The sequence below is a fragment of the Populus alba genome, chromosome 13 (assembly GCF_005239225.2).
Source record: "Populus alba chromosome 13, ASM523922v2, whole genome shotgun sequence".
NCBI classification, from domain to species: domain Eukaryota; kingdom Viridiplantae; phylum Streptophyta; class Magnoliopsida; order Malpighiales; family Salicaceae; genus Populus; species Populus alba.
In genome coordinates this window covers 4,288,011-4,358,280 of record NC_133296.1, presented here as the reverse complement: position 1 = coordinate 4,358,280, position 70,270 = coordinate 4,288,011, and the positions used below count along the sequence as shown (strand labels likewise).

Here is a 70,270-nt window from a genome sequence, read left to right as displayed (position 1 = left end):
GAATTAGTCCTAGAAAATGCTTAAATATAATATACCTCAGCTTCAATTTCATCATAGAGGAATCGCTGCCTTAAGGCAGCCAGAGCTTGCTGAGCTGAATCATTGTAGATGTCAAATGGCATCAGAACACTTTCAAGAAGACCTGCATTCTGGGACTCGAGCACATGATCTACCAGCATCCAGGGAAGAGAACATTCAATAGGAAACTGCATATGGATAACAAACAAGTTCCCACAAATCAAGAAAGTGATATAATGAATAAAAACGTGAATGAAAGGAAAAATAATTGAAATTTCACTATTATATATTTAAACTAAGCTCTCACTTTTATTCCCCCAGTAAAAATCAGTTGCACACGCTGCTTTCTATATCATAATGTTTTCTTAATAAATGTCTAAATCCATGTATAGACACCAAAAGTCATTACAGGTGCTTCCATAAAAGGAAAAAAGGACCAATTCATGACCAGATGCAAACCAAAGTAATACAATTTAGTTTAATCTGAAATGGGATGAAACTGAATAACTTTCCCAGCCAACATGATTCAAACCCCAAGAAAAATTGATCAAAAAGAGTTAAACAATGGAGCAAAAGAATAAAGTTTCCAATTGAGAGTTCAGAAACACAACTAAGCCCCTTATACCAAGTAAATCACTTCCTCAGTATTCTATCCTGATGATGATTCCCTCAATTCAGTCTAAACAAAAGCAAGAAATATTTTCCAAGTTAATAGAATAATTCAGCCATAATAAAACTCTGAACAAAGTAATTCTCAACAACATCAATTTAGTAAGGTAGACTTGTTCTCCCCACGTGTTAAAGAGTTTCATAAACTATAGCAGGTCCACAAGAAATCCTGTTTTCTTACCTGAATCACACGAGATGACTCCAAATAAAATTCTCTAAACCATAAGAAACCAAGATCTGTCAAAGTTGCAACAGTCGCTGCAAACATTTACAGAATTGTTAAACTTCAGTATATAGTACTTGAAATTTAGTGCAGCAAAAGGGCAGTATACTTCATTTTTCACCTATCTTGAACCAATAAAACACTAACAGGAGCACAATTAGTTATATTATCCTCAAAGAAACAAAGGCATCATGAACATGGATATGCTGCCATTATGCCAAGTTAGCATTTTCAATACTGTGAAAAGCAGAGAGTCTCCAATGAAGAAGCGCTCTCTCTCTCTTTTATTTTTATGGTGTCCACAGGGCTTACCAGCTAAGGGCCTCTATAAGGGGACAATTATGTGCCATGCTCCTATTAGGATGGTCTATGGACAAAAAACCAAGATATCAAATGGATGATATTAAGATTTGGGTTGTCTTCTTGATCTTGAAGACTGCAAAAGAAATCCTTTTTCTAGAATTCTAAGGATACATCATACTTTGTAAAGAATCTTCTGATTCATATACTTACTATGAGTTTATTTGTCCAGAAAATGTTGTAGCCATTCACAGTTTTTCATAAGGATTTGCATACTAGAATTCATAAGAAGTTTGCAACTAGACTTGGCGTCAAAATATCAGGGAAGAAAGTCTTTATAGACCTTATACATGGGACTGTTATAAAACCTCAGACCATTATACCTTATATATGGAATGGTTATAAAACCCCAGACCATTATGACTCATTATCATTTTCACTTATTGTTGGCTCATTTAAATAGGTTGATCTCTTATTCTGGTAAAGAAGAGATTTTTGATAAAAAGAAAAGAGATTTTGATAAGAAACTAACCTGAATAGTCCAATATATGCAGGAAGAAGCCAAGCTTGTAAAAGAAGGTCTCCAACTGCTTTAAATCATTTACAGGAATCTCAGACCCACTGTTGCCAAAGAGTCCACCAGGCTTCCGAAGATTACCACCAGACACCACTTCATATATCAAGAACTGCAAGCAATGGACCTGAACAAAGAAAACCAATGATATTAATTAAGTATGAGCATATGTATGCAAATAATGACAATATTTTAATCCAAACTCTTCATTCAAAACATAAACACATGATTGGCAAGGAAGGAAACCAGAAGGCATGCATGGTGTGATTGCATAAGACGCATATAATTTACAATAAATTTTTATGTCAAAAATGAAAAATGGCTTGTTTGATGGAAACATGCAAATTTTTCATAGATATAGCAATAGATTTACACCAAGAAATTACTGTCTATAACATCAGTCCAGTGGACCTGAAGGCAGGAAATGTTTTTGTCCACAGGAAGATGGTACCCCGAAAATAGACAAAGAATTGGGTGACATAAACAAAATAAAAATTTGGAAGGAGATTTCACCCCCTTAAACACTGAAGTCTTCTGATTATATCCTCCTCTACCACCTCAACCACACTTTTAAAATTTCCAGTCTTATTCCACATTCTATCTTAATCCAACTCCCTATTGCTGGTCCCTTCTCACAATATCCACAGCTCCTTCTGAATTGGTGTCACTTAGACCTACGAATGTATTAGTATAAAAAAAATTGATTGAATTCAAGTATTATGTGTGAAGAAAGGAAACCAGATATAAAAAAAAAAGAGATGATAAGGGATTCAATTCCACAGCAGATCACAAAATCATATTAACATTTTATTCAGTAGTTTAATTATGATCTATCTACAAACACCCTCTGAAAACTGGTGGTTGGACATAATAACTCACACATTCTAATATGCTTTTCTTCATTGGTTGCAAAAGCCTAATGCAGATGAAGATAGTCATTGGAGATTGATTATCAGTTCCAAGTAAAGGGTGTCCAAGGAAAGAGGTTTGCATGGAAAAAGTGTTCAGGAATTTATCAGAAAATTTTACAAGACTTTTTCTCTTTTTTATTAGGGAAGGGAGAATTGTATCCTGTTTCTGCAAGACCTTGGTTGCGTCAATTCACTTCCTAAGACTCAATTCATTTGTCTGTCCTCCTTTGAGCTGATAAAGAACACTGTACATTGCTAAACAAGCAAGGAGTGTTCTTGAAACTGGGATTGTCTTGACTTCTCAACCTCAAGAATACCTTTGTATATGATGTCAAGGGGATCAGCATGATGTGATGCAAGAAGAGAATGGCCTATCTTTGAAAAAAAAGCCTTCATCAAACATCTGAGCAAGACAACTTTATAATTAATCTCCTTGGTCATAGACCAAATCTTTTAGAAGTGATGGTATGCCTTAATCTTTGCTCAATCACTCTATCTTCCAAAGCTTCACAGTGTGACTGAGAACCAAACCATACTAGTTTTATTCCAGAGCCCGCTTATCCAACATTTTTATATGCTAAGAACTATAACTGCTATATCTTGACAGGAAATGTAAAGCATGAATAAGTGGTGAAATGAGAAAAACCTGTGTGGCTGTGGGTGCCACTGGCCTTGGATAAAAGAAGTTCCCTTTGCTTTCATCACCTCCATGTGACTGTAAATAAGATTCAGGCTTGTTTGTATTTGCCATCCAGTCTGCTGAAAGAGTCCTCATGTCAGAAACAATCCTGAAAGTTACCAATTGAATAAAGTAAATATGCAGCTGAAACATTCAAGTGGAAACCATTTAGATGCAGACTGTCTTTTTTAGCAAGTTAAAACATCTCAACAGGTTGTCTGGACATATTAATTAGTAAGAAAAGTAGGGAATTTTGTTGGATGTGGCTCTTGACTCTCTTATGCCAGTAATGTCTCACATTTAAAGCATTCCCAATGACATTTTCCCACTTCCAAGCAAGCATTGGTATCACAGTGACGTGGCAGAATTGTTACTAACAGAATTCATGGGCTTTAGGAGGGTTACAGATTGCAAGGGTGAAGACAGGCTATGTCAGAAATGATATGATGCCCGTGGAGAGTGATTGGTTCAAGAATTGATCTATTTTCCAGAAAACTATAATGGGACAGATTTGCTTTCCTAGCCACTTTATAGTGCACTGAGTCAGAGGCTTTTAGAGAAGTGTTTTTAGCCTGTGTTCAGCGGAAGGGATTCTTGTTTATTTATCTCAAAAAAGTTATCCTCCATCACTAGTAATTTTGCACTCTTTTATCTCTTGACAACATCTTTTATCATTGAGAAACAAAATACTACACTAATTGCATAGACTAGAAAGGCCCTCAATTTTTTACGGATCAGAAAAATACTACTGCTGTCCTTAAGGTAGCAAGTGCAGGACTTAAACCTGATTTCTACACCTAATCCCCTAATTTCTAGGGAAGAAATGCCACTAACCTAACTGCCTATTAGCAGCAAACAAATAATTTGGACAGTAGAAATTTGCCCTAAATTCAAATGACATAATACTGATTAAAAAAGCCCACCTCGACAGGTCCTTCTTCTTTCTAAAGGTAGTCTTCAACATGGTGGCTAATGTGTTTTGGACAAAATCTTGGACTTCAGCATGTATTGTTTCCCATAAGGCATCAGCTACCAATGTGTCACACCGATGCATCAGTGATCCAACACTCTTAATGTAACTAACGAGCTCAACAAGTGCTTTCCTCTCCTCAGCACTGTAATTATATCGTACCACCTGCAAGATAATTCAGTATTACAATATGTCCAGTCAAGCAAACAATAAAAGGTACATAGTCAAGGCAATAGTTCTTGAAATATTTAGACAATGTGTATGACACAAGGCAATATATAATCTATTTATCACAAGTATGGCTCCAAATAAATCCTTCTAAGTTAGTTCTAAGTTGTTGGATTCCTCAAGTGAGCATTGCTGACTGCATTTCAGCCTTCAGCATATGAAATAGACCAAGAACACAATACCAAAATCACAAATATAGACTATGATACCTTTTCATAGTCAAAAAATGATTCTGAGGTTCCATTAGATTCTGAAGGAATTGCATCTTTGCATGGGCGAGAAAATTTCCAAGCACATTGTTCCCAAATTCGTGCAGTCCATCTGCTTAAGAGCTGGAAACCTTCAACAACCATATCATACATGTTTCCCTTGACTTCTTTGCACCAGTCAACATCTGCACCATCTATTGACTTCAATAACAATAGCTGTGTACACAATTTGAAAAGATAGGAAACACATATTAAAAAGCTAATGATAAAGCTAATCACATTACAAATAGGGAGTGGAAACTTTGTGGTGAAAATGAATAAGCACCTGATTCAAGGATGAAGCAAAACGAATTGTGAAATCATCATGCTCGGCACGAATAGTTCCTATGTGATTAACAATGAGATAATGCCTCTGATAAGTACAATATGTTAAGGCTTCAAAGATTACACATACAAGTTCCACAGAGTGTAACATGGGATAGTAATTATTCTAACTGCAAAATGGATCTAACAAAGCATTAATGGTCTATTGTGCATGACACAAGGGCCCGTAACTGATGAAGCCCTCATTGTCCCCACCATCACAAAGAAGAGAACTTACATACCTGTTTTGTCAAAGATAATAATCTAACGAAGTGAGGCATGATAAAAAAAATAAAAAATAAAAAGGAAAGGAAAGAAAGAAAGAAAGAGAAAAAAAAATTGTAGAGGATATTCTTGTGCCTCCCGAGGTGGGAGCTCATGAGGTGCTGGAAGGGTGAGGAGACGAGTTTGTGCAGCAAATCTCTGAAAGTAAATGGACAGCTCTTTCAAGATTGCAGCAGGAGAAAGATGAAGATCAGGGAAGGCAGGAATGATCGGATCATTCTGCCACAAATCACAAACAAATTAGAATATATCAATTAAATGACTAGATTTCAGACAAGTAGGAAGAATAATAGAATATATTTTGTGCAATTTCAGGCAAAAATGACATATTAGATTACCAGAGCACAAAGAGATACGAACAGAATACCTTAAAAATATTTATCAGCCTGTTGATTTTTACCCTCTTATACAGTGACTCACTGTCTTTTTCTGATGAGGTTGCCAAGACAACAAGAACTGGTAAAACACGTAGAAGAATGTGCCTCTCCGGAAACAAAAGCGCAAAATCCAATTCCAATGACTCAATGGCAAAAACTATCAGAACTTGAAGAATATCTTCTACACTATTGTAAGTCAAGGACCTCGATGTAATACCAATTATGATTTCGCAACAAGAAGAGCAAGACAAATGATATTCTAAACAGAACAATGGCATCATGGAAAAGCTTATGCAAACAGGGTAAACTCATGTGTGAAAAAAAAAATCAAGCATTTCTTCCTGTGCTGCCACACTGAAAGGCAATCAATAATTAGTATAGATACGTGTTCACCCGAAACATTTCGACGTGCAAGTTCAATAAGATTGCCCACCTTGTGCTTAAGAATATCTGCAGCAGTTGATTTACAAAGTAGTTAATATTGATCAGTTCATCAAATTAACAGTGAAATAAGAGCAGATATCATGTCAGCACTTTGCCGCAAAAAAAAAGGGCACTTCAAGAAACAGAGAAGGTAAAACATCATTTAAGACAGATAAGGTCACATGAGAAAAGTTCTAACACCTGTAAATCATCTAACTCCTCCCTTATTGAATCAATATCTTGCCACTGAACACTAACTTGGGTAAATGTCCTGTCAAAATCAGACACGAATAAAGGAAAAAACCATTGTTAGACTGCACAGCAAAACAGCCAGCCGATGCTTCTAAGATTGATTGAAAAGAGATCAAAAAACTTAAATATGTCCAAAACACTGTAAGAATTTGTAGCCAACAGGTATAATCAGACTGGAAAAATGTATCTTTTGGAAAGCTGGATTTAGTAGCTTGGCCAGCCATGCTTGTTTAACAGATATGTATAGAAGAGAACAATTCAGATGAATTAATAGCAGGAAGTAACTAATCACCATTCAGCATTTAAAGAACTGGTAAAAAAGTATGATTAAAGGCACAAATTTTGAACATACAAAGTTCGCATCACACAAGATCGAATTTGATTATAAACATTTTTCACCGCTACTGAGCTTTACCAATCCATGGAATAAATTTGCAAAATTAACAAAGTTTTGCATTCCAAGAAGTTTAACTAGACATATTTGCAGAGGGTTGGGAGAGGACCACAAGATGCCCAAGCTAGAACACTTAGGACTGAGTAGTGTAAATAAATGCTTTAAAATTGAAGTTAAACAGAGGCCCACTTTTTTGTAGTCTCATATACTTGTTTTCAGTTTCTACCCTGTTTGATGGAGAACTCCCTTGAGATTTTTCATACTCTCATGTATGTGTTATGGAAATTATTCAAAGTTTCTGGAGATGAGAAATTTTTGTGACCTATTTCTATGTGTGATCTGTAGTGGTTATGGATCAGGCTTTTGTTCTCCATGTAAATAAGACTGCAGCAAATCCTAAAATCACTAAACTATCATGCTAAAAAGATTCTGTCTTGAGAAGTTCAAACGAAGACCATCAACATATGTAGAGAAATTAAAACAAATGACTGCCAGTCAATTCCCATCCAAATGGCTTCAAAAGTTGGAAGAAGAAAAAAAGATTATAAAGAAGTTGGATGATCCATGTCAAACATCATAAAGGACATGTAACCAAGGTATGGCAGCATAAATGACCCAAATTATTTAATTTGCATACCTCTTGTACCATGAGAAGTCATTGGGTATGCTTGCCTTAGCATTTTTAAGATGATCAAGTTGAACTAAAACATCAAGCAACTTCAACATGGTCCTGGGATGATAATAATAATAATAACAAAAAAAAAAAAAACTAGTTAACAAAAGAAGAATTGGTTCATTTGTTCACCATGAAATTTTAAGATATCTCAAGATGAGGAGAATTTTCAAAGGGTGGTGTTGAGGAGCTGACTTGACTCACATCCAGCACTTCAAAATGAGGTAATAGCAATACAACAAAAAAAGATGATTGGTGTTATGGGAAGAGGAAAATAGAAAAAGGAAAAGCAATCAAATACCATAGATGAGTAATTGTGGGGCCATTAATGCGCCGCTCAGGCCTAGAAAACCGCTGCATATCAGCTGCTAGCTACATCAGCAAATAATATTGCAACATTGTGAAAATACAGCGTGAGTTTGAAACCACATAGGGTATAATACTGTAAACAATAAAGAAAAGAAGGGAAGAGAAGGTAAGAAATCACATACTTTTGATGAAGCGGATGCTTGCCATTGCTGGATTTCACGCAGACGACTCATCTCCAAGTCCAAAACTTGATATGTTTCCAGATACAAGTCAGCCTGACTTTGCTTCATGGATTCAGGAAGCTGCCACATTGCATACATGTCAGAAGTATTTTAATAGGCTGAGCAGGGAACTGGAAACTTAAGTTATTCAGTTACATGTCTTTCAAGGAAAAAGAATTCAATTTGTGTTAAATAAACAGAAAACTGGCTATCTATGACTGGGTTTTTTGGGACATAATATGTAGCTGTTCAAGCTCATCCAGACCCGTCATTTAATGATATTCAAATACTCTTTCATGAAAGAAAAGATCAAGAGCGCATGTTCTACTAATAGGCACTAGGAAATTGTTCATTTCTATTCATCCAACATGCCCACTAATTGCTGAAGACTTGCTTCATGGACAGTTATGATAATCTGATAAAGCACTGTGCATACTTGTGAATCTCGAAACTGTAAAACTTTTCCTTGCTCCTCCATATATTAATTGAATGCTTCAAATTCCTCACTAAGAACATTGCTACAACACAAGACTCCAAAAACCCCACATGTATACAGGTCAAACATGAACCAGTAAATCCAGAACACATGATATAGTATTAGGCTACAATGATATTGCGATTGAAAGACCCCTTTGAGTCATAAATCATCAAAAGCAAAATCTGCTAGATTCCAACGAGGTCAAGCGTCTGAAGGCATGAGAAGGCTGACAAGCTATGCTTGTTCAAGGACCTACAAAGAGGCCCATCAGTTTGATGCATTTAAATTGAAAATTTTGATTTCAATGTATTTACACAGTTTTAATATAAAAACTGTGGTCTTTTATCCTATAGATACAGCTATGCTGTGAATACCATAAGTTGCCAGATTAGCTATTGCAGAACCACAATGTTATGTCAAAGAGTGTAAAATCCACCACTAATGTTTTTAAATGGCAACTTTTTTACCTTAGAGTTTTGTACTGTCTGCAATCACTAGCGATACATATTAGTCAGGGAGTAGTTAGTTTTCTCGCTCTTCATCAGGAAGTGAGATACAGCAGCTTCTTATTTTGTTTATAGAGCCAAAAGTTATATGTCTATTAAATGTGCCAAAGGCACAACCTTGCACATAAGCATACAAAAGAAAGAAAAAAGAAACTATCATAAAGAGAATAGATCTTGACAAGAAAAATATCAATCCATGTGCATAAGCAATCCTTGGCCATGTTTATTAGAAGGGAAGCCAAAATAGACCTGAGGAAGTGCTTTGACACAGCTACGATATGTATAAAGCACTGATGCCATCTCCTTCCCCTCTTGGATAAGTCCATTCTGCACATGTTGCAGCAATTAAAGTCAAAAACCACCAATTATATTGATAAATTAATAAAAAAAAATGCAATGACACCAAATAGAAAAACTAACACAAATAGTATGATTATGTAGTTTTTGTGCTTACAAAAAAACAAGTCAAGGCACAAGGAAGAAAACAAAAGCCACATACCAGCTGATTGAGAGCTTTTGTGTCTTCTGATAGAGATAAGCGGTAAGCAGAAACATCAGTATACTCTACAGAAGAAAAAAGAATGATTGTGTATGAGAGACAGTTGTAGCATAGACAAATACAAACAATGCTGGTGGCCATGCATGCAACATAAAGCCACACTCCATGTTTAGTATAAACAAAAAAATCCGACAAAACATACAGACATGAGAAGAAGATGTCAAAACTATGATAATGACAACACAAAAAATGCCGTTTATGCAGCACAGACTATCACTCACAATTGTAATCATGTAGTGACAAAACAAAATGATACAGTTAGTAAAATGCAGCAAGCTAGAAGAGAATCCTTATATCAACAAGTAGATTGTTATATCCATGGTCTCACATAAATCCAAACCCAATTTCTAACTCTAAAAATTTTTAATTTAACCAAACATGCCAAAATAAAACGCTTTCCAATTCCACCTGAATCCCTATTCATCCTTCCCTAATTAGTAACACTAACAAAAGAGCTCCTTTTTCTATTTAAGCAATCACCATTTCAATTCTTACATTCAACATGTCCCTATAATTTAACCTTCCACAACAAACATATATTTATTTATTTATTTATTTACCACATAATTAGCATTAATAATTAAAACAAAATTTTAAAAAATACCAATAGGACTGTTGGTTGCTCCTCTTTCAGATGAAACCAAAACCCCAGCTCCTTGCACCTCTGCTTGCTCATCCTTCCACACACACACAAAATAAATAAATAAAAAGTAAAGAGAATTCGCTTGATTTAACGGAATGCAAGATAAATTAGGGAGGGTACCTCAAGAGAAAAGGTAGAGAGAGCTGCTATGGCTTCTTCTACTGGAACTGCCATTTCTCTCTTCTTTCTAGTAATTACTAATTGTTTAAAAGAAAAAAACTAGAGAGAGATCATCAGCATTAGCATTTTATGTTTTTTTGCTGAAAAAACACCATGAGAGAGAGAGATCTTCTGAAGGTGAGTTGGATCGGATATCAAATTTGTCAGTTGTCTAAAACAGAGTCGATACATGACTCGTGCACTCACCACTACCTTCTTGTTAAATACTACACTCTGTTTTCCTGAATTGGACAAGGCTGGTGGGTTTATTTACGTTACTGCCATTAAATTCGACGCACAGTAGTGAGTGGCTCCTTTCGAGTTAATTACAGATTAGTCCTTAATGTAATATTTTGCTCTGTTTATCCATGGAACTAGAACAGAGATTCGGTTCTAGCTCTAACATTGGAGCTGAGCCTGCGCTTTGTAAGAAATCATTTTTAGATGCTGCAACTGTATTTTAAATAAAGAAGAAAACTCAATGATGTTATAATTCGGAAGAGTCAAATAAACTTGTTTTATTTTAATTAGATAAAAAATAAAAAATAATAATAATAGTCAAATTAAAATTTAAAAAAAAAAAAAACAATGGTGATAGCTTGGAAAATATTTTTTTTTCATGAGTGAAAAAATAATATAGTTTAATTTTCAATTAATTAAATATAAAATAATAAAATTAAGTTTAAAAAAAATCAGTTTAAGTCAATCAATTAAATATAAAAGTATTTTTGGTTTTTTAGAGGCGTTGCACACACCACCCTAAATATACAGACACCTCCAGCTCGTAAGTAACCTTTTCCATTACAATAATACTTGATATATATATATATATATATATATATATATATATATATATATAACTAAATTGCCCTCCATAAAAATAGTATTAAAAAGAAATTACAGGGAAAATACCAAAAGGCTCCTAGTGCATGTTTTATTTTTTTATTTAAAGGACAAAGCTGTCATTTTAATGTATTTTCAAACATAAAAAAGATAAAAAAAAATTATTGCATGTCATTTTCAATATATTTTATTTGAACAAGAATGATTAATAGGTTATTTGAAAAGATTAAAATAGTTATATAAGATCATTGATATTTTTAAAAAGAATAAAAAATAAATAATAATTATACATCACCGTAAATAATAAAATGTGTAAATTTTACCTTCCCCATTAGCTTTTTTATTTTTTATTTTTATGTTTGACTTCAAAGCTAGCTGCTCCATCAACAAAACCCAAGCCAAGGTTGGTTGGGTGGTAGGTATCATTAGGGGGGTTATTTGGAATGATGACGGGGTCGTCCTAATATTTCTATATATTTTAAGCTTCTTTTTTTATAGCTCCTTTATGCTTTTAAGACGAAAAAAATAATTCCTTTATTGGTTTTTGCATTTGCTTCTGGGCAAATCATGGATTTCATAACGTCTTAATTAAGCAAATTCGGTTCCCACTAGCAGTAATTGAGTGCACGTCGTCTAATACTTCACTCCAAGTCAAGGCTGTAAGGCCAAAACGGGGCGCAGAAGGCATCTTCATTTTCAAATTTGCTCCTCGTTCAGCTATATTTTTTTTAAAAAAATTAAATATTTTTAGTTATAAGTTAATTTTTTAAAAAAATTATTTTGATAAATTGATATTAAAAGTAAATTTTAAAAAATATTATTTTAATAAATTCCTAAATAAAATTACATCAAAATCAAACTTGAGGGAGAACGAAAATAAAATCGTTCTAGTGTTGTTTGCCTTTAAAGCAAAATAATAATTCATACTCTGCGGCCAAAATCAACGCAGAAAATGTTACTGCTCCAAAAAATGATGATGACAAAGGCACATCATGAGTGCTAGCTGTCGTAATTTGGCAAGGAGACTATGAGTAAACGGTTCCAGCTATGGTGATGCCTCTACTGCAGCGTTTCGGGACGGGTTAAAAGAAATTATATTATATTTTTTTGAATTATAAATTTTAATAAATATTTAAAAAATAAATATGAGTTTTTATTTTATTTGTTTGTGAAAAAACAACATTTTATTGTAGGGACGAAAATCATATACTAATTTATTAAAAATTAATTTTTTTGGTATCATTTATATACTTAGATTAAATTAAATTTGAGGCCAATATATTGGAACTTATTTCGCTCAAGTTGCTTTTTTTCATATTATTTATTAATGAGTTTATTTTAAATGATTTCGTCATTAAATCTCTCTTCTTTATATATATATATATATATATATATATATATATAGTGAGCATATTAAAATATATCAGAAAAACTATTTTAATGTATTTTCATGGTATTTTTTTTCATGATATTTTATTTAACAGTTAATATATGATTTTTTTAATTAAAATATAAAATTACAATCTTAATGTCTTAATGTAACTTTTTATTAATTTGTTTGGTAAGCGTTCAACTTATCACAACTTTTAATTCTTTATTTTTTAAGATCACCATGAAGAATCATATTCCGAACATAAGATGTCCATGACTTAAAGTTGCAAGGACAAGACAATCATTTATTGTTCTTTCCTGTCTCCCAAAATCAAACTAAAAACAAATCACTATTGTCCTTTGCATGAAAAGCTAAGGCTACATTTATTCGTAGAAAAGTGAATTTCGGAGAAAGTGAATTTTTAAAAGTGAATTCTGGAAAAATATTTTTCGATGTTTGGTAATGTTATGAAAAATTAATTGGAAAACACTTTCCAGTGTTTGGTTATGTCATGGAAAATGGGCTGGAAAATAACTTATTAATATTTTATTTTTCTCAAGTTTATTAAAATAATGAGGAACAAATCTTACAAATTACAAAGTTGAATGAGAATGAAATTGAAAAAAAAAATATAATTTCATAAATTATCTCAAATAAAACAAATAATAATCAAAATAATAGGGATCAAATCTAAAAAATTAAAAAAAATGAAAAATGAAGAAATTAAATAATAATAATCAACATTTCATAAATTATTTCAAATAAAATAAGTAACAATCAAAAGAATGAGAATCAAATTTGATAAATAAAAAATTTCAATAAAAAAATGATAAGGAAAAAGCAAATAGCAATTATAAAAATAAGGACCAAAGTTAATATAAAAATAAAATTTTAAGAGATGAAATTGAAAAATAAATATTCAAAAAAAAATATATATAGCAATCAAAAGTTTGAGGATCAAATTTGATATAATCAGCAAATAATGACACTTCTATATTTTTTACAACTTCCGGAAAGTGTTTTCCCCTCAAATTTTTCAGGAAAACACTTTCCTGAAAACCAAGCCAAATTTTCGTTTTACTGGAAAGTGTTTTCCATTGACCAACTTTCCTATTGGCAAACAAACACAAGAAAGTTTGGAAAGTGATTTCCCGGAAACCACTTTCCGGAAAACAAACACAGCTAAAAGGAAAACACTTTCCTGAAAACCAAGTCAAAATTTCTTTTTGACTAAAATTGACTGGAAAGTGTTTTCCGTTGACTAGAAAGTGTTTTTCGCTGACCGGAAATTGTTTTCTGTTGACCAACTTTTCTAATGACAAACAAACACAGGAAAGTTTGGAAAATGATTTCCCGGAAACTACTTTTCGGGAAACAAACAAGGCCTAAATAATTTAATTCAGGAAAAAAATTCCTTGAACCTATTTAAAAATATATTTATGTTTTTTAAAATATTTTATATTTAAAAATATATTAAAATGATATTTTTTTATATATAGTTTTTAAAATTTATTTTGATATCAATACATAAAAATAATCTTAAAATATCAAAAAAATTTAATTTGAAGTAAAAAAAAAATAATTAATTAATTTTTTTAAAAAAATATTTTTAAAACATAAAATATATACACGCCCTCATGCACGTTGGTAAGCTTCTCACTCGATTATCAGAGAGTTGATTAGAATTTTATTGGAAGTCGTCCTAAAAATAATTTTTTTGTAAAAAAATAAAAATTGTTCATAAGAGTTCGTATCTGGTGACAGGAAACTTTGAAAAAAAAAAGAAAATAGATGAACACAATTGATGCGCAAAATGTGTAGAAAATTTTCAATTATTAACGATATTGTAAATATAAAATAATATTTATGTAGTTTTATTTATTAAGAATAAAATAATACTTTTAGTTTAATTTATATATATTTTATTTATATTTAGATTAAGACTAAACACTTATAATATACAAATTATTTAAAATTTTAACCTTTTTTTTATGTTTGATATTAATTATTTTAACAGCAAACACAGTATAATTCAGGATTCACCAGTCTAAAATCCCACGAGATTTACTGCAAATTAATTAACACAAACATGACAAGAAGAACTGAAAGAAACTGGATTGAAGCTATGCGATTAAGAAGGTGGACTCATGAGATGATCAATCAGGTCCTGGAATCCAAGGCCATGATGGTGCTGAGATTCATAGGTTTCATGTATCGGGTGGAGCCAGTCATGATCTGTTGCACTACAATTTTGTTTGCCTTTTCTGATGGATGGAATGGATCCCAGAATGCATAGAGGTCCCGGTTAGGGCACAAGCTTGACAACAGTGTGCACAGTCCTACGCCATTGTAGGGCCCTTGTCCACAGCAAGCTATCTTCGCTGTAGTAAATCCTGCCCAAACAAAAAAATGATTTTTTTTTTTAAATTATAACTCACAATGAGCATATAGTGCTGTATCCTCAGTAATGAAGTGAGCTGTCTACTTGGGATCTATTGCGTACCATATGCTTGAGGATTACTGACAAAATCTGCGTGCATTTGGTGGGTATTTGCAGCAATAAACACATCGCTGCCGATTTGTCTGTTGACATCAGTTATCATGCTCTCAAGTTGAGGGTTATACAAGGCAGCCGCTCCCTGTAGCTCCGCTGAGCAGCCACCATTGGTGCTCCTCATGGCCAACTCTGCTGGAACACAACCCAGCGGTCCAGTACCAGTCACAAGAACTCGACGTGCTCCGAGATCATACAGCCTCTGCAGTAATGATCGAAATGGGGATGTATATATAGTTTCATATGTTATTTTTAAATTAGAGTTTACTCAAGAACTCACAATCTTCTTGATAGTATTCTTGTTGATGATGTTTATCCACACTTGTATATAATAAGCCCCCTAAAATACTAGGTTTTGTCTTAAAAAGACATTTTTTGAATAGAAAGATTCAACCTTTACGTATAAGCAACCAAAGTTCTTGTTTTTTAATTATTGTGAGATGGTGGCATCATCATAGTCTCCAGGCGAGGAGCTTAATACTCACACATGACTAATATTTTTATAAACGAAATCAATAATGATGTGTGTCTATACCCATATATTATAGACCCTTCAATAGATATTATCCCACTAAAATTAAACAATAAATTTTATCTTGAAAAAATAATTATTAAAAAGAGAGGATGAACTTTGTGCTTAGCTGTCAAGATTCTTGTCTCCTAGCTAGACAGATAGTAACATCGTTTTAATTTATTTTTTAATTTACTATTACAAGAAACTTTAAATGAGAAAAGAGGAATTACCATCAATAGTTTCTTGTACTCTGAAATGAGATACTTGACATAACCTGGCAAATCATATTGGCGAGACCTTGCAGAGTAAGGAACCAAGTAATAGTTGTTGACAAAATCATTCCCACCAACGGTGAGCAGGATAAGTGCTTGATTGACGAGTCCCTTGGCCTTCTCGGCTCCGATAAGCGCACTAACTCGTTGCTGATATTGTTGGAGATACTCCAGTTGTCTATGCATTCTTATTATATTTATCTGATATTGTTGCATTTAAGGCCACATATTAGATCAGCTGTTCGGATATATGTAGCTTCCTTGTTACTGGAAGCAAGTCATTGAGAAATTAGACAGGATCAAAGGTTGCTTACAAACTGAATTCCAGTGTCATTAAGGATTCCGATTCCAGCCGAAGCAAAGTTGGCACCAACAAGTAGTTTTTGTCCTCTAAGCTCCGGACTCAGGTAAGGCAACGGGGATTCTGAACCAATTTGCTCACCTGACAAATGCATTTAATGATTCTTAGCTAGTGAGACTAAGATATCCAGAGAACATGTTAGTGTGCGTGTGATTATTTGTGATTTTGGACATTTGTATAGACATATGAGCTAGGTAACAAGGAAATGCAAATCATGCCACATAATATCGATATGTTTATTAATGGAAATTTAACTGATAAGGTCAGGAATGTTCAGGCCATTAGAGAATCGGCCGGTTGCTCGATGTGTCGGATAATCGATCCCATAAGGGTATGAATCGGCTCGTGCAGTTGTTGCCAGGTAGTTGTTGTTGCCACTATCGACTAGTGAATCACCGAAGACGAGGAATGCCCTTGCGTCAGCTTGGTGAACAATGGCTCCCAGTACCAATGCCAGACCCGAGATCACCCAATAAGAACTGCAAGCTGATGAGTTCCTGGCCATTGAAACCCAGAAGAGAAAACTTGTATTAATTGACGAAGACCTTTGGATGTGGATGAAAGATACAGGATGGACATGCATCTATATATACATGCACCTTCTGGCTCTACCACCCTGGACGTAATTACAACCAGCGGAATCCGAAAGCAAATTGGTATTGGTAGTTGTGGATGCTAACAAGTTGTACCTGCCATGGATTAATAACTCACCACAAAATACTGTTAGAGGTTTATTTATTCAAATCCACTGGTTTATGCCTTAATATCCAGTAATGCTTGTGTTATATATTGTGGTTGGCTTTGATTGAAGTTTCTGCAGATTAAGCTGCTTTTCAAAGAAGAATAAACAACCTTTACATTTCACTGTAAATTAATGAACTATCCATGATAAATATCTGATTTTGGCATTGGATCTTGGGATTTCTTTCATTTAAAAACTTAGTATAGTAAATTACTTATCAAGACTCATTGATAGCTAACAAAAACAACTAGGTCTAGGTTAAAAAAATATGCTTACAGGGTACTATTATTTCAGATTTCTTTGTCAGGGTACTAGCAAAACCCTCAATTAACTATGATTTTAATACCATTCCATTACATATCACTAAGATCGTAATTCATACAATCATGAGATACATTGCCATGGCAACTAAACTTACAAATAGTTCTCTTTAAACATCATCGATCAATGCAAAACAAACAGAAGTTACAATTTCTGGTTTCCTTAATTTGGTGAGACAGTGACTATGGTGTTGAGTTTTGAGGTCCTGTTTGAGCTGGGCCAGTACAAATAAAAGCTGCATATTCTGTGTGACTTAAAGCTGGAACTCACCCAAGAGGCGAATTCTAGGTTTCCCTTTTCATTACACATTAGAGGCATGATCACGAAAAGGGGAAGCATAAGGATCCTTTAGTTATGATACCATGTGACATGCATGAATTGGTGGCAGTTAAAACAAGTTGCCCTAAATTAAGACTTGCTTCCACCGCCCTATCCTTGCCTCATTGTCCAAAATAACTACGTGCAATAATCTACAAGTTAACACTGTGATCTTCTATGGAGTTAATGTTACCAAGAATTTCAAACACTTTCCAGTAGTTAAATGCTTCAGTCACTGAGAAGTTGAACCTAATTCTTTGGCATTGCCTACTAAAACCTCAAAAGTCGAAGAACCCCATCAATGTCAAGAATATTGATTGATATTCTTGGATTAATTCCTCCCCTCCCTTTTTCTTCTTCTTCAGACACCAATAGAGTTCCCCATTTACGAGTTAATTTGAGCAATATACCTCCACTCCACACTGTAAGTCAATCATTTCAAATTGCTCCAATACATTAAGCACAAAATGCCAGGAATTCCACGTTTTCACTGACCTAAAACGTGAGTCGTGGCCCTCTCAGAAACCAAAAAAGTGGGTAATAATGCATGCGCTACTGTATTTAAGATCTAGCTGCAAATCTCCAATGTAATAATGGCTTGATAATGTTCTGGTCAATCTCTGATTACATTTCTAAAACCTATGTGACTTAGCAGTAAAAAACAGTTCAGCTAACCGTTGAGCCCACAGAGTCAGGGGCTAAATTCAATGTGATCTAAATTTTTCAGGCTCTTAATATCTAAACAGTACTGCTTTAGAATGAAAGTCGCACGCTGTCTTCAACTTCCACTTCAAAAAAAAAAAATTGCCTTTTTCTTTCTAGCTCTCAAGTTTAATACCTGAAATTTATGAGAATAGACTAGCTGATACGGCTGAGAAGCCTCAAGCACCGCCCCACCTAATCAACCTCTTTAAAACAATAATAATAAAAAAAAAAAAAAGCACTTTCCTCTTTCCATAATAAAAAAAAATTGCCTTTTTTTCCTTTGGTATTTTACATTTTGATCTTTTGACATTGTAATAATGTTGGTTTGGGATTAGCGGGCTATTTTGTTTGTTAACTTATATAAATGTCGAAGTGTCGAGGAAATATTTAGTTTCTCAATTGATGATTGGTTTTAAAAACTAAAATTTTATTTTTTTAATTTAGAGCAATTAAAGATTTAGGGACTGAATTTTAAACATTGACAAATATTAAACCCTTTTAATTCTCTTTCATTAGAGGCTAGGTTGCTTGGGCATAGGAAATATTAAACCCTTTTAATTGAGGTTTTTTTTTTTGGTTATCCAACATTGTGAACATCGATTGGATCTTGCAGTGCACGTGCTAGCAAGTGACAAAAGCCACAACACTCAGGTAGCACGCGCATGCTAATTTCTCTAGTAGCCAAAATTAGTATTTATAATTGCATTTGAAGCTTTGCAACATCTTCTTTCATTTGTGGCAGCGCATGTAGCTATAATTGTGACAATGTGTTGCCAACAACACTTTTTATATTCTTTCTTTCTTTTCTCTCTAGCCACTATCATCGAAAATCATGTTGATCTAACCACAATTCAAAGTTTTCCTCCTTTATTTTATTTTGTTTTTTTTTATATATAGTAATCGAGAATATTATAAATAATACATCCCCATTAAAAAGATGAGGGTTTCCTCCTGTTTTGTTGCCATTTTAAATTTGATCTTTATTGTTTAATTGCTATATTTTACTTTATATCCTTTTGTAAAGTAAAATATGTTTGTAAGTTATCTTTTTAAATTTTATATTTTAAATTAACCCTTATTTTTTTAATTGTTATTTTTTATCTTGAGATTCTTTGTTAAATTAATTTTTTTTTTAATTTTACCATTCAATATTAGGTTAGTTGATAATTAAGTTTTAGTGTTTTTCTCAAAGAAGAGGTTTTGGTCTTAAAACCTAGATCATAAGTATGAAAAGTTATCCCATATTAATATTGGTTTATTTTTTAAGGTTGATTTTTTTATTTATTTCATCGTTTAATATTAAAATGAGATTGCAACTGTGGTTTTTAACACTAAAATATGTTGCCAGGCCTTAGTTTTGCACTAAAATTAGGCTAAAATTGAATGCAAGTGTGAGTTACGTGCAAAATATCTGGACCTATCAAAAACAGTTAATTCGGAGTGCATTCCGCTTTCATTTCTGATCATAGTACTAATTCTAGATATTTGTTATAATTTTCAGGGATATCTAGAGTAGTTTATGTTTCAATCTGTTTTTTTATTAAAATTTATTTTTTTAAAATTAAATATTTAGTGTTTTAAATTTTTTTTGATGTATTAATATTAAAAATAAATTTTAAAAAATAAAAAATATATATTATTTTAATATTTTTTAAAATAAAAAATATTTTAAAAAATAATCATTTAAAAACAAACATTTTGCTTTCATTCGAGATAAAAAAAGACAGACAAAGACAAAGACAACGTTATATATATGCACTAATTGACCCATGATCTTTTTCATTAAGGAACTTTTGTCAAAGACCTCCACTCTTTCGCGCATGCTTGGAAAATGAAAAAAAGCTTTATTATTCATGATAGGTTAGTTTTCTCGATCCAGAAGGAAATTAAAATGGGCTTCTCTTTTTCATTTTGTTTTCTATTGATTTTTCCTTTTTTTTTTTTAATTTTCCATTACAGTTTTCTTTTTCAGAACTTTTTGGTTTATTTTAATTCTTGTGGGCTGGATTTCTTTTTTGATTGTTTGGAACATTTTTATGAACGGATCATTTTCAACTACAAAACAATTCCTAGGACTCTTTGGCCCAAATGTACATAGCTATAGTTATGGTTTGATTATATTCAATAAATAAATGGTTGGTTTGGTTATGAATATGATTTCCATTCTTAGACTATATTGTCCCTTTATTTTTTTTTTCCTTCTTCTTCTTTTCCCTAAAAAAAAATAAGATGCTTTTTTTTGTCGTCATTTCAATTTTTATTTTTATTTTTTTATTGTTAATTTTTGCTTTAGGTCCTTTACATAAATTTTGATCCTAAAATCCAGGTTACATATATGAAAAGTTAATCTAGATTGACATCAGTCTTTTTTAAGGTTGATTATTTTTCAATTTTATCCTTTGATGTTGGATTTTTTTAAAATTGAACTTTAGGACTTGCTTTTGTTTTCCTTTTATAGAGTTATTCTGATTTCATAACCTAGGCCACGAGTTTGGCGGGCTATCCCAATTTAACTTGGGTTATTTTTTTAATTTAATCTTCTTTTGGTTTCATTCTTTAACATTTTGTTGTATTTAGATTTGAACTTCATATTATTATTATTATTGCTTTCTATTGTGTTATCTCATTTGTATAATCTGAGTAGTGAGGTTTGGTGGCTTTACCCAAGCTTGCAATTGTTTTTTGTAATTAATCCCCCCCCATTTCACCCATCTATATTGAGTTTATTAGAAATTGAACTTTATAATTTTGTTTTAATTTTTTTTTTCTGTTACGTTATCCCAACCTCATGACTCGGGTTGACTCATATCACTTTTTTTTCTTTTAATTTTATACTTTCGTGTTGAGTTGGTTATGGATTGGCTTAAAGTCAAAGCAATATTTTATTCAATAATTTTTGGATCACTTGTTTTTCAAAAGTATCTAAGAATAAGGAGGTCTAAGTAGAAGAAAGAAAATTAACAAGGTAACAAAAATAACGAGAAGGTGATTTAAATTTTATATATATATATATATATATATATATATATATATATAAGAGGGATTATTATTAATTGAAGAAATTTAGCCAATGCTGACTAACAAGATGAAGTATAAGACTAGAAGGTAAAGAAAATTATAGATACCAAAGTTGAAAACCTAACCATTTCCTGGCATGGTTAGTTCATAATCTAATACCTTCTGATTTTCTATTCAAATCAACCCCTTTATATGTAACTGTGTTAAAACATTTGTTTTAATAAAAATACTCTTATTTCAATAATTATAATATGCATTAAGAGAACTTTATTAGTAAATATTAAATAGATTATGTTACCATAAATATGTCAAGATTAAAAGGACCTCTACAATATATACAATATATATAAAAAAAATTGTCACAACTTGAGAGGGAGTATTGACATGATGAGTTGTCTGATTAATTATAAGAACTAGATAAAATCTTATATAGCTAGACGGTAACTATGTGAGTCTAACCAATTATAGAAATCAGATCAAATCTTATATAATATTATTACTGAAAATATTTGGAAACTGCCACACCTAATGGTGGTGAGTGTTCTTGTATTTATATACAGCTGAATGTGTAACAGCTGAATGTGTAACGTTTACATGGAAACTGAAGCTAACGTTTGTACATAATTGTGAGGAAGAGAAACGGAAGGAATGATAACGTTTGTACATAATTGTGAGGAAGAGAAACGGAAGGAATGATTATGCTGTGATTAAAGCTGCTGATCTTCAACACCCCCCCGCAAGCTGATCGTCGGGTTGGGACCGATGTGAAGCTTGGAACGGAAAAATTGAAAGAGAGCTTTAGGCACACTTTTGGTGAAGATATCAGCAACTTGTAAATGAGAAGGAACATATTGTGTGCGAAGCTTGTCGGCAAGAACAAGTTCGCGAAGAAAATGATAATCTAACTCAACATGTTTGGCCCTCTTGTGAGAAATAGGGTTGGAACTTAAGAAAATGGCACTGTTGTTGTCACATAATAGCAGAGGCCGTTGCGGAAGGGAAACTTTCAGATCACGAAGGAGATGTGTGAGCCAAAGTAATTCTGCTGCAGTGAGAGCAAGTGCACGATATTCAGACTCACAACTTGAACGAGATACGGTAGGTTGCTTCTTGGCACTCCAGGAAACTAAATTGTTACCAAGATAAATGGAATAACCAGAGGTGGAGCGACGAGTGTCAGGACATTCAGCCCAGTCAGCATCAGAATAAGCAACTAAAGTAGTAGGAGTTGCAGATGGGCGGAAGATGAGACCAAAATGCAAAGTCCCTTTGACATAACGAAGAATGCGTTTTACTGCAAGAAAGTGATCATTAGTTGGAGAATGTAGAAACTGACTGACAGAATTGACAGCATGAGCAATGTCAGGACGCGTGATGGTCAAATATTGAAGGGCACCAACAAGAGATCGATAGAGAGTAGGATCCGAAAATAGAGAACCATCAGACGATAGGTGCTGAGAAACAACCATGGGAGTATGAACAGGCTTGCTATCAAGTAACCGAGCACGAGTGAGAATGTCACGAGCATATTTGAGTTGACTAAGAAAGAGACCATCAGTTGTGGATGTAGCTTCAAGACCAAGAAAGTAACTCAGAGAACCCAAATCCTTAGTAGCGAATTCAGAATGAAGCTTGCAAGTAAAATTGTGAAGAAGAGAGGAGTTGTTCCCTGTAATGATGATGTCATCAACATAAAGAAGCAAGTAAATAACGTCAGATTTCCTGTGAAAGACAAAGAGTGATGTGTCGGCACGACTGCAATAAAAGCCGAGCTGAGTGAGGAAAGAGCTGAAACGCTGAAACCAAGCACGGGGTGCTTGTTTGAGTCCATAAAGAGCTTTCTTCAATTGACAAACATGATTAGGGAAGCGAGGATCAATGTACCCAGGAGGTTGTTCCATGTAGACCTGTTCGGTGAGGTGACCATTGAGGAATGCATTCTTAACATCAAGTTGGCGAAGAGGCCATTTGTTTGTCACAGCTAGAGATAGGACAACACGGACAGTAGTAGCCTTTACAACCGGGCTAAAGGTGTCGGTGTAGTCAAGACCAGGTATTTGTGTATAGCCTTTGGCAACAAGGCGAGCTTTAAGACGAGTGATGGAACCATTAGGCAAATATTTGGTCCGAAATACCCATTTAGAACCCACAATGTTGGTGTTGGCTGGTCGAGGGACCAAATTCCAAGTGTGATTATTTTGTAAAGCCTGAACTTCTTCATCCATGGCGGCTAGCCAAGAAGGATTCTTAGCAGCAGATTTAAATCATTTTGGTTCAACAGATGCCAAAAGAGTTGAGAGAAGACCAGAGGATCCCAAAAATGCAAGATTTGCCGGGTGCCGAGGTTTAAAAATTCCAGCTTTGGCTCGTGTGAGCATAGGATGAGAACTCATCTGAGAGACAACAACTGGAAGAGGAGGAGCCAATGTAGGGGGTGCAAGAGAAGTTGAACTGGGGTCCGAGGGCTGCAGAGAAGAACCTGCAATAGAATTATCCATCTGCATAGGCTCATTCACAGGATCAGTACAAAGAATACACGAATTAGATCCGGATTGTGTAATATGTGGGGAATGTGGCGGTGGGGAAGGAATGGGCATGGTGCTATAGAGAGGAGCTGGTTCTAAAAAATTAGAAAATTGAAGGGTGGACATAGGTTGAGCCTGAGAGGTTTCTAAAGAGGGAAAGTAATTTTCATCAAATTGAGCATGTCGAGTGATATATATTCTAGATGTAGAGGGGTCAAGACAACGGAACCCTTTATAAGAAGTACTATAGCCCATAAAAATGCAAGGAATACTTCGAGGGGAAAATTTATTTGGCATATAATCACGTAAACATGGATACACACGACAACCGAAAGGATGAAAATTCTCATAATTTGGAGGAGAACCATATAGAAGTTCAAATGGGGACTTACCTTCGAGAAGCGGTGCGGGCAATCGATTGATGATGTAGGCTGCAGTGCTAAAGGCATCAACCCAGAAGCGAGGAGGAGTGTGAGAATGGAAAAGAAGGGCCAAACCAGTTTCAGTAACATGACGATGTTTTCTTTCAGCACGACCATTTTGGGCAGGAGTATATGGGCAAGATAGCTGATGATGGATACCCGAGGTACGAAGGTGAGTTTTAAAGCAATTGCTTGTAAATTCTACACCACCGTCACTTTGAAAAATTTTGATGCGAGAAGAATATTGATTTTCAACAAATTTTTGAAATTGAATAAAGGTATCATAAAAGTCAGATTTCAATTTCAAAGGATAAAGCCAAGTAAAACGAGAATAATCATCAATGAACAAAACATAATAGTTATGGCCCAAATTAGATTTTATAGGTGAAGGACCCCATATGTCACAGTGAATGAGATCTAACACATTTGACGACTTGTGTTCATTACGAGTATAAGGCAAGCGATGATTTTTAGCAAGTTGACATGTATTACATAATTTAGGAGATGGCAATAAAGAGGTGAGATGAAGCTGTCCTTTTTTATTTAATAAAACAAGAATAGAATGGTTCACATGTCCAAGGCGTGCATGCCATAAATCATATGAAGCATGAAGAGATTTATTTTTAAGGACAGAAATAAATGCAGAATTGCCGCACTGTAGCACATATAAGCCTCCATCACGTTTACCGTTTGCCACCACCTTTCCCGTTAGGCAATTCTGAACAGTGAAAAAATTATTAGCAAAGGTAACTGATAAAGGAAAATCATTTGTGAGTTTACTGATGGATAAAAGATTTTTAGTAAGATGAGGAACAACTAGAACATCTAATAATTTAAGATCTGGGAAAGGGGAAATATTGCCTTTGTGTGTAATGGGTAGAGACGCACCATTCCCAACAATTACACATTCCTTACCCGTGTAAGCTGCAGACTGCTCCAATGTGGAATTATCTGGAGTCATGTGAGCTGAAGCCCCTGTATCCAAGAGCCAATCAGATTCAGCAAGATAGGTTGTGGCTTCATGCCGATCATAGCGCTGCTTGCAGCGATCGGCATAGTGTCCTTCCAGGCGGCAGATCTGGCAGCGTGGTGGACGACGACCTTGATTGGTGTGATTACGGTTCTGTCCAGAATGAGAAGAGTTGCTACTGGACCCGTATCCACGACCGCGATTTTGCCGAAAGGAGCTGCTTCCACGATGAGAAGAGCTTCTGTTGGCAGTGAATGCTGCAACTGGAGGCGCTGAAGTCTCCAGAGATTTTTGAAAAATTTCAAAACTTTCGGCTTTAGAGACAAGATCGGTGAAGCAGGGGAGAAAAGTTTGTGCCATATGGGCAGTTGAGAAAGTGGAGAAATCTGACCCGAGACCACGAAGAAACCAGTGAACTTTGTCAGTTTCATCAACTGGGCGACCGATTGCATGAAGCTGATCACATAAAGCTTTGAATGCACAGGCATAGACAGTGACCGGACGGGTGCCACGCTTCATCAATTGAAGGTCATCTTTGAGACGAATCTCACGAGCCTTGGAGCGGTGACTGAAGGTGGTTTCAAGAGCAGTCCAGACCTCACGAGAGGTGGAGAGGCCAACGGCTTCAGCCATTGCCTCCTCTGTGAGAGAGGAGAGGAGAAGGCTGAGGAGACGCTGATCAGTTGCTTTCCATGCTAGGTGACTTCTGTTTGGTGTCTGAGAGGTAGGAGGATCAAATTGTGGTGGTGGCACAAGGGTGCCATCCACATGACCCAGCAAGCCTTGGCTTTCAAGGAGAGGAAGAAGCTGACTCTTCCATAGAAGGTAGTTGGAAGATGAGAGTTTGATTGTAACCATGTGAATCATGGTATTAAAAGGAAGAAGAGTGGGAGAAGAATCAGATGAGGTGGAGGCCGAATCAGATGAGGTAGAGGCCATTAGGATTGTGGGATGTGAATCCAATGGTTGCTCTGATACCATGAAAATATTTGAAAACTGCCACACCTAATGGTGGTGAGTGTTCTTGTATTTATATACAGCTGAATGTGTAACGTCAGCTGAATGTGTAACGTTTACATGGAAACTGAAGCTAACGTTTGTACATAATTGTGAGGAAGAGAAACGGAAGGAATGATAACGTTTGTACATAATTGTGAGGAAGAGAAACGGAAGGAATGATTATGCTGTGATTAAAGCTGCTGATCTTCAACAATTACAATTCCTTATGATAAGATTGTTGTCTTTTTTAAGTTCTGTCTATATATATTTTCTCCTACAAGGACAAGAATACATATAAAAAATTCAACTTGTAAACACTATTGTTTTCTACGAAAAGGAGTGCCTTGGTTGAAAGGTGAATTAAAATTATTATTCATGTCTATATCCTTAATATTTAATTTCCTCCATATATTAAAAAAGATTTGAATGCTACTTTGTTTTATCCTCTTCTTCTTTTTTCATTAATTTCTTTATTTTTATTATTATTTTCCTGAGATACTCCTCAATTAATGTTTTTAAGGTTTAAGTTTTTCCTTAATGTTTTTATTTTAATTCTTAACTTCAATTTTAATGGTGAGTGCGGTGGAATCAAGAACACAAGTGTTATCATGACATCTGTTACCTTTGATATCATAATAAATCAATTGGAAAGCATAGACAAAGTCTTTTAAGAAAATCAAGATCAAGAACTAAAAAGTTTAATTTGATCAAATTACAAATAAAGGGTTCAATTTTGATTATATAAGAAGCTACAATATAATAAGGTCTCGTTTGGCAATGTTGTCTTGTTTCTTCTTCCAAGAGGTTCAAATTTCTAACCCCATCTTGTGGTTCGTTTACTTTGATATTTCCTAGTCTATCAACCTGTTGTCGTTTCCCTTTTACAGAAGAAATAAGAAAAAGAAATCAATTTTCTTAAGTTCTGCCGTGGTTGGTACCTCACGGTAAGTAGGTAGAGAGACAGAGAGGAAAATAAATAATTGAAGAGCAAGTCAACATTCTTGCCAACTTCTTACCTTGAAAGCGAGGACTGCCGTGTTAGATGCCAGACGTGTTACTCATTTCTATTTTATTTTTCATTTGAGAGTTTAATTAGTAATTTAATCACTTTAATGGCTGCCCCCATGATAACTAAAATCAATCTTCTTCTACAACACAACCATGCGAATAAAAGGAAAAGAAAGGTCCTTGTTGTATAATATATTTTACTATAAATGTTACTAAAACACTCTTCTCTGCATTTATATGTAATTCAATAGAACACAACATTTTGTTGGTAACAGATAGCGAAAATCTTAAAGTTAACAAGGATTGGTGAAGAAATCGGATGATTAGGAAATTGGGCTGTCTAAGAACCAATTCAATCAAAAACTTAAATTATTAAGTAAATTTCAGGATATAATTTATATTATTTTTTAAAATAGCCTTTCAAATAATGGTCCTTTGAACTTGAAATTTACATGGATTTATATTATCTTGTGCTTAATTTTTATTAAATAAATAGAGTTAATAAGATTTAAATTCATGATCGCTTGGTTATTAAGGCTTTATTACCATATTAAAAAACTATTTTAATTCAAAAACTTAAACCATTAAATAAAATTTTTAAAATATAATTTATATTATTCTCTATCATACATTAACTAAAATCTCCAACTACTTGAAACGTGTGCGTCGAAACTTACATTAGCTCGTTTGTTTTCCTATTTTGTTCTCTTTTATAATGTTCGTGCAAGCATTTGTAGTGTCAGCTGCTCATTAACTGTGACGAACAACCTAGCTACGAACAACCTAGCTATCACTATGGATATAGCTCTGCAAGACTTATCAGCACTGTTGCAAATTAAGCCATGAATTCTGAGGCTTGAATGGCTACAAGACGTATTCTTTAATGAGAAGTAGAAAATACCTGGTCAATCTTAAACACTGCCTGGTCTCAAATGCTCCAAGGAATCACAAAATGTTGAACTAACTAGATATAAATCTTGCAGGCAAATTAGGGTTTCTTTATGTGTTTGTGATTGGTGAGCATCATCAACTCAACTTGGGGTCTCTTTACACCTTGAAAAGGGGGCGTTGCAAACTAAATACGTTTTGATTTCTCTTTTTTGAATCAAGTGGTTATTTATTTAACCTTAAATTTCTGCACGTCCCCTTGCTATATATGCAACAATTAAAAGGCACTTTAAATAAATTAGCAGTCACCGATCTGCCAAACTCTTCTTTCTCCTTCATCTTGAAAACGCCAGGAAATTATGTGATTAGCAACTTGCAGAAGACACGTCTTTCTAGCTAGGGATTTACTTGTCCCTTGTGTTAATCAACTTTCAACTATTTATGTCTTCTTTTTCTTTCTCTTTTTCAGCGCTAGGAAGATTGCTGGGTTGACAGCAAGGTGTTTATCAAACACATAATGCTGCCCTTTTTGCTTACACCAATATATGACGGGCCTACATCAGGATTTACTAAACTTGTATAATTTTACTTTGTTGAGAATCATAAAGTAGTAGTGAATTAATTAGATGGATATGCATAAAAGGGCATCGAAGAGATTTCGATTATTTAATAATCTCAGTCAAACACCAAAGTTCCATGGTGGGGAGTCGTAATAGATGCTGACAAACAATTTTTTATCTTGAACGAACGCGCGCACTGAGGCATTCGAGATTCGAGAATAGAAGTTTACGAAATTTAATTTAATAATTTCCTGTTCTTCATTTATTATATATCCTATGGTTGCTTCAAATCAATTCTCACGTAAACATTTATTTCTAAAACATATAACCACATGGATAGGAGTGCAGTGTAGCACACATCAAGGGATTGCTTGGAACCCAATATACACAGAATCATATGAAAACAAATTACAGCTCCCTAACACTTTGAAATTTCAAACATTAATAGTAAAACACCCTAGCTCTTTCCTTGGGTTTCATCACCTCAAAGTCCAAACATATATATTTGCATTTTTTTTGTGTGAGAGAAAATGAAGCTATACTATAAGTTTATACGGAAAGAATTTTATTTTTGTTGGTGCTTGTTAGGAGATTTGAACTTGTATTAAAATAGTCACGTATCTTATATATTTTTCGCCTTGTATACCCATAATTAATTGGCAAAAAAAAAAAAGGTGAAATCAAAAGGATTGCAAATTATAATTTCATTTTTCAAAAAAGAAAAAAAAGTTGATAGATTTCGGTGTATATATGTTTTAGAGGGTAACAGATCATATTCACATTCGGATCATATTATACCTAGATTAGGTGAAGAAATATAAAATACAAGCCATGTGGCATCACCAAAGCATAGAGAATACACCAATTGAGTGCTACTTGGAGTTTAAAAGAAGGTAGAAGCAAGGGATGGAGAAGACTGCGAAGGAAAGAAAGCTATGGCGATGAAGAACTTAAAGTGAAAACATTAATGAAAATTTTTTTGGTGGCAGATACACATTCAAGTAGTGCAATAAAAGGAGGCCTGCTTGTGTAGTTGGGTAGGTCTGGGTTTTTATAGTGCTTTCAAGTCTTTGTTCCTTCTCTCTCTCTCTCTCTCTCTCTCTCTCTCTCTGTCTTTGGTGCAACTCCAAAGCAACACAAAAATTAAACACTAAATATTACTCCTCTTCTTTGTCAATACATATGTATCTGAATCCAATGCATGTATATAGGCAATGATGATCTTGATAGTGAATGTGTAAGAGAGGGGGCCTCTTAATTTGCAGGTTAATTAACCATCTTCACCAACCTTCCTCCTCGCCATAAAGACCCTAAAGAGAGAGAGAGATAAGTCATTTTCTATTATCTGCTCTGGTTTCTGCGGGGGGGTTTGGTGCAATTGATATCTAAAGAAAAAGTCAGATTTGTTATTGCGATAGCTATTCTTCTGTTTTTTCTAGTAATGGTTTGTTAGTTCCCTCAGTTTCTATCTTTGTTTCATTAATCTTGGCACTGAAAGACAGAGAAACATGGGTTTTCTAGCAAGGAAAAGAGGGTTTCTAGCTCCTCTCCTTCTAGCTCTTCTTCTTGTCCAAAGGTTCAGCGCTGTTGTATCAGCCCTAAATTACACAAGTTACAGGCAAGTCAGTAGCATGAGACTTGAAAGGATTCAAAGGCACTTGGACAAGATTAACAAGCCTCCTGTCATGACCATAGAGGTACTATTTATTACAAACCTATCTTCTTAAATTTACAACAAATTTGTTCATGTTTTGATTTCATCTCATGTGGGGTTTCTTGCTTTGCCATGCTTACAGAGCCCGGATGGAGATATTATAGATTGTGTTCATAAGAGAAAACAGCCCGCTTTAGATCACCCTCTCTTAAGGAATCACAAGATCCAGGTAACTAATTAACCTGAAAAAACACCTCCTTAATTCCCTCTCTTCCCCTATCCATTTAATTAATGAGTATCTCACATTTGCTAACCCTTTTCCTCTAACATTTATCATTTTTTGCTTGTTCAATATCGAGGTTAGCTTTCTCTTTCATAGACATTACTATCTTATAGTTTTCTACGCGTAAAAGCTGAAAGTTCTGGAGTTTCTAACCCTAAATCTTGTTTGTGAAAAGGCATTTCTTGCTTCCATGTACATATTTTGTCATCTTTCCTTCTCCCCTAAAAAGAATTTACTATTTAATTAAGGATATAACTTTATTTTCTTTCTCTAACATGAACTGTTAATTACTTTGATTTATGCTAACAACAACAATAGCATTAAGGATTATGATAAATATGCTAATATTGTAATTAACAGAGAAATCCACCAGAAAGACCTAGAGTGAAAACGTTGAAAGAGGATGATAAAACGAAGAAGAGTAATGTCGAAGAAGGTGTGATAAGAGGTTCATGGCAAACGTGGCATAGGAACGGGACAAGGTGCCCTAAAGGAACTGTTCCGATACGGCGGAGCACGGTTCACGATGTGTTGAGATCCAAGTCTTTGTTCGACTTTGGCAAGAAACAAGCTCCAATCTCTCTTGCTAGACGCAAAGATGCACCCGATGTAGTTAGCGCCAATGGACATGAGGTATCCTATCTCTACCCACCCTCGAAAAAAATTGCTTTAATTTTGATTTTTTTTTTAGTTACTATACATAATTATCTCAATTTGCTGTGTACAAGAACATACAAAGGATACATTTTCACTACGTAAGTAGGATGATCAACGGGTAATATTGATAGATAAATCAGTGTTATTAAATCCGATCAAACGGGTAATATTTATTTTTTCAAGAACAATAAATAGCATTTACTCGCACCATAAAAAATGGATCCATTCTCTGAATGCACACACAAAGACACAAGAGATTCATATTTGATTCAATCATTTTCCCTTTTTCAAACGGGAAATTTATGGCATCTGAGGCAACAGGGTCTCCCCTTAGAAAGAAACAATTTCTAGCCATATGATGATGGAAGATAGTTTCCCTTCCAAGGGACCCACAAGATTTACCTTGAAGAAGGTGCTGCATTTATTTTCTAATCTGAACTTTGATCGATCCTTTTCTCTCTGCTGCTGCTGCTTGTGCACCATGGCTCCCAGCATGCAATTGCCTACACTGGATCCTCGCTAGAGGTGTATGGAGCGAAGGCAACAATTAACGTGTGGGACCCGTCGATCCAAGTGGTCAACGAGTTTAGTCTATCCCAGATATGGGTGCTCTCGGGATCATTCGACGGCTCAGATCTCAACAGCATAGAAGCTGGGTGGCAGGTACTCCTTCCATTTCCTGTCCCTCGCTGCACACTACCCCACACGACAGTATTTCGATTAAAAACCTAATTATTCTTAATAGTATTGTATTTCATAGGAAAATTAATATATATTATATGTTTTATCAGTGGGATTTTTTGAATTTATGATTTATTCTACTAGTCAGGTCAGTCCGGAGCTTTATGGTGACAGCAGGCCTAGATTGTTTACGTACTGGACAGTAAGATTTCTAACACTCTAATAATCCTCAATTAGCAATTAATTAATATTTTTTTGTTGTTGTTATTAAATGAATATTAAAAAATTATGGAATCATTCTTTGGAATAATTAACCATGTGCACGTCCCCTAAAACAATGAACAAAACTGGGTTCATAAACTCTAAAGTCAACCTTATCATCTTGAGCTGGAAAATCTGCTTTGAATCTGTAAGGTTTCCTCTTGGAAAATGTTTGCAAATGTTATACACTAGTTGGATCAAAGTCTTCATGTGTCGGATCATTTATATATATATATATATATATATATATATATATATATATATATATATATATATAAAAAAACAGGATAGCACTTAAGATTTAGCTTTCCAAATGCTATTCCAATCGGAAAGTACGTGAGGTTTTTGTTTAAAATAGTAAAAAAAAAAGTGATATTTACCGTGTGTTTGATTTAAAGTTGTGGTGATTTTTTTCAAACATATAATATTTTTTAAGAATAAATTATATTTTTAAAAATTAAAAATACATTATTTTTATTAAAAATAAAACACAAGCATAATAGGATTTAAAAAAAAAAATATGATGAATCTAGACTAAGTTTTTTCTTAGATAATTTTAAAAAACATGTAAGCATATTAATGTATAATATACTTTTCTATAAAATAATAATCTCTCCGGTAAAATAAAATTAAGGATGTGATAAATACCAAATACTTTGAGATAATATCAATTAAGGGTCTGTTTAAAAATATAATAAAAATTATATTTTAAATATATTTTTTTCTTGAAAGTATATTAAAATAATATTTTTTTATGTTTTTAAAGTTTATTATCGATATTAACATATTAAACTGATTTAAAAAATAAAAAATTAATTTAATTTAAAACTAAAAAAAATAAAAACAAGATTAATTGTAATATCAAATATGGCCATAATTGGAATCAACAAAACATGAGATGTTAAAAGAAACGAGAGGTACTAAACACTTCGAGTTAGGCCTTGATAATAATGAAGCGACAGCATCCCTTTTGGGTGGAGTGGACATCCTCCTAACTATTTCCTCAACGGCAATGGCACTTATAGAAAACAACTTGCTATTCTAATTTTTATGTTTAAAAAATAGTTTTAATTTTTTTTCATCATAATAATTTTTATAAATTTTTTAATTTAGTAATATAAAAAAAATAAAAAAATTTATTTTAATATAATTTCAAATAAAATATTCTTTAATCATTATCATAATTTCAAATATTGCAACTTCTTATATATGCGCTGTGGGCTACAAAATAAGGTTTATATTTAAATATAGGGTTGTAAGCTTATTTGAGATTGTGGCTGTTTTTAAAAATAATTTTTTATTTAGAAATATATTAAAATAATTTTTGTTATTTTTAAAAAAATATTTTTGATATCAATATATCAAAATGATTAAAATAATATGAAAATATTAAAAAAAATTAATTTAAAATAAATAAATAAATATTTTTAAAAAAATATTTTTAAAATATAAAAACAAATATGATTAGCTCTAACCGACAAATTGATACGTACGATAAAGAACAGCTTGGTGGGAAAAAATATGGTTATACATTAATTTTAATAATGGTATAATTGAGACTTTTCTTCGAGAATTGTTGATTTCAAGGCTGTGCAATTAATATTTGTGTTTGTAGTTGAAGATATATTCTGATTGGATATGATATTTACTCTTCTTAATTGCATTTTGCAGAGTGATTCATACCAAGCAACAGGATGCTACAACCTTCTCTGCTCAGGATTTGTGCAAACGAATAGCAGAGTAGCCATTGGAGCTGCCATTTCTCCTGTATCATCGTATGCAGGAAACCAATATGATATTAGCATCCTCATTTGGAAGGTATAAAAGCATATTCATAAATTATTTTTAAATCATTGAAATAATAAAAATATAACCTAATATTTATAACTTATTGCACAGACTTGATTTCTAAGTAGCTTTTTTTTTATTTATTTTCCGAGAATAGGACCCGAAGATAGGTAATTGGTGGATGAGTTTTGGTGACAACACCCTCGTAGGATACTGGCCGGCAGAGCTTTTTACACACCTAGCAAACCACGCCACCATGGTGGAGTGGGGTGGTGAGGTGGTGAACTCAAGGGCTAACGGCGAGCACACATCGACCCAGATGGGCTCCGGCCACTTTGCAGAAGATGGGTTCGGAAAGGCAAGTTATTTTCGGAACCTAGAGATCGTGGACTCTGATAACAGCCTCACCGCCGTCCAGAGCATCTCAACGTTAGCTGAAAACACCAATTGTTACAACATCGAGAGCTCTTACAGCAATGAATGGGGCACACATTTCTACTACGGAGGCCCTGGGAGCAATCCACTGTGCCCATGATTATGCTTGTCATCGTCTTCTTGAATTGAAAATATATTTCTCTAGGCTCGCGTAAATCTCTCGTCCTCTCAAATTCTTTGAATATGTAAGTATGGTTGTGCTATTTCCGTTTTTGTTTCTGCTATATCTCCTATGTTTTTGCTGGACTTGTGAGGAAGGAAGGTGTGTAGTCGTCGAATAGGCAGAAGTTTATAGCATAAACAGGCACGGAAATAGCAGTATTTTGGCTGGCTAGGTATCTCTTATGTCAATCTTTAGTTTTCTTGTATGCAATTGAAAACAGTGTATTATCATTTTTTGTGGGTTCAATAGCTAAAGGTAACGTTTGTTCTTACAACTCAATTTATCATCATCCCCGCCGGCCGGCCACCTCCTAAGCTGTTTCGGCTAAAAATATTGATGCTTCTGCCTTAAATATTGATGCTTCCGGTGTTTGATATTATACTAGCAATTATTTTTTTAAAATATTTTTTATATATTAAAAAAATTTATTTTTAATATTACCACGATTCAAAAATATCAAATTTAAAATAAACAGAATATTAAAAAAAAAAAAAAAAACACAATTTAACTAGAAAAAACAAACACTATAAGAGTACAGCTCATTGTTTCCCCTTAGCCACCTTGATTGACTAGATTTTTGTATCAACTCTTAAATATTCATTGAGTTCCTACGCAGAATTAATTTGTTTAATAAGAGAAAGCTCTTTGTTAGTAAATCGATAACGATATGAAATAAATTGCATAATTAAATACAAATGTTTGTTTTTTACTTATTTTTTCTTCCTATTTTTTATTACATAAAAAAATATTAAAGTTATACAAAAAGAGATGCAACACATAGACAAAAGGTTGAACACAAGAAAAGAGACATCCATTGGCACAAGAATTTCCGCCTGGATGAAACTGTCAAAACTCTTGCGTAGAGGCTCTAGCTAAGGTCTAACTCTGCAGATGGACAACGTTCAAAATGTATGCAAAGCAACAAGGCTCAAAGATAAATTTCAAATCCTTAGTACAAGTATGTTTCGTGGTATGATTCATGGCAGCTAGCAAATATTTATTCAAGAAGCACGTAATTTCTGAATGAATGGAGCTTCCTCTACATTTAGAAGCTTTACTTTTCCATCTTCCACATATGAAGACCATCTACACGAACAAGTCAAATGTCTTGTGAAAAAATAATTCATGATCAAAACACAGATAATATGTATATAAACAGCTGAAACGGACACAACAATACAAGTGATATCGTGCAAGGGGATTTTCAACCTTATGATAGCGACAACCACCCTCTTTTCTAAGTGTTTTTAGAAGGAGAAAAAAAGGTTAAAAACATGTTTGAGATGTTAAGGAGCAGCCATCTAATATTATGTTCTAGCAACATGAAGTATTGACAATGACAACACCTGCAAGGTAAACAAATTCCAATATTTGCAGGTTTAGCTCTAAAATACATACCATTAGGATGCAGAACTTAACCAGTTAGGTATGAGGAACAATCATCAGATGTCAGGAAGACAAAAGAGGGTGCAATCTCATATGGCTGTCCTGCCCACGCCCATTGGAAACCCGGACCCAAAGCTTTGAACCTTCTAAACAGGCAAAAGCCGGTTGCAATGGCGTCCAAAGTGGACCTGGGGCCTCAGCATTTACTCCAATCCCTTCATTTATAAGCTTCAGAGCCAGAGCTCTTGTAAGAGATACAATGGCACTCTTAGTCGAGCTATAATCAAGCAACCCTGCACTCACTCCATGGTCGTTTGGATAAAACAGCTTCCTTCTTTCATGTGCTTCAAACAATCCCTGCATACCAATTGGGAATAAGATAAAAAGAAATAAGATTTCTTGACTGGTTAATTACTCTCAAATACCTGCATCTTCATTATTAGAACTTCCTCTCTGGATGGAAGAATTGCTCAAAGCAGTTTTTCTTACTTGGTCCCGAAGAAGTGACCATAAATGTTGGTTCTAAACAGCCAAGCCAAGCCTTTTCTAGTGTTGTACTATAATGTTGCACGACTGTGCTGTTCACCAGAATATCTATCTGCCCATATTTGCTCATAACTTGATCACCAACTCTCTTGTAAATTATCTTCATTGCTAACATCAGTAGCTATGGCAATAGGTCTTTTGCATCACTTGTCTTTGCCTTCAGTATCATCTTCAGGGCATCATTCTTGTTTCAATCCTCTATGCTTTCTACTTACGTAAACGCCACAGTTGCACCCTCTAATGCAAAATGATAGCATACAAATCTTCCTATTATGGAATCACCTCCTGTTATCAGAGCAACCATTCCCTGCCAAAAAATTGAGATATATATTAGGTCTTAATTTGTTGTTCAATTGGAAAAAGATAAACGGATTAAAAGCCAATGACGAATAAAATGAAAAAGGAGAAGAAAAATGGCGCGTATAAAGTTTGTTAGAAGGGTTGATGTAGTCAGAGTATATATGTTGTGGAAGTCAGTGCATGAGATATTCTTTGCCTGTCTGTTGTCATTGAGTCTGTGATGAAAACTGAAACTGCTCCTCCTTAGTTGTCATCCTTTGCCACCGTCATTGGATACTTGTTCTAGTCTAAAAAGTGTTAAGCCTAAGGTGGGAAAACAGATAACAGCACAGGGAAATGTGAGAAACTTCAGTCTTGAAACAGAGGCTGCAAACTTTGTGCGGCCAACATCCAAGTACCAGCAGCCTTGGGAGATAAAAATCAGGAGACATCATTTTAAATGACAGCTTCCATTAGACTCTGTTATCTGATCCATTGAGAATAATGATTTGACTCTGCTGAGCAACAGGAAAATTGTGCTTAAAGACTATTTTGATACTTTAACAACGAAGCTTAATCGAAATGGTTCAAGTACAGTAAAAGTCAAAAGTTATTTCTGTATAGCAGAATCTCCAACATATTTATATTGCATAAGCTGCAATACATGCTGTTCCATAAATCTCAAATGTATGTAAAAATGGAAGTAGAGGACAACATGAATTAAAATCAAGGAACACAGCTCAACATGCATTAAAATGTACTTCCCAGAGCAAGTTTATCAAAGAAATCAAAGGAACCTAGCAACAGCATAAGCGGGCAAAAAAGAAAAGGAGTCAATAGTATTTAGGTGAACACAATAGAAAAACAATTTCTAAATTCAGATTGGCAAAATTTAAAACAATCTAACCAAAGCATTTTATGCAACGGGGATAAGGGTGTTAGGGACAGGGGAGATTGTTTTCATGAGCTGTGTCCTTCCGCTTTCTGCATTGTGCATCGTTCAGTTCATGTTTCATAGAATCAATTGGCTGAAAACAGACGAAGTCCATCAAAACTTGTGTATGTTCGATACGCAGGGAATAAAACGAAACCACAAGCATCATATGCATGGAATATGAAGCGGGCGTGTAACAATACTGAATCATAAATCAACATTCAGAGACCATAAGACCGCATAATTGTGTAAGCCTATCAGTGCAATTATGCAGCTAACATTGTTGATCTTGTCTTGAGTTTAGAAAACAGAACTGCACAAGTGGCCCAAATTAGTGTTTCCAAGTTGCACCTATAGGTTTTCAAAATTCTTTTTTTCCCTACTTGTAAACTCTTCAGCAAAGATGTATGAAACCATTGAAATTAGAACATTTCTTTAAAGAAAGTAGACCAAACTTCATACAGATATTTATCACAACTCCTCACTTACTAAATAAACAAAAAAAAATAGAAAAGTTTCCCAAACTATATCTTTCCCTGTGGTTCAATTACCAAAAAGATTCCAGTCATTAACTTTGAAATTAGAAACAGCAAGCTTAAAAACCTCAGCCATTGGCAAGAACCCAGATTGCGCAGCCGGGCCAGGTAAACCAGCACCAACAGTCGCAGCACTTTCACTCAAAGGACTTATCAAAATGGGTTCATAGGCAACAACGAGAACATCAGTGCCAACATTCTTAAGTCGAAGATTGGCCAAATAAACCTGCACAACATTCTGGGCTTCCCTTCCTTGTCGTGCTTTAGAAATCCCCATCTGCCCAATTGCTGTTGTAACAACAACTGAAACATTCCCAATTGGAACCTCAACCACGCCTGACTGCTCAACTAGAGTAAATCCTTGAGCGTCTTGCTCATTCGCAAGGTCTTGAAGAAACCAAACGGCACTTCCATTATCGTTCACATCAGGCTTCAAATCTAAGAGCTCGAAAATCAAGCTTTCATCACGACTTGGATCCACAAATGCCTCTTGATGATCAGGAACTTGTCGAATGTTGCTCACATCCTACAAAAACAAAAACATTTAGTTTTTGACAGAGAAAAGAAATATATATATATATATATATATATATATATATATAAAAGAAACTGACCTGGAATCTGACAGGGAAGGTGCTGGAAATTGAGCCGCCGTGGAGAGGGCGGTCGGTGCAAATATCCTCCGGCATTCTTTTTATGATTAACTGATCCTGAGGATGGGACCAGAACAGTTGCGAAACTTCATGGTTTGTGTTTGGTTTTATATAGGGAGTTCAAGGGGCGTATATTCGACGCCACATCTGCTTTATTTATAAGCTAAAACGATTTTCTGAGATTATTTTTATTTTTTGAAATTATAATAATAGCATATATTTAAAACTTAATGCAGCAAGTACGTCACCTCTGCTTTATTAATTAATTATTAAGTAAAACACTAAAAGGCGAAGAATTTTTCCTTGTAGAGAAAACTTAAGACTCTTTTTTTTCAATTTGGATATCAACCTTTTATTTTGTTCAATTTCTCCATATTAAAGATCAATTACTTTTTATTTCTTAAATAGAATTAAAAAAATCAAGATTAAAAATGTGCCAAATATGGGTGATATGTCCGAAGTTTACATACAAAATACATTCAATTTCTTCATTTTCAAAAATAACTCAATTTATATAATTTAGATTCTTTTAAATTTCATAAATTTAATTTTGATATATAAATTTATTTTTATTATTTTTTAATCTTTCTAGTTAGAGAGATAATAAAGAGATTGATGGAGTCTAGCGATGAGAGAAAAAATAACCATTCATACCGTTTCTAAAAACCAAAATGGTTATTCTTGATGCCTACATATTCTATGTAATATAAAAGGTTTAATGCTAGTTGTTTAGATCCTTAATGTTGCTTTTAAAAAAACAAGTCTAAATTGAGGAAGAAAAATCTAACCTAGTTTGATTTTGAGTTTTTGTATTTTTTTTTCATGTTTTGGGTTGATGGATTAGTTTTTAGATTTTCTAAGGATGTTGGTTATGTATTTTTTTTAGTTGAAATAACTTTAAAAATGGGGTTTTTGGGCAAGAAAAACACTAGCTTAATTTTTTAACCACCGCCGTGATGGTTGAAATATGAGCTCACAATTAAAACATGTCTACCTAGAGATACAATGTATTGTCTGCATATTTTTCTTCAAAAAATAATCACTCACTACTTTAAAAAATTAAAAAAAATTAAAATCAAGCCCACACACATGGGTGTAGGCTTAAAGACCAATGTGCTTAGGCTCTTCCTTAAATGGCTTAGCGGCATTGGGCTATAAGTATGCGCTTCTAGATTTTTTTTTAATATTTTAATTTTATATTTAGGTTAAATATAGATTTAAATTAAATTTTTTATTCAATCATTCAATATTTGAAATGATTTTCTAAAATAATTTATAGTATTAGAATTCTTTTTTATTTCATCACCCATTAATTTTTTAATCTTTTAAATTTAGTTCTTATTATTTTGATTGCTCTTTGTTTTGTTTAAGATAAATTTTTATATTTTTATTTTATTTGTTTGTTTTCACTAAGATTTTTCATCGATTTTGAAAATGATTCGGGTGTCTCTAATATTTTTATTTGTTGTTCTTTGCTAAATTTATTTTAGTTAATCAATATTAAATTGATTGATAATTAATCTTTTTGTTTCAGTCTAAATCAAGGATTTAATGAGTTGTGAGTGTGAGATCTTGATCTGAGTTTAAAAAATTTAACTGAGTTTATTTTTTTTTTCTTTTGTATTTTTATATTGATATTTTTTTAATTTTATCATTTAATATTTATATCATTACTTTCTATATGATTTTTTAAACCGTTTTTATTTTTTTTTTAGGTTCCCATGTTTATTTTAGGTTGGTTTATATATCATCCTTTTTTCTTGTTCGTATCTGTATTCTAGGTCATATTTTTGTTCAAAGCACGCTTTTGTTGCACGTTCTTTTTTCCAATAAATAAAATATTATAACCCGCAGCGTAGTAGAAGCACAGAAATCTAGTTTATAAGCTAAACGGTTTGTTTGTGTCAAAAATTCTTAATTCTTAGTAATCAAAAACTTTTTATCTCAATATTTGTGTTCTTTAAAGTTTCAAGAATCTTAATCATATCCCCTCATTAAATTAACTAGGTTTTAGTGGCAAAACAAGCTCAGGGCTACAAGTAATTTCTTGATTTCATTTTTTGATCATATCGGGCCGGAAGTCAAGCACTACAAGATTTACTAAAAAACGAAAAGTAATGGGTTTTGGATTTTATCAAATTTCTTATTTCTAAAATATGTGGATTCTCCACTCGCACTCGGAGCTCAACAGCGGCCGCTGATGCAAACTGGTAGCATGTGCAGATCTTCCAATCCCAGAATCAACTCCAGTCACCGGACCAGCCTTTCCCTGCCATGAGTCACCAAGACCGGTTCCGATGAATGAATTAGAACAAATTAAGTTAATCAAGAGTTATGTAGCTGCATCACAGCATGAAGATTATGTGAAGAACAAGTAATTTTGAACAGATTTTATAATAAATTTTGATATACCAGCATTAATTTGTAATCACAAGTTGGTGATTGGCGTCTTATAAATTGACTAGTGTGAGGTTCAACGATGGTTGTTTTCCAGGACCATTGGTCATGAAACATGGATATTCCTGATACGAGCTGAATCAGGAGCCATTTACGTAATTCTGAGCTATCCATCATGCTGCAGCGAGACAAGTGAGCTCGACTTGAATGCAAGCGGTGTGATGAAGATCTGAAGCTGAAAAGCATTTTAAACGTACTGAGACTGTCATCAAAGATTGATAGCATAATTGAACAAATGAGTTAAAAAACATCAGATATCCATGTGTTCTTTCTGGAATCACAGGTGAAAAAGATCAAAACTACGAGGATATTCATCTCCATTAAGCGAATCGGAGGTGATGGGTCCAGGATTTATGCCAGCAACCCAAGCTTAGAGGCGTAAAACACGAGACACAATCCAAACTCCAAGGTGCAGAGCATGAGGCCTAGCTCAAGCTTGAAAATTGTTGGGCTAGAGTAAACCCGGATGCAATTTATCTCCTTTTGATCCAATCACACTCACATTTTATATACATACATACATACATGCTGTTTGAATTCACACTGGGGTGTGTCTTAGTACTAAGCCCTATTTGTTTCTTTTAAATAATAATAATAATAATAATAATAATGTCACAACTATTCTTCAAAGTCAATGGAGGGCCGTCGTTATTTTCAAATGAATAAAATTCTTCAGTCTTCTGAAAACATTTTGGTAGCAATCATTCAATGATGGAAGAAAAAGCATCAGCTTGTAGGACAATGATGTCAAACGTCCATAAACATGCACATCTGATTTATCTCCTCAGGAAATTTTCAAAGTAAAAAAGAAATAATTAATTGGCCTATCAATTCTGTCCTGCTTCAAGAACTTTTGGTTATAAATACAATCACGTAAGATGCATTCTAACACACCATCAACACATCCGTTTTGTTACAAACTTTGCTTATGGCTTGCGCAATCTTCATTCTCCTCATCACCATTTTCTCTTTCTTAAGCTCCAACCATGTTGCTTATGCACAAAATGATACCCTCAAACAAGGCCAGCAGCTCCGGGACTACGAGCAGCTAATTTCTGCAGGTTGGGATTCTTTAGCCCCAACCCGAATGCAGGCTTGATCATCGGTACTGCTGGTGCAAGGTACCTGGGAATATGGTTTGAACATATACCATTTTATTCAGTATGGGTGGCCAACCGAGACATCCCTGTCCCTGATTCCTCTGGTGTGTTGACCATAGGCGGTGATGGAAAATTGAAGATCACATACCAAGGAGGCCCACCAATAGTTATAAACTCAAATGTTGAATCAGCAAAAAATTCAAGTGGCAGTATTACGGCCACCCTGCTTGATTCCGGAAACCTTGTCGTGCGACAGGTTGATTCCGATGGCACACCAGGAGCTGTTTTGTGGCAGAGCTTTGATTATCCACACAACATTTTACTGCCTGGAATGAAACTAGGTGTGAATCACAAGACTGGACAGAACTGGACACTTACTTCATGGTTGAGTGAAAAAGTTCCTGCTCCTGGTGCGTTCAGGCTAGGCCTGGATCCAAGTGGTGCTAATCAGCTACTTGTTTGGCGGCGAGATGAGATTTACTGGTCAAGTGGTGTGTGGCAGAACGGAAGTTTTCAATCAGCACCTGAGCTAACTCAAATGACAAAAGGATATAATATATATGATTTCAGATTTGTGGCAAATGAGGAGGAAACGTATTTCTCCTATTCTATCAAGGAGAGGTCTATTTTATCTAGGTGGGACTTGGACAATTTGGGTGAAGTTACACTGCTGACTGTGGTGGACAGACGAGATGGTAATCACTGGATATTTGAAACTGCTGGTGCATGCCATTATGGTTTCAAGAATTCAACTTCAGTTTGCCTTGCTGAAAAGCCAACTAAGTGCAGGAATGGCACTCAATCTTTTGTGCCAAAGAGAGGGTATATCGATGTCTCAGAGACATGGTATGATTCTGACACAAACCTGGCTCTCAGTGATTGCCACGCCCGATGCTGGAAAAACTGCACCTGTTCTGCATATCAGGCTTTGAGTCCTGGTGATGGCATTGGTTGCCATTTTTGGAGCAACGCATCAAGCTTCATCCCTCTTGAGGACCTCGAGTTTGTTTACCTTCTTACCAGTGAAAGCAACGAAGAACGTATCACAGTTTAAGGGATTGTATTTGTGGACAAGAAGGAAAAATAGAGGCTGTTGAGACTTACAGGGACTTCACAAAATGACCCTTCTCAACATTCAGTACTTAATATGCAGAATGGTTTTTCATTTTCCAATTCTTGGTTTCTCTCTCTCTCTCTCTCTCTCTCTCTATATATATATATATATATATATATAGAAATAATTAGTAATCATGTCTCTTGATCATGGAATGTGTTCTAAGAGATGAAGATTAATAGATGTACTGTCCACAACTGATAATGAGATGGTGATGGAAATTCTCTTGCTATTTTTCGTTGTGAGAAGCATTTTCCAATGAACTGATTTTCTTTCTCGGTTATCATAATATTTGTGTTTGGCTCTCCGATACCATCAAGAGCATGATTCTTTTTTCTACGGTATTTTACCTTGCAATTTAAGAAATGCTGGAATCAATAATGTAACTTCTTTAATAGAATCATCTAAATTAAGTACAGTTTGGAGGGAAAAAAAACACAAAATAAAGGGATGTAGAAAGGCTTGGTAGGATGGGAAGAGATCAAACTAGATAAGGCAGGCATAACATTAAAGATATGTTTGGGAACATGTGCAAATTATATTTCTTTTAATTTTGAATATTTTTTTTTGTTTAGAATTAAAAAATTTTTATGTTTTTATATCATTTTGATATGCTGATATTAAAAATAATTTTTTTTTTTAAAAAAATTTATTTTAATACATTTCTAAGTAAAAAATACTTTAAACTGCTATCATTATCATAATCTTAACAAACACATCCGAAAAAGAAATTTACAACAGCTTTTGATAAAAAATAAAGACGTTGGTTTGTCAAAGAGATAAAAAATAGAAGGACTACTTTGAGATTTTGAATGGACATGTAAGAAAATAAAGGAGAAAAGAAAAAAAAAAAAAAAAATCGTTGCGCCAAACCTAGCAACCTTTGGTCACATGTGCCACTTTCTTAAGAATGAGAGGCTAAAACAATTCAAATATCACCATGGTGTTTTTGACTATTGAGTGACCTTTTACACATTGCCATAAGGGCTAGCTTAGAAGCACCGATGCATGCATTAAAACTTTTTTTACAAATAATATTTTTATATATATATAATTACATAATTATTTCTAAACCAACCTGATAATTATAAAATAGCCTAGATACAAATACAAAAATACTCATGAAATTCAAAATATAGAAAACCCATTTCTAAAGGCATAAAAGTCATTTTACTATTTATAAAAAATACAAAAACAAAAAGTCCTTGAATATAAACTTTAAAAAAATTTGAATATAAAGATATAATGGCCTTTTCATTGTACATTATAAAAATTTTATTAACAAAATGGCAATCTCACACCAACAGATAAATTCAGTCACTAAAAATGTTAAATGTTGTAATCGTTGTAACAGGCGGGGTTCAGCCTTGTCCCCAAGAACCCGTGGAGGTTAGAATCTGACAATCAAGGCACATATCATCCTCTTTGAGGGCTACAGGTTAAGCATTTGGTAAAAAATCAAGCAACACAACTGGAGAAGCTGTGGTTGCACTAAATACTTAACAGAAGAATTAAAATGTACTGATACCTACCGGCCCTGAGCTCATGAAAGTCTGCATTCTTGTGTCCTTCGGCCAAAAGCTTTTAAAAATATATGCAGAATGGTCAAGTCATATACACGGGTATACTATTCAAGCTGCAGAAGATTCAAACTGGGGCATGCTAATTCCATTGTTCCACCTTCCAACTTGCTGTAGGACTGATCTCCATTGTTCAAACTGGGGCATTCTTCGTAATTATAGAGTCTTGTGTTGTGAGCAGACCTATAAAAGTTCAACTCAATCAGACTACATATAACTCATGTCAAAGTATTTGATTAAAACCAGATGGATCTTCAACTCACTGTTTTTGAAAGTTATCTCTCTCTTTGAATAAAAAGTAAAATAGGGTTTAAAGAACCCTAACAAAGTGGACTTAATTAAACTGTTTAATGATCTTACATGGATCAAACTAAATATAAATATGTAATCCTTTAAATAGAAGGGAAACCCATTAACCCAGTGCAAGGTTGGCTCTCAGTGATCGGCACGCTTGATGCTGGAAGAATTGTAGCTGTGATGCTTAGCAGGTTTTCTTTGCCAGTGACGACACTGGTTTCCAGTTCTGGAGGAAGATAAGCTTGACCCCTAGTGACGTCTTGGAGTCTGTTTACCTTCTTAGTTCTTACCAACGAAAAATAATTAAGGCAATAGAATTTGAGGAATTGTATGCGTGCAAGTGAAAAAAAAAAAAATAGTCATCCACCCATATAAGAAAAAAATAAATTTAAGATACACTTGAGGGTCTAGCCCATTACTCAACAGCAAAGCTTGTCTTTGCGAAGGTCCTGGGTTCGATCCTCAAGAGTACCAGCCTGTCACCCCCGCGGTGCCTTACCTGCCTACTGGGCTTGCAGGATGTTCAGTGGGCCCGGGGAATAGTCGTGGTGCGCGTAAGCTGGCCCGGACATTCCGGGTTACCAAAAAAAATAAATTTAAGCCTATATACCCAACTTGGGCTGAAAAGCCCACGTATCTGGGCTAATTTTTTAATATCTAGACAAGTTGGCAATCAGGTCCACATATTTGGACTCCTTTTAGTTTAGTTTTTAAAAAATTTCTGTCTTATATTTGGGTTAATGAAAATAATTATTAAACCAAATTAAGTTTATAAGTTAGGTTTTAGGTTTAATGGTTTAACCATAATGTCTAAATTATTATTACTTTTTTACATGCATTTTATATTCCTCAATTTAAAAAAAAAAAATATTGTTTCCAATGAAATTCATGTTTCCGCAGCCACAATCCACAGCCTCCCTGTTCTCTCAGTAAACCAAAAAATAAAAAAATAGCAGGAATGCAAGAAGAAGGAGAGATGGTGACACCAGGAGAAGTATTAGGCAAAGCAACAGAGCTAAAAGCAGGAAAAGGAGCCTACATAGGATCATATCGCGACACTGATATACAATACGTCTTCTCTTCTCTCACTGGTCTCCGCCGCACTCTATCTCCTTCTCCTGACTCTCCTGACCAGGTACTTCTTTCCCCCCTTTTGTTTTGTTAAAGTTCTAAGCTTTACTATCATTTTGATTATAGATAGTTGGCTCTTGAAATTAGAAAACAAAAAAATTGGAACTCTTTTTTTCTTTATGGCTACTGTGTATTGGGATTGGCTATATTTTTTGTTGCGTTTTTTTTAGGGAATTTGAGAAATTTAGATGTTTCTGTGTATTGGGTATTAGGTTCTCTCCATTTTTCTTTTTGGGTTTTTGCTAGTTTCATGAAGTTTGCAGTATTTTTTTTAGTGGTGTTAAGGTAGGGAATGTAAGATGTTGAAAGTGCTGGGCTTTAGTTGTTAGGGATGAATAAAAAAAGTTTGGTTCTTTATGCTTACTTTGGTTGCCCAGAAGGGAGAAAGTGGGATAAAGGGATAAATTATCTGAGTTATGCAATGCAACGAAAGGAAATCACTAAAATGCAAAAGAAAGGAGCCTAAATATCTGTTTAAGAAACTTTTTTTCTTCTCTATGTCCATATAAAGCTCAATATTCTGTGAAAGAGGTTATCTAATTGACTAATTTCTAGTACCGGAAATGTGTATCTTACGATGTATTGACATGCTATGTCAGCTGATGCAATTTCTCTAGTTTTCGAATGTTGTAATTAAGCATATGGTAATCTTGGTATGTTTGGTATTGTTGTTGAGAATTGGAATCATTGCAGAGACCAACTGTTGAAGTAACTGGACACAAGGCCCATGGTGCTGTTCCGGAGCCTGGATCTGTTGTCATTGCCAGAGTAAAACTTACTCATTTATCCTCTTATTTTTTTATTTATTAAGCTTTGTTACCTTTGTTTAATTTTTTGAATTGTGATTTTGATAGGTTACTAAAGTGATGGCAAAAACAGCTTCGGCTGATATTATGTGTGTTGGTCCTAAGTCTGTGCAAGAGAAGTTTACTGGCATAATTAGGTAAGATGACGTTTGGTTTGCTATCTAATTTTGCTTAGCTGCCTCTTTTATTTGTGTTAGCTTAGCATGCTATACTGAGAAGTTAATAGTACATAAAAATTGAGGATAACTTCTTCTCTTAACAGACAGCAAGATGTAAGAGCAACTGAGATTGACAAAGTGGATATGCATTTATCATTTCGGCCTGGTGACATTGTCAGAGCTCTTGTCGTATCCTTTATGTTTGAAGTTCTTATACTTTTCTGCTATAAAGATCATTGCATTCTCATGAATTGTGGTGTTAAATGCCACAATTTTGTATACCAATTCCCAGTAAGCTTGATGTAACAAAATAAGAAGTTTTTCCTTGATGCAATGCTGTTAACAAGCTATCACTTGGAGATGCACGAGCTTATTATCTTTCAACTGCGAAGAATGAATTAGGTGTTGTGTCTGCAGAGAGCGCAGCTGGTAAGCTTCTACTAGTTTTATTGTTCTAGAAAGTATTCATATTTAGGCGTTTGAAGTACAAATGAGACATATTCTAGACTGTTGCATTTAACTGTCTGTGCTAACCAGTACACGCTTGTGCTTTTCAAAACTCAGTGGTGCTTGTGCACCTGTATTCCATTAATGTGAACCTCTTGTCATTGTTCTCCCAATTTCTATTGTATTTCTCTATATTCTGGTTTCTTTCCCCTCTTTGCTGAATTCATAGTTTATGGGTATATCAATCAAACAAAGTTACCATCATGTGAGAAGATAAGTGATAAACCACTCTTCAACCCTGTTAGCATGAATAAGTGGGACTTTGATGGTTGTTGTTTAGCGTTCTCTTGGGGTTATCATATCAGCTTGTACTGATGTGTGTTTTAGATTTTGATGCCATTGCACTCTGATTGAGATGCAATTTTTGCCGCCTTGTGATATTTCGTGCATTCACCAAATCCTTTCTGTGTAACTGGGGCTTACTTCAAGTTCTTCTTGTTAACTCCTCTGTGTTTCCACCTTAGATGCATGCATGAAACACCTTTGATTCACTATTAAATTCTATCTTAGCAACTGTTGAGATGCTTTTTTGACATATTCCTATGAAGTGAGCCCAGGCCAGGTTAATTTGGTTTTGAGATTGTTATGCTGTAAATTATCTGGTATGGAACAGGACAAGGGTGTTAATTATCTAATGAAAACAAAATTCTTTGAATTCCAATCTCAAGTTTTGATGGCGTCCGATGTCTTGAAGTGACTTAAAATCACATAAAATGCAGCCAGTTCACTTTTATATTTGGAAGAATTAAAAAAAAAAGTGCCATTTTTATACTACTCTGGTAATTTGTTATTCTACTTTTTACCAGAAGAAGAGGTAATCCTAATACGTAATAAAGTTACTGTAAAGTGGACACCTTCAAGTCAAGCTAGTAATATCTATGGCATTGGTAATAATAGGGTGCCATGTCTGATTTGAAGTCTTCTGCTATGGTTGGGCTGCCAATGCCATCTCTGTTGACCAGAGAATACAAAAACATTCATTATCGAACTCACTGCTTAACTACTTGTATGTTTTATGTTGCATATTCTACTAGCATGGCTTGGGTTTTTTACCTTCTTAAGAAACAAATCTGATAGGTTAATGCATTGATTTTCTTTGATGTTTTGGTGATTGCTGTAGGTGCAACAATGGTTCCCATAAGTTGGACAGAGATGCAATGCCCATTGACAGGCCAAATTGAGCAAAGAAAAGTCGCCAAGGTTGGAAGTTGAATACACTGAGTAATCAAATAGCGTTAGATGTAACTTCTACTGAATTTTTCTCATAGAGGAAGTGCGATCAGAATTTGCGACTAGTGAGGACAGCAGTGATTTTTGTGTATGGTTCAAGATATATTGTTCTGGTTTAGGGAGTGCCCCATCTGCCTAATCACATGGTGTGGTGTTGACAGTTAGAAGAAAAGACAATTTGCCAGATCTCCTTACGCTGAGCCATTGTTATCAATGTAACAATTCACCAAACCAGTCTTCATTTTTATTTTATATTATGTTGCTCTATGCTTTTGTTGTCTCCTCAATGCAGATGAAAATCTTGCAATTTTTTTTTTATAATAACTTGTCGTAATTTATCAGAGGTGATCTTTCAATCCACAAGGACTTGTTAAATCATGAATTTTTCTCAGCTTCTGATGCAATTGGCTTCTTCCATCTGAAATTCAAACACAGTATTCTGCAAATAGCTGATTCTTAGACTGATATCATGATGTAAGCTTGAGCTTTTTATGCTGTCCGACTCGAGGTACAGTTACCAAAAGAATAAGAAAACAACCTTCTGCTTAGGCCGCATGGATGAAGGAATCAGGCAGTATTCCGTGGAGAAAGGAACAGAAGAAATAATATACAAGGCAAACAGGTTGAACATGTAAGGTGGTAATACGCGTCTCAAGCTTATCTTAGCTGCCAAAGCAAAGGAGATGCATTCCTTGCTTGAAAGCAAATTTGGCACAATTTGCTCCCTTCTTTTCTTACCCCCGCTATATGGTGTTTGAGATTGCAAATGAATGTATCTGATTTTGTCGAATGATATGTTTCGGACGATGAAATCATTGGTATGACGATACCATGCAAGTATAGGAGTGGGATCCTTTCGATGGAAAAAATGATAATGGATTTGGATAGAGAGACACAATTTGATGGATAAATATAAAGACTCAATTGAGAGACACAAGTTCGAACATTTGGAAACTAATATTTCATTCTACCTTGGAAAAAGAAAAAAGGAAACCACTACAATCAATCCACCTCAGAAAAATTGAAAAAGAGAGGATAAATCTGCTTTAAAATGGAACAAAACAAGAACCCCCCCAATCCAAAATCACACATATAAACTTCACAAATATCATCTTGATTTTCTTCTTTTATATACACCACAATTTGAGACACAGTGTGTCCTTGACAAGCTCGAGTTTTTCCCTCTCTAAACTACCAATCAGAACATCAGTTGCTGCTGACACATTTATAACTGAACTAAAACACAATGCCTTGTCTTCCCCTCCTCCTTCAACCACTGCCAACTCTCTCTTCTTCATGTCCTACCCTTCTCTTTCTCCAAAATCCACACCACGTCCCTTCTGTAACCTCTCTTAAAAAACCCAAGAAGATTCTCCTCTCAAAACCTCTCAAAATCCCACCTTTTGCCCTCACAGAATCATCAGACTCTCCTCAATCTATTGACCCTTCTCCACAACCCCTCCTTCAAGAGCTCTCTGTAAGCACCCACATACGCCTTTAGATATATTTTGCATGTACTGTCATGTTTTACATTTTCCGAAATTGTATACTGTTCTAGTGATTTTTGTTGTGTTTTTGCCTTGTGGGGTTGCAGGACTGCTTTGATCTTCCGCCAGATTATTTCCAACAATTACCACGTGATCTTCGATTAGATGTGAGTTGAATTTGTGATTTTCTTTTTTAACGTACTTTAGTTGTCTTTTTTGTTTGTTAGATGTTGTTTTATTGGTCAATTGAGAGAATTTGTGTTGGTGTTATATTTGTGTTTGTAGTTAAATGATGCAGCTTTTGATCTTTCGAATGGACCGGTTCTTGATGAGGTTAGTTGTTTTGTTTTCACACATTTTCTTTTTAATTAGAAATGAGTAAGTACAGCATGCCAAATGGCAGGACTCCAATCTACTAGGCCATTGAGCTCAAAGAATCTTTTAAAAAAACCATTATGGGTACATAGTAAAGCTTCCATGGTTATGTTTAGGATGATCTGGTATGCTGGGATAGAGTGCTAATAATAGTAGAGTGTAAAAGTTTAGAGGTTGCCTAGTGTGATTTGTATAGTTCATTTGACTTTCGTAGTTCCTATCATTTTTTTTCTACCAGTTTGTTGCAAAGAACTGCAGGTGTATATCACCATTTTGCTGTCACCTAATTCTCATTTTAGACGTCCTCTATGTTTGCCTATGTTTGTAATGTTGTTGACTACAATGAAAATAATTTTTCGCTGAAACTACTTTTGGATGTAACTTCTTAGTGCGGTAAAGAGCTGGGAGAACTCTTGTTAAATCTCTCTCGAGCATGGGAGCTGGGTGACACATCAACTTCCCAAGCTTTAGCGAGCAATTTGCCTATGCTGGAGAGCTCTTTAACAAACAATGCTAAATCAGGCAAGAATAGGAGCATTCATAACTGACATTGGTTGCATGGTTTGGAGTTTTTTTCAGAATCTGAAGATCGTACTTCATTTTATGCTTGTTTAGCATTTGGCAAACGTTTGGTATCTGCTGGAAGGAGGTTCCAATCCATGGGACAGTATGGTCAGGGTGAACTGCAAAAGGTACTGAATCGAACTTTAAAGCTCATCTTGTGCTTTCATTATTGTTCTCATATTGTTACTACGCAAAATGTATGTTGAAAATCCTTTTGTTGTGGATACATTATGTGGGATAAAAATCAACTGCCATATTAACTGCACTACCTTTTACTTAGTCCGAATGGACTTAGATACTTTCACTTAGTAAATTGCTTGTCTGAGTTCAATCTTTTGCTCCATCTGGAGTCCCTTGATGAAAGAAAAATAGTAATATTCTAGTTGCTGTTGGAAATCTTTGTTAAAATAACTAGGAATTGGTTTATGTCAATTGTAGTATACTGCATATCAGATGCATTATCTATACTTTGCAAGCTCATCAACAATGTCATTCATTTCTACATGTGATGTTAGTTACACTGGAGATTGTGTTTCTGAAGCAAGGCAATTGTTTTAATACCACTCAACCATTATAGATTGCACAAACAATGATTACAACGGGAAAGCTTCTTTCTGCAAGTTCAATACCAACGGAAACTGATGAGGAATCGAAGAAAGAAACAAAAGTCTTCAAGGTGGCTGATAACCCCCTGTTTACTTAGATGTTACCTCTAAGAGATGTAGTACACATGAAATATATAATTTGCAATTTTAATCCCATCTGCAGTTTGGAGAACTACAGGTTGAAATAACACCACAGAAAGCTAATATTGGGGCTGTCATTGGACTTGTATTTGGGTAAATATTCCATATAAATTGTCATTTCCATTTTTCAACATTTTATTTTACAACAAAGAGGAGAAACATTTTTTAAACATCCAATTTTGAAATGTAGGATTGTTTCATGGGAACTAGCTCAAGGCATTCAAAGCATTCCAGAAAGTTCATTGGAGTATGCAAACGACAATGCTTTACTTCTGGCTAAGGTGTTGAAAAAATGCACAACGGATTTTAATTCCCTCTGTTCCTCTTAGAACCTATTAATAATCAAGGCGTGCTAAAACCTGAAATTTTCTGGATGCAGTCTCTAAGAGGAGCTCTACTTGCCCTTTGCTACTCATCAGCCTTTCTGTCTGCTTGCACCACTGTGGCACTTTTCTTACTTGCAAGACAACTCAAGTCAAAGGAAGATTGAGGTTATTTGGATTATTATACCTCGCCTTTTAATGTTCTTGTATTGAAGTGACTAGAAGTCATCAGTTCCACCTAAAGTGATTACATCAAGGTTTTAGTATTTTGTCTAACAATGAAAGTACAAAACTTTTCAAGTATGATGTCATAATTGCCTAATCCTTTTTTATTTTTTATGACCTACCTTTGGAAACTGTACTAGGTCATGAGTTAAAGAAGTTTTATTGTTTGGTTTTTGCCGTTTGCTTTTGTTATGTAGAAGTTTCAAGGACTTTGATATACAGGTTTACAATATAGCTGTACAGCCATTATTTATATGTTCACACCTGCCTTTTATTTTTGTAATTGATACATGCGTTGTGTTCTCTTTCATCATCAAACAATTCTCTTTGATCTGAATTTCCAGTCAATTTTCTTTTTGTTTATGGAACTTCATCGCTTCAACTCAAAGTTATAGAGGGACGGATGGTTGGGATGTAGAACTTGTGCAAGGATTTTTTTTATTCGTTTATCGAATTGATCCTTAGTTTTAATTTTTGTTACAGGCCTGAACATTGCAAGTGGATGACTATTGGTTTGCATAATAATTTTAATCTCTCAAGTACCAGGTCCTTGCCAGATATTGGCAAGGCCGTGATACAAATTAAAGCATTTATGCTCTTTTGAGCTAAACATCAGATCCTGAAATTTCCCCATAATTGAGGCTGAGTGCAGAAAATCTCCGTCTCTATACTTAAGTATCTGATGGATAGATGAGCATGCATGAGGTCACGTCTGTAAGATAGATAGATGGTTTAGAAATGACAAGTATAATTTTTAAATGTTCCAATTCTCTTTTATCATATTGATTATGAACTTCAATGGCAGTTAAGGAAGTTATTACTCTAATAGATGCGGCAATTAGCTGGCTAATGCTTAGAATAATGCATTTGAAGAAAGCCATCCAGGAAAATGACAGGAAATTAATGTGCAGAAGTTGAAACCAAGGAGTGTATGGGGTAGAATTAAAGAACTATGTTCCGTGAAACCTTGAAAAAATCTCTTTTTTTTTTTACATTGAATTGATAAGTCCCTGAAATCTACAGGACCCAAAAGATCCATGTTAGATAACCTAATCTTCTCTTTATGACCATAGTGAACATGCTTAGTTTGCGTCATTGTTCTTAATGTATTGACAGAGACAAATAAGAAGCTGTGTGAGCTGGCTGACATTTCAAGCCTTAGACTTCATGTGGTTCTTGTTTTTTGTAAATTTATTAAATAGGCTTCAGATTTTGAGGAGACCATTTGCGGTAAGAATTATGGAATAATGTTGTCTCAATCTGACCAGGCATAAACTTGCATCCAGGGCATTTCTTGTCAAATTGGCCACTCACAGATTCTTTGGACTCCCTGCATTTGTTTATCATATAAACTTCAGATTCTTCAGATCACCAAAAGGCATGCTGTCACAGGCTGATTAGTTGTAACCTTGAGGTAAGAGTATTTTTAGTAATCTGGAGTTATAGTTGCCAATTGATTATTTCTGCTATAGTCTTGCTGATCCAATATTAAAAGAGGGAAGGGTTAATCGCTTAATTTATTTTCTTGAGTTGGCCCCAACTTCATTGAGTAGCCAAGTACTTTCCTTGCCATTGACCTTGCATTGTTTTGGTTTCCATTTGTCAAATATTTCGTTGTCTACTAGCCATGTTTGCAGCTCTTAAATCATTTGTCATCTTATGCTAAACTTGTTGAATCTTCATTGAGATTCACTTAGTATTGAGAATCTATCTCAATATATGAAGATATGCATATTATTCCAACATGTTTTAGTTAGCACTACAGTTTGATCATTTCTGTTTTAAATTCAAAATCCAAAGTGATTAGCACTAAGAGGAAGAAAACCACTCAATTGAAGGACATGACTTCAACATTTCTGTGAGATATGTTACATCTTTTAGTTTTGTTTCCCTGTATTGATAAATGGCCCATCTTATGTAAGCAAGTACTTGATATTCTTTAAATCTTCATAAATCATCATATTCTACTATTTTGATTTAGAAAATGAATCTGCATTTAGAATCTTTTAAATGAGTGTACAGATCATGTATCTAAAACATAATTCATATACAGAGAGAGAGAAGATACTTTTTATAATAGTTATTTTCTGTCGAGAAGAAACAGTGGAAAATCTTCTGCACTCTATTAGGCTGAGATTAGTGATTGGTTGCAGCTTTGTTGTTTCAATGTTATGTTCTAAGTGGATATATGCACTTGAAGATTCATGCAATTAATTCTTGGAAAAACAGCAACTATCCAAACTATAAACTGCATCATGAAATGCTTTCAAGTACAATTATGTGATCTGTTCTGGATCTCGACTCGAATAATTTAGCCAAAAACCAAAGATAATTATTGTCTTAAGTGCTGACAATTAACAAAACCTTTCCTTGTCTATGCATCATCTCTCACGTCACTGAGGACCACAGTAACTTGATCGATTTGCTGCTGCCTCACAAAATATATAAGCTTTTAAAAATCCTTGACAATAAATAAACAGAATTAACTACCACAAACAATTCAATAAATTAAGGTAGCTAATTGTACCTGCTGTCCACTACGCACATGAATCTCCTCCAAATCTGAAATGTTATCAACCCCATTAATTTGGCTCTCTCTTTAAGCAAGTGAATGTTATTGGTAATGAATTGTTCTCGTGGTGTGTGCTATATTATATAGTTTATTATTTCAATCAAGTTGGAATATTCATATCGCTTTCTTTGGGTTTGGTGCCTCCACACTGAATTATAGATGCAAATTTTAGACACAACTTGGCTCAACATTAATGCACACTATGACATTCATGGTTGACTTAAGGTATGGAGTGATAAAACTCTTTTCTTTGGTTACATTAAACTCAAGAAAGAATGGACTTCTTGATTCAAATATTATCCTCGATAATTGAGTTTATGTACCATGCAGGACAAGAATAAACAAAATAAAAGAAAAGATAAGGTAATTTAATGAAGTTCAATTTTATCCCATGGGCTTGAACTTTAAGCTCAGATATAGGATAAGATTATTAATCTTCTAGTTTTGATAATCTAGTCCATTTTTTTTGGTAAAATGACTGACAAATCATGCTCAATATAAAATGTCTCTTCCTTAGAAATTTAGGAATTTTTGATAATTAAGTCAATATTATACGACAGAAAAAGACAATTCTCTTTTAGAAAAAAAAACCCTAGAAATAAATGCATGTCATTCGTACTAGAGAAAAATCAAACCTGTCTCGTGGAGGTTATATTGATTTCTTTTATAGCTCATGAGTTCCCCCTCTTTTATGGAAGATGAAGGTTCACTTCTCAACCAAAAATCTATGTCTCATTAAGATAAAATATATTTGACTCATTAGAGTAAAATATCTCTAATTATGAATCTGACGACTTGCAAGACCCACACAAGTCTAGGCTCAGTGTTTAGCTCGCCAGAGCCACGCATGTTTGGGCTCAGCAAAACAATGGTGGGTAGTTTGACAGTTCGCTAGACCCACACAAGCTTGGGCCCAGCACTTGGTTGAGCTTGAAGATGGTGGGTCTAGCGGTTCGCCAAACCTATATATGTTTGAGCTCAATAGTTGGTTCAACTTAGGGATAGTAGGTTTGGTGGTTTGCAAGACCCATAGAAGTTTAAGCTTAATGCTTGATTGACCTTAGAGACGGTGGGTCTGGAAGTTTGCCAGACCCCAGACCCACACATATTTAGGTTCAACACTTGGCTGAGCCTAGACATGATGAGTTATCACCCTAAAAATTGTTTATTTGTTCAAAAAAGAAGACTTAGGAAAAAAAAAAGTTAATTCATTAATACCCCTTTAAATATGTGTATTATACGCACAGATTTAAAAAATCTCATGCTAGCAATAGATAAGAGTTATTTTACCTTTTCTAAAAGACTTTGTGTGTCCCATACATGATTGTTCGGATATTCATGCCTATATGGCTTATCTTTACTGGGATAAGATGTCCCTTGAAAAAAAAAATGGTGGCTTGCATTAAATATAATAATTAAGTGAACTTCTAAATCTGTGATGATATGAAAAATTGTTATCCGATGGTGGGAGTAAAAAGATTTTTTTTTAACCCTGGTCATTCTTGCTTATGACTTTTCTTATACTTTCATTCTTTGTGCTTTTTGAAAATTTGTTCCAACAGAAAGACCCCAAAATATCTTTGCCAACTTTATTCTTGATCCAAAAGGTAAAAAAACTATTTCAGACATCTTTATCTTTCTTTTACTCGGAATAAAAATGAACCCCAAAATCATTAAAGTTTTCTCTAAAAAGAGAAGTGCTTCATCGTATGACAAGGAATTCAAGTTTCAACCAGAACTTGAAAGAAGTGATAGGAGACATGAGTCCTTTCGATTCGAACCTAGGGTAAGAGAAGATGCCATATTGGTGGCCTCCTCTAGTGAGGAAGAGAGAAGACTCTATCGTAGGAGTCCATATTCTACCCTTTTCAGAGAATTTTAAGAGAGAGAGAGAGAGGTTACATCCGACTACTAAGGATGATGTCCCTAACAATATATGTGATGTAGATGTAAAATTCATGACTCGTCACCAACCTGACGAGTATGTGGACAAAATGTCTCACCATGATGAGCGCATTAGCCAACTGACTCAAGGCACCTCCCAAAGTTATTTCAAAATTTTCATCCTTATCTGCATGTGTGTAATGTGATACTCCTTTCCTCTCCAATGATTTGTGAGGAATGTGTTTAGCTACTACCAGAAGCTGAGTCCGGGCGAGTTGCAGCTAAACGAGTGGACAATTATGTTCGCTTTTAAAAAATTATGTAGGATGGTTTTTTTAGCATTTTATTTTTTATCATATTATTAAATAAAAAATTATTAAAAAAAAATATTGTTGAGAATTATCCTTCATGATTTATTTAAATTTACTTTTTATGGTTTTATCGTAGTCTAAAAAAAATGACTCCATATTGATTTGGTGCTCAATTTTGCAAGCATGTATTTTTTTATTATATAATTAAATAAAATTAGTTAAAAAAACACAAAGTTATTAAACTCAATGAAGTTCATAATCCAGGTTGCGGTTTGGCAGGTTAAACTAGGTTAACTCGGGTTGATATAATGTCTCATCATCTCAATATTTTTTTTTTATGAGAAGATGTTATCTTGAAAATATTTTCAAAGTCAAACCATGTTTTTATCAGTTGTTCGAGTTTTCTGTGTCAAGACGAATAGGTCATGTTAGGACAACTCCTATACAATTTAATTTAAAGCTCGAGCTATGATCATGAGGTTGCTGGTTCAACTTGCTAAATTAGGTTTAATGACATTATTAAAAAAATTTCTTTTATTTTGAGCATTATTTTTTATATCTAAAATTTTTTTGATCTCATTGTAGGGTAGCGCTGGGAATTCTCTAGTTACAAAACTATTAAAAAAAAACCTTAATTAATGCAATTTAAAAAAAAACATCTTAGCCTAATTCATTTGGAAAGAAAATGAAAATAAAGGAAAAAAAAAGTGGTGTAAACTTGATTAAAGAGTAATTACATTCTTAGCTACATTTACTATTTTTTTTTTCCGATTCAGTGAGGTCAATTGACCCCAAATTCCAAATGAACGATGGATATGCCCCTGTATATATCCCATGACATTTACCTAGTTCATATCTTTTTATGAACCTCACAATTTACATGATTGGGAAATTTTTCAGAAAGAAAAAAAAACCCTTTTCATTTTCTTAAAAAAAAGGGGGGAATTTTTTTTTTTTTTGGTTTAAAGTCTTGCATGATTTACACTAACCTCTTTGCTCTCTGTATATATGTTATCATACCCAACCCTCCTCTCTTCCATAACCTTTTGGCTCATCTCTCTCTCTCTCTCTCTCTCTCTCTCTCCACTTCCACCATGGCCTGCTCAGCCTCAGACCTAGCTCCTCTCCTCTCCACCACTGTGAACTCCACAGAAGCTGCCACCTACTTATGCTCCCAGTTCAGCAGCATAGCGAACCAGCTCTCAGACGCAACCTATGCAGTCAACAACACTTATCTCCTTTTCTCTGCCTACCTGGTCTTTGCTATGCAACTTGGCTTTGCCATGCTTTGTGCTGGCTCTGTGAGGGCCAAGAACACCATGAACATAATGCTCACTAATGTTCTTGATGCTGCTGCTGGTGGCCTTTCTTACTATCTCTTTGGCTATGCTTTTTCCTTCGGCTCTCCCAGCAACGGTTTCATTGGCCGCCATTTCTTTGGTTTGAGAGAGTTTCCTTCTTCTCAAGCAGACTATAGTTTCTTCCTTTATCAATGGGCTTTTGCTATAGCTGCTGCTGGCATCACTAGCGGCTCCATCGCTGAGAGAACCCAATTCGTTGCTTACCTCATATACTCCTCCTTTTTAACTGGCTTTGTTTACCCGGTTGTTTCCCATTGGTTCTGGTCCGGTGATGGTTGGGCCAGTGCGGTTAAATCTGATAATAATCTTCTATTCGGTTCGGGTGCAATTGACTTTGCCGGTTCCGGTGTGGTTCACATGGTTGGAGGAATAGCTGGTTTGTGGGGTGCTCTCATCGAAGGCCCACGTATTGGCCGGTTTGACAGGAGCGGTCGGTCCGTGGTATTACGCGGTCACAGTGCTTCGCTCGTGGTGCTCGGTTCGTTTTTGTTGTGGTTCGGGTGGTACGGGTTCAACCCCGGTTCGTTTTTGACAATTTTGAAGAGTTATGGTGATAGTGGAGGGTATTACGGTCAGTGGAGTGCTGTAGGAAGGACAGCTGTCACTACAACACTGGCCGGGTGCACAGCAGCCCTTACTACCTTGTTTGGCAAAAGATTATTAGTTGGTCATTGGAATGTCCTCGATGTTTGCAATGGTTTATTAGGAGGTTTCGCTGCAATCACCGCGGGGTGTTCAGTGGTAGAACCATGGGCTGCAATCATCTGTGGCTTTGTTGCATCTTGGGTTTTAATTGGGTGTAATAAGCTGGCAGAAAAACTAAAGTATGACGACCCATTAGAGGCGGCCCAATTGCACGGCGGATGCGGCGCGTGGGGGCTGCTGTTCACGGGGTTGTTCGCGAAGGAGGCGTTTGTGAATGAGGTGTATCCGAACAAGGCGGGGCGGCCATACGGGCTGTTCATGGGTGGTGGTGGGAAGCTATTGGCGGCCCAGATTATCGAGATCCTGGTGATATCCGGGTGGGTCACGATGACAATGGGTCCATTGTTCTACGGGCTAAAGAAGCTGAATTTGTTAAGGATCTCAAGTGAGGATGAGATGGCAGGCATGGATTTGACGAGGCATGGTGGGTTTGCTTATGCATATCATGATGGCGATGATCAATCAGGGAAACCTTCTTCTTTTACGATGAGAAGAGTTGAGCCTACTGATGAAAACACACCTCATCGAGACTCACCACCCATTAGTGCGTGACCAAAATTTATGTATTATAATTACAATTTCCAGAAAAAAAAAAAAAAAAAAAGAGTTCATCTAGATATAGTGGAAGAAGGGAGTGTTCTTCTATTTTTGGGTGAATTAGAAAAAATAATTGAACTGCCCGTAGGAGTGATGTGAATGGGTGTTCACATTAGGGTGCTGTTGCTGATTTCCAGTGAAAGAGAAGGGAAGGAATTCCACCCCGCTGTGAGACCGTGGTTTTGATTGTTTTTTTTTATTTTATTTTATTTAAAAATATATTAAAATAATATATTATTTTTAAAAATATATTTTTAATATTAGAATATTAAAATGATATGAAAAATCAAAAAATATTAATTTAAAATAAAAAAATAAAAAAAATTTAAAATTAATTTTTTATGTTTTCACATCGTTTTAATATACTAATATCAAAAATAATTTTTAAAAATAAAAAAATATTTTAATATGATTTAAGTCAAAAATATTTTAAAATAAAAGAATTTCTTTGATCCAAAACTAGATAATAAATTTAAATAATCTCAATGGAATGCAGCATTATTGTTTGTAAATATAGCATACATTTTCCTCTAAATATCGGGAAAATTATGCCCTCTTTCATTTCTTCAAAATTATAAAGGGTTAGCCACATTTTAATTTATTTTTTAGCAATTCCTATGTGCAAATGTATGTTCTTCGTCTATGATTTTTTTTATATATATAAAAGGAGAAGATGATCTACATTATTATATGCCCTTGAATTATTATTATACCAGATTTCTCTATGATCCCATCCATACGCTAGTAGAGCCCCCTTCATCCATAAACAACCTAATCTAAAAAAGGAGCTGTCAACTGAACTCTACTTCCATTATCTATCACACGGTGCTGTTGCCTTCGTTCACTTGTCACCGTAGAGTTTATGCTGATGAGCCAGCCAGCCATGTTGGGTGCTGCCAAATCTTAGGTAAAATGTGTCCAGTCCTGATAAATTTTGTGTTCACAAGTCATCTAATTAAAAAACATATATATATAACTGTGAGGATGTAGTTTAACTTTTGAGATTTTAAATTTATTTTTTGAAGATTATAAGTTCGAGTCCCATAAATTTTAGGGTCATTGTAAGTTTACAAGGCTTGTGAAATTAATTAAAATACATACAAGCTAACTCGAAATACCCATAATAATAAAAAAACACAAATATATATATATATATATATATATATATATATTGTGTCATCCCAAGTTTGATAGTTAATGTCAAAATTAATTTAAATTAAAAACTTAACTTAAATCAAACTCTGAACCAACTTATTATGTTAGACGGATTGAATAACTATATATTATAAGATATAAGGTGCATGATTAATGTTTGCCGATTAATCTACACATTTGTTCTCTTCTCTTAGACTATAATGGTGAATATTGGACTTGTCAATCTTTAACTAGAAATGATCCCAAATTATTGCATTTTGTTGACGAAAAATCCAATTTAATGTTAATCAAATATAAGAAAACTGATTACACAACATATATATATATATGATATAGATACTGATTCATGTCAGATTAATTTATTTTAAACATCTCTATATAAATTATATAATTTTTGTATCTATAGATTTCTAGAGATGGAAGCAATTTTTAATAGCAATAACGGACAACAATTTTTATGATTATTTTAAATAATTTTTGTATTTTTTATCAAAAAAATTGAATTTTTTTATATAAAACCTAGCATCAATAAAATGTTTTGTTGATATAACCCCATAAAAAAATAATTAAAAATAAATTATCAAGTACAACCGAGTTAATAAATATAATATATTTTTTATGGACCGGGGTCTAATGGGCCAGGCTCTGCAGTAAGGATTGTCTTCAGCAGACCTGGCTCCTTGGGCTCCCTTGAGGCTCCTTTTTTTTTTTTTTTCCAATTCATTAGAACTCTACAATAAAAAGAATGTTATTACTTGTTCATGACTTCTTGACTCTTATTATTTGTTTCCACTACGTCGTGCTCCTTTCTTTATTGACTGGTATACATGCATGGTGCTGTTGCCTCGTTGTTCCAGATCTGATGAATTCTAAAGCCTTGTTTTTGTAGCCAGACTTCATCTTCCAAATCACACTTTGCTCAGCTTGGAGCATACATAGTGTGGGATTTACGTTAAGATGGGAAGAATTGAAGACCTGGAAGGTGCTGATGACGCCTCCTTTGAACAACTGGTGGAAGAAATAAGAGAGGCTGCCGACTGGGATGAAACAAAGACAGAAGATTTGCTGACGGAAAAGATCGTGGCAGAATTTGTGAGCTTCCATGTTAAGAAGGCCGGGAAAGAGGCGGCAGCTAGGAGATTAGAAGGACGGGATGCAGAAACAGCAGAGAAGAGATCAAGGACGATGCCGGACATATCACCTTCAAAATCACATGTTCATAGCTTGGCTAAAAAGAGGCTGCAGCAAGGGTTGCTTGAAGGAGACAGTAAAAAAGAAGAAGAAGCTGGGAAATTGAACAAACAAGAGGGTAGAAATTAAGCAATTGTACTCTCATAGTGATGAGTAGCGACTTTAGTTTTAGAAATCTTAATATTCTAGTTAATTGGGAGGGATGATGGAATTGCAAGAAAGCATAACGTTTTTCTTGGTAGAAAAGTGATAGTTACTGTGTTTTTGTCCCAACCACCAGTTGAAGAGATTCATGTGTATTTGGTAATATGTTTTGGAAGTGTTTTTTAAAAATATATATATATATTTATTATTTTTGCTTTAAATTTATACTTTTTATGATATTTTCAACTTATTTTAATGTGATGATATTTAAAATAAATTTTTAAAAAATATAAAAAATTATTTTGATGTGTTTTGAAATAAAAAAATATTTTAAAACACAACCGTTATTATGCTCTTAAACACATCCTTAGGATACCCCTCTTTGTTTAGCTATGGGAGACCTATTGTCTCTAGATTTTCTCTAGGCTAATAGTATTTATTAGTTGTTTACCCGTGTTATACCGTGGGTTCCATCTTTTTTCCGCAACTTGGGTATAGGTCTCACTAAATCAAGTTAATTGATTTTATTTTAATTAAACAATAAAAAGGATATGATAATAAATGAGCTAAATGTTTTTAAAAATTTTTCACTTGAGAAAAAAAAATATTTTAAAAATTTTTCACTTGAGAAAAAAAAATATTTTTTTCACAAGAAGATAAATGATGTATAACTCAATTCTTAGCCTATTAAATACAAAAAAAAAAAAAAAAAATTGAATAAAAAAAAGACACTAAAAAAATCATGCCGAATTAACTCAAGTTAATATGATAAATTTATAACTCTAATAATTCTATCAAATACTTGACTTAGATTATGAAACCGAGATAGCTCGATAGAAACAAAAATGAAGAAAATCATAAAGCCTATTTTTAAAAAAAAAAAATCAATGTTAGCCCATGTTTAACTTTTCAAACCAATGACTTAAGTCATGAAATTGTAAAAGCACCATACATAGAAATAAAAACTCAATTCATAATCAATCGAATGTTGAAAGATAAAAGTTAAATAAAACAATCAATTAAACAAAAAAATTAAAAATTAAAAATTAAAATAATAAAAATCAAAAATTGAAATTGAAATACAAACAGTATTTTATCTTTGATTGAATGGTGAAATTGAAAAGAAAAATAATTTCACAAAAAAACAAAAAAAAAAGTCTCAAAAATAAGAAAAAATAAAATTTGATATAAAAATTAAATGAAACTCAAATGACGAGGGATGAAATTAAAGAAAAAGATCAATTAAAAAAAACAACAAATAGCAATTAAAAGAATAAAAATCAAATTGAAAAAAAAAATAGTACCTTTATATTTTGACAAAGAAAAGAAAAAGGAGACGAAAAAAACATACTAGAGCCAAACCATTGCGCCGTTGTGTGCACGAGCCACACCATCGAAAAAAAAATGGTATGAGGTTTTCAACTTCATCGCAGAAGGCAGGACGACATCTCATACACCGCCTAAATAGCTATGGTATCATCCACTGGCTGCTGGGTGTGTTACATGCGTCATCCACTTTTTATTTTTAAATAATATTTATAATTATCAAAAGACCAAAATTAACTTGATAATTACTAAAAAAAAAATCCAATTTTAAATGATAAAAAAAAGCCCCTGAATAATAATTTAAAAATATTTGCTTTTAAGAGTAGTTTAGTCTTTATATTGAGCTTCAAAAATGTAAAATGAGTGAATTACCCCCAATTAATCTTTTAAAAAATCTTGCTTTTAAAGGTAATAGAGTCTTTACACTACATTTAAAAGATTAAAAAATTGAATTGTTCATGAACAATCTCTTAGTGACTAATGATCCTTGTAAAAATATATTGTTTTACTTCAATAACAAGTTTATTGATATTTTGTTGGAACAATGAAATATTAATTATATTATAGTGAATAATAATCTTTTTCCAGGGACACAATAAATTTTCCATGACTTTTAGTGTTTTCTTAAAAAAATATTTAGATGTAAGGGGCACAAGTTATTTGATGGTTGATACCTTATTATTTATATTTTTCTTTTTTTTATTCACTCGTGGGGTATTTCTAGTCTCCAACACTCTCCTTTACACACAATTGTTGCATTTTTTTTTAGTTGAGAAATTATATGGTGTTTTAAGAAGTAATTAATAACATTGTATTATTTATATCTCGGAATCCATCTTGAAAAAAAATAGATATAACTAAAAAAAATTAAATATTAATAAAAAAATAAAACTCATGATTCAAAAAAATAAAATTATAAGCATATCTTTATTTAGAACCTCTCTCTCTCTATCTATTTTTTTATTCTTCAAGGTAGGCCTCACGATGTAACTAAAACCCCACAACCATGTTGAGATTTATTGGGATGGCCTACTTAGAGTTTTGTTAAGCTTGGAGAAGTGTTGGGCTCCTCGTAGATAAGCCTTTGTTCATTATGGATCCATCTCTTAACGTTCATCTTTTCTCTAAAAACAGTTCAGTCAGATGCTCTAATATTTGCAAGCTGCTGCTGCTGCTGCTTCTTCTTCTCCTCTTGGTGCCAAATACTATTTGCTTTTAAAACTCCATTTTTGTTGTTAATGAGAGTGACAAGACATTAAGCATTCTAAACCATTCTGCAGAAAATTATGCAATCCTTGTAAGGAAATATCACATGACTAGGAGATGCATGCTTTTTTCCATCATATAAAGCTGTATATTATTTTACAGACATGCATGAATGTCAATCCTACACATGTCCTAAGTCTATTCCCTCTCTTTCCCAAATCTCTGGCACTCAAATCGTTCCTCTCTTGCTAATTTTACCAACAATATGTGATCACCCAACAATATTCTATAAGAGGAGGAGCCCGAAGCAATGTCCTAGTTTCTTCCTTAACAGTTCTATCAACACCAAATTATTAAGGTCAAAATTCCCACTTTCATTTTATCCCTTTCTCAAGAATTTAACCCTGATTTTTGTTACAAGATGAGATTTTATAAATCCTCTAAAAATCTTCATCATCATCATCATCCCACATTATTACTGATCTTGTACGCGTTGTTCTTGACTTCAAGCATCCCATTTGCTTCATCCGAAATCAAAGACACATATATTCTTTATGATTCTCGTCCCATTATCATGTTTGAGCAATTTGGTTTCACAGAAGGTGGTCAGGTAGCCATTTCCATAAAAGACGTCTCTTGGAAATCAAGAAGTCGAAAGGCAGAACTTAACCCTTCTTCCATGGGATTTTTCCTGGCTAGAGACTCTTCCTTCTCAACAATATTCATGAATGACTCACAGAAAAGTAAAGATGAAAGCTTTTGTGTTCTGTCTAGCCGGTATGTAAAGCTCTTGTTCAATTTCAATGACCTTAGCAGGAATACATCAGCTTGTAATGGCTCTGCATCTATTGACGAGGCTGATGAATATAGCTTGGTATTTGGAAATTGCCAGCCAGAATTTGAAGTGTCAATGGATGTACATACCGAGATGTATAACTTACAAGATGGTGTAAAAAATTTCCTTCCTATAGGACAAACCTTTCTGCCAAAAAATTTTCTCTCCATGTTTCTCATTTATACTTGCTTTTTTGGGATATGGAGTTTTGTTTGCTTCAAACAAAGACCTACAGTTGACATGATCCACCTAATAATGGGGGCGTTGCTTTTTGTCAAGGCACTTAAAATGATTTGTGCGTCTGAGGACAAAATGTATGTGAGCAGAACTGGTACTCCTCATGGCTGGGATGTAGCGTTCTATATTTTTGGATTCTTCAAGGGCATAATGTTATTCACTGTGATCATCCTTATAGGCACTGGCTGGTCATTCTTGAAACCATACCTTCAAGAACGCGAAAAGAATGTTTTGATGATAGTAATCCCCTTGCAAGTTCTTGAAAACATAGCTTATGTTGTTATCAGTGAAACTGGGCCAGCAACCAAGGATTGGTGGACCTGGAACCAAATCTTCTTGTTGATCGATGTCATATGCTGCTGCGCTGTGTTTTTCCCGATCGTTTGGTCGATTCGAAATCTGAAAGAGGCATCAAAATCGGATGGAAAGGCTGCTCGGAACCTGCAGAAGTTGACCCTTTTCAAGAATTTCTACATTTGTCTGGTGATGTATTTGTATTTCACTAGAGTTGTCGTTTCTTCTATGGAGGGTATTTTGGATTACAGATATGAAGGGTTTACGTATGTTCTTTCTGAAGGTGCAAGCCTGGCTTTCTATGTGTTCATATTCTACAATTTTCAGCCCACGGAAAGGAACCCATACTTGGTGATTGATGAACAGGAAGAGCTTGCTGCAGAACAAGTATTGCAAGATGATGACTCCTTTGAACTATAGTTTAGGTTAAATGGAAGAGATGAAGACAATAGAATCAGAGCAGAGAAAACATATTTCCATGTTCGTTTTAAATGTACACAAATTTTAGAATATTGCACAAAAAAATTTTAATCATTCAAATGCATTCTTAACATTAATCCATGAATTTTCAAAAGTTTCTATATTAATATTTTGAAAATCAAGATTACAACTAGGTTGATGCTGTAATTAGATTATATATATATATATATATATATATATATATATATATACATTCACTCATTTGGGTGAGATCATAATATTTATCGGTTCAAATTAAATTATTATATTTAAACTTGATAATCATAACATGTGTTATATAGTTATGTAACACTAACAAAATGCTAATAGAGATGGTGTTTTTACTGCACATCATCTAACATATTATTATTTGTTTCATTAGTGTTTTTTTTTTAAAAAAAAAAATTTAATTTCATTTTTTAATAGTTGGTTTGTTAAGATTAAATTTTATAATTTTTTTCGATTTATTTTCTATAAAATAATCACAATCTTATAATCTAGGTCATGAGTTTGACGAATTATCCTGATTAACTTTGGTTTTTTTTTTTTATCTTTTCTTAATCGAATTTTCTTCTTATTTCATCATTCAACATTTTATTCATTGAAAATTAGGTTTTATAATTTATTTTGGTTTGCTTTCTATGAGGTTATTCTGGTCTTATGATCTAAGTCATATGTTTGACAGGTTAACTCATGTCATTTCTTTAATTTTTCTTAAATTGATTTTTTTTTCAATTCATTGGATTATTCAGAAATTGTGCTTCATAATTTATTTTAATTTGTTTTATATATGAAGATGTTAGCCTCATGACTTAGGTATCGAGAGTTTAGAAGGTTAACTCAAGCTATATTTTGATTTATTTTTTATAAGGTTATTTTGATAACATGATCTTGGTCATGAGAATTAGCCTTTATAATTTATTTTTATTTGCTTTATGTTGGATTTATTACAGTCTTATAATTAATATTTTGGATTTTGCAAATTAACTCGGGTTGAACTTAGGTTGATCAAATGTGTTATCATCTTAATATTTATAAAAAAATATTATTTTAATTGTTTTTAGTCAAGTTATGTTTTTAGCTATTATCTAAATTGTATTTAGATTTACCAAGTTAACTACATTATATCGAGTTAATTTTTATATAATTTATTTTATTAAAAAATATATTAACAAATTCTAAATATTTTTTTATATTTTAAAAAAATAATAATTTAACCCGTAGCATAATAGCGTAGGCGAAGCAGGTGATTGAGGTCCTGCTAGGCCGTGGCTTTAGTCCTTTGTTTGTAGCCTTTGACCCATTTCTTAGACAATGCAAGGGCGACAAGTTTGTGTCTTAAGATACACTTTATCCTCCAACATTTAAGAGCTGCGTTGAAATGCAAAGTCCTTTTGTCCAGCTGTTCAATTTGCTTTGCTTCTAAGGAATTTTGGTCTTGGCTTTTCCATTTGAGAAAGCCAACCAATCCTCTTTGACGATCAAAAGCTTTTTCTCAAATATTTTTGATTTGTTTATTTTTGTATTTTAAAAAATTAAATTTTATTTTATTTTAAATTAATAATTTTTTTTATTTTTAAATTATTTTAGTCTAAAATAATTTTTTAAAAATAAAAATATTTTTTTGATATATTTTTTTAAAAAATACTTTGAAAAATAATCATTTTCACATTTCCAAACAATTTCGAGAGTTAATAATAACTTTATATATATATATATATATATATATATATATATATATATATTAAATCAAATATTTTTCATTACAAAACCCCTTATGTTTTCAAATTCGAGTCTCATGGTTGCTAATATGATGGTCATTAAAAGGCTTATATAGTTATTAATTTTAGAAATTTGTGGGATTAGTTAAGATACGAACAAGCTAATTTGAATATTTCATATTAATAATAAAATAAATAAAAAAATACAGCTGCACTTGTTCGTGATTATTACCACAACGCAACCTGTAAACCAAACAAAATTTAATGATTTTTTTATTTGTTTGAAGGTTGATGAGTAGAGGTACATAATGCATTTTGTCCAATATGGAACTTCAAGCATCACAATGAGATCCTAAGGTGACTTGCTAAATTATTCCCTTACCTTTAATAATTTGATGAACCATGCATACGCAACTAAATAAAAAAATTTTTTATTTTTGTGTTTTTTAAAAAAAATTAAAATTATTTTATTGTTTTTTATTTTAATTTTTTTTATATTTTCAAATCATTTTAATATATTTATGTTAAAAAAAATTAAAAAATATTATTTTAATATAATTTTAAATAGAAATTACTTTATTACAAGAATATCAAATGTGATCTGACAATGCTTAGATTTAAAACAAAAACAAACTATATATAGATGGGAAATCTCCATCGTTTAAAACTCAAATATAATGTATTTTTTTTTCAAGAAACAAAAAAAAAAAAAAAATGTGGTGGGAGTTTTCTCATGCGTGCTCTTTGTGCAAACCTCATAAGAATAAGGAAAGCCTCAATCTTCCCCGTAATATACGCAATTTTCAATTTTATGCCTAAACAACAAATTATATCAATTGACGTTTGTGAATTTCGTTCCTTCTCTTCATGTCTGTAAAAGTTCTGTTGAATTCAATTATTTTGTGCAAGAAAAAAGTGTCTTTTAAAGAAAATTTGACCGAAATTTACTGAAAGTATGATTGTGGTTGTTTTTTAAAGTATATTTTATTTAAAAATATATTAAAATAATATTTTTTATTATTTAAAAAATTATTTTTAAAATCGGCGTATCAAAATGATTTAAAAATACTAAAAATTATTAATTTAAAAAAATAAAAAAAA

General features: G+C 33.8%; 7 protein-coding genes across 13 annotated transcripts in view; 4 read left to right on the top strand and 3 right to left on the bottom strand.

The window, feature by feature from the left end:
* The window catches only part of LOC118036457 (protein PIR), a 19,856-nt gene extending 9,237 nt beyond the window's left edge, over positions 1–10,619 (bottom strand). The window contains exons 1-18 of one of the 2 annotated variants that reach the window (XM_035042156.2): positions 10,385–10,619; positions 10,226–10,298; positions 9,562–9,626; positions 9,312–9,389; positions 8,040–8,159; positions 7,850–7,920; positions 7,513–7,605; positions 6,431–6,500; positions 6,192–6,256; positions 5,797–5,992; positions 5,497–5,648; positions 5,107–5,200; positions 4,782–4,997; positions 4,298–4,509; positions 3,342–3,483; positions 1,743–1,911; positions 869–945; positions 36–206 (exon numbers count right to left, since the gene is read on the bottom strand). In XM_035042156.2, the coding sequence (XP_034898047.1) occupies positions 36–206; positions 869–945; positions 1,743–1,911; positions 3,342–3,483; positions 4,298–4,509; positions 4,782–4,997; positions 5,107–5,200; positions 5,497–5,648; positions 5,797–5,992; positions 6,192–6,256; positions 6,431–6,500; positions 7,513–7,605; positions 7,850–7,920; positions 8,040–8,159; positions 9,312–9,389; positions 9,562–9,626; positions 10,226–10,298; positions 10,385–10,438 (2,118 nt within the window). In that variant the 5' untranslated portion in view covers positions 10,439–10,619. Of the gene's footprint in view, positions 1–35; positions 207–868; positions 946–1,742; positions 1,912–3,341; positions 3,484–4,297; positions 4,510–4,781; positions 4,998–5,106; positions 5,201–5,496; positions 5,649–5,796; positions 5,993–6,191; positions 6,257–6,430; positions 6,501–7,512; positions 7,606–7,849; positions 7,921–8,039; positions 8,160–9,023; positions 9,208–9,311; positions 9,390–9,561; positions 9,627–10,225; positions 10,299–10,384 lie in introns of those variants that run through there. The other variant, XM_073403941.1, reaches the window with a different exon arrangement.
* A 3,984-nt stretch (positions 10,620–14,603) lies between these two features.
* LOC118036458 (GDSL esterase/lipase At5g33370) lies at positions 14,604–16,879 on the bottom strand. The gene is made up of 5 exons (XM_035042157.2): positions 16,595–16,879; positions 16,293–16,420; positions 15,937–16,179; positions 15,142–15,394; positions 14,604–15,031 (listed from the first exon to the last, which is right to left on the bottom strand). The coding sequence occupies exons 1-5, from the start codon at positions 16,842–16,844 to the stop codon at positions 14,799–14,801; spliced, it is 1,107 nt and encodes a 368-aa protein (XP_034898048.1). The 5' UTR covers positions 16,845–16,879; the 3' UTR covers positions 14,604–14,798.
* Positions 16,880–29,761: 12,882 nt separating this feature from the next.
* Positions 29,762–35,011, top strand: LOC118036459 (protein neprosin). Its single transcript, XM_035042158.2, has 7 exons — positions 29,762–30,512; positions 30,612–30,698; positions 31,113–31,385; positions 31,902–32,072; positions 32,239–32,292; positions 34,023–34,169; positions 34,297–35,011. Exons 1-7 carry the CDS (start codon positions 30,324–30,326, stop codon positions 34,672–34,674), a joined length of 1,299 nt encoding a protein of 432 aa, XP_034898049.1. The 5' UTR covers positions 29,762–30,323; the 3' UTR covers positions 34,675–35,011.
* Positions 35,012–35,252: 241 nt separating this feature from the next.
* LOC118036460 (uncharacterized) lies at positions 35,253–39,197 on the bottom strand. 6 transcript variants are annotated; one of them, XR_012167696.1, is made up of 5 exons: positions 39,033–39,197; positions 38,486–38,944; positions 36,549–36,976; positions 36,136–36,480; positions 35,253–35,823 (listed from the first exon to the last, which is right to left on the bottom strand). XR_012167696.1 is itself a non-coding variant. In XM_035042159.2 (3 exons), exons 1-3 carry the CDS (start codon positions 39,105–39,107, stop codon positions 36,881–36,883), a joined length of 630 nt encoding a protein of 209 aa, XP_034898050.1. In that variant the 5' UTR covers positions 39,108–39,197; the 3' UTR covers positions 35,846–36,880. The 6 variants fall into 6 exon arrangements, 2 of the variants coding, with proteins under 2 accessions (XP_034898050.1, XP_034898051.1); XR_012167697.1 differs by lacking the exon at positions 35,253–35,823 and adding an exon at positions 35,846–36,083; XR_012167695.1 differs by lacking the exon at positions 35,253–35,823 and having other exon boundaries at positions 35,846–36,480.
* A 3,259-nt stretch (positions 39,198–42,456) lies between these two features.
* Positions 42,457–43,682, top strand: LOC118036505 (G-type lectin S-receptor-like serine/threonine-protein kinase CES101). Its single transcript, XM_035042230.1, has 2 exons — positions 42,457–42,589; positions 42,691–43,682. Exons 1-2 carry the CDS (start codon positions 42,457–42,459, stop codon positions 43,680–43,682), a joined length of 1,125 nt encoding a protein of 374 aa, XP_034898121.1.
* Positions 43,683–46,430: 2,748 nt separating this feature from the next.
* On the top strand, positions 46,431–60,772 carry LOC118036506 (uncharacterized). The gene is made up of 18 exons (XM_073404053.1): positions 46,431–46,754; positions 47,444–47,518; positions 47,605–47,693; positions 47,819–47,903; positions 48,062–48,143; positions 49,342–49,421; positions 49,490–49,564; positions 49,931–50,073; positions 50,691–50,928; positions 51,046–51,105; positions 51,224–51,271; positions 51,703–51,835; positions 51,929–52,005; positions 52,455–52,553; positions 52,646–52,716; positions 52,814–52,904; positions 53,003–53,087; positions 59,007–60,772. Exons 1-18 carry the CDS (start codon positions 46,578–46,580, stop codon positions 60,554–60,556), a joined length of 3,258 nt encoding a protein of 1,085 aa, XP_073260154.1. The 5' UTR covers positions 46,431–46,577; the 3' UTR covers positions 60,557–60,772.
* Positions 60,773–62,713: 1,941 nt separating this feature from the next.
* LOC118036507 (protein CANDIDATE G-PROTEIN COUPLED RECEPTOR 7) lies at positions 62,714–67,409 on the top strand. Its single transcript, XM_035042232.1, has 4 exons — positions 62,714–63,065; positions 65,821–65,859; positions 66,094–67,283; positions 67,317–67,409. Exons 1-4 carry the CDS (start codon positions 62,714–62,716, stop codon positions 67,407–67,409), a joined length of 1,674 nt encoding a protein of 557 aa, XP_034898123.1.
* Positions 67,410–70,270: the final 2,861 nt, after the last annotated feature.

What these genes read in the sequence shown, in the direction of transcription:
- LOC118036458 (XM_035042157.2), bottom strand. Translation starts at nt 16,844, where the DNA reads ATGGCCAGGAACTCATCAGCTTGCAGTTCTTATTGGGTGATCTCGGGT. An exon ending in GAACATTCCTGACCTTATCA is followed by an intron (nt 16,421 to 16,594) that starts GTTAAATTTCCA and finishes TGCATTTGTCAG; the next exon opens with GTGAGCAAATTGGTTCAGAA. An exon ending in AGTACAAGAAACTATTGATG is followed by an intron (nt 15,395 to 15,936) that starts GTAATTCCTCTT and finishes TCATTACTGCAG; the next exon opens with AGGCTGTATGATCTCGGAGC.
- LOC118036459 (XM_035042158.2), top strand. Translation starts at nt 30,324, where the DNA reads ATGGGTTTTCTAGCAAGGAAAAGAGGGTTTCTAGCTCCTCTCCTTCTA. An exon ending in CTCCTGTCATGACCATAGAG is followed by an intron (nt 30,513 to 30,611) that starts GTACTATTTATT and finishes CCATGCTTACAG; the next exon opens with AGCCCGGATGGAGATATTAT. An exon ending in GATTGTTTACGTACTGGACA is followed by an intron (nt 32,293 to 34,022) that starts GTAAGATTTCTA and finishes TGCATTTTGCAG; the next exon opens with AGTGATTCATACCAAGCAAC.
- LOC118036460 (XM_035042159.2), bottom strand. Translation starts at nt 39,107, where the DNA reads ATGCCGGAGGATATTTGCACCGACCGCCCTCTCCACGGCGGCTCAATT. An exon ending in CCTTCCCTGTCAGATTCCAG is followed by an intron (nt 38,945 to 39,032) that starts GTCAGTTTCTTT and finishes TTGTTTTTGTAG; the next exon opens with GATGTGAGCAACATTCGACA. An exon ending in GGTTCTTGCCAATGGCTGAG is followed by an intron (nt 36,977 to 38,485) that starts GTTTTTAAGCTT and finishes ATTTTTTGGCAG; the next exon opens with GGAATGGTTGCTCTGATAAC.
- LOC118036505 (XM_035042230.1), top strand. Translation starts at nt 42,457, where the DNA reads ATGGCTTGCGCAATCTTCATTCTCCTCATCACCATTTTCTCTTTCTTA. An exon ending in CGAGCAGCTAATTTCTGCAG is followed by an intron (nt 42,590 to 42,690) that starts GTTGGGATTCTT and finishes CATTTTATTCAG; the next exon opens with TATGGGTGGCCAACCGAGAC.
- LOC118036506 (XM_073404053.1), top strand. Translation starts at nt 46,578, where the DNA reads ATGCAAGAAGAAGGAGAGATGGTGACACCAGGAGAAGTATTAGGCAAA. An exon ending in ATAATATACAAGGCAAACAG is followed by an intron (nt 50,074 to 50,690) that starts GTTGAACATGTA and finishes ATAACTGAACTA; the next exon opens with AAACACAATGCCTTGTCTTC. An exon ending in GTCAGGGTGAACTGCAAAAG is followed by an intron (nt 52,006 to 52,454) that starts GTACTGAATCGA and finishes CAACCATTATAG; the next exon opens with ATTGCACAAACAATGATTAC.
- LOC118036507 (XM_035042232.1), top strand. Translation starts at nt 62,714, where the DNA reads ATGGGAAGAATTGAAGACCTGGAAGGTGCTGATGACGCCTCCTTTGAA. An exon ending in GAAATTGAACAAACAAGAGG is followed by an intron (nt 63,066 to 65,820) that starts GTAGAAATTAAG and finishes ACATGTCCTAAG; the next exon opens with TCTATTCCCTCTCTTTCCCA. An exon ending in TTTCTGAAGGTGCAAGCCTG is followed by an intron (nt 67,284 to 67,316) that starts GCTTTCTATGTG and finishes TACAATTTTCAG; the next exon opens with CCCACGGAAAGGAACCCATA.